This window comes from Lontra canadensis, unplaced genomic scaffold (assembly GCF_010015895.1).
Source record: "Lontra canadensis isolate GAN:19392208 unplaced genomic scaffold, GSC_riverotter_1.0 scaffold77, whole genome shotgun sequence".
NCBI lineage: Eukaryota > Metazoa > Chordata > Mammalia > Carnivora > Mustelidae > Lontra > Lontra canadensis.
In genome coordinates, this window is record NW_022631071.1 from 7,561,116 (window position 1) to 7,633,204 (window position 72,089).

General features: G+C 35.4%; 2 protein-coding genes across 2 annotated transcripts; one reads left to right on the top strand and one right to left on the bottom strand.

Annotated features, from left to right (window-relative positions):
- Nucleotides 1-406: 406 nt before the first annotated feature.
- On the bottom strand, nucleotides 407-54,165 carry FAM133A (family with sequence similarity 133 member A). Its single transcript, XM_032881829.1, has 3 exons — nucleotides 54,095-54,165; nucleotides 53,236-53,304; nucleotides 407-1,550 (listed from the first exon to the last, which is right to left on the bottom strand). The coding sequence occupies exon 3, from the start codon at nucleotides 1,448-1,450 to the stop codon at nucleotides 707-709; it is 744 nt and encodes a 247-aa protein (XP_032737720.1). The 5' UTR covers nucleotides 1,451-1,550; nucleotides 53,236-53,304; nucleotides 54,095-54,165; the 3' UTR covers nucleotides 407-706.
- A 417-nt stretch (nucleotides 54,166-54,582) lies between these two features.
- NAP1L3 (nucleosome assembly protein 1 like 3) lies at nucleotides 54,583-56,648 on the top strand. Its single transcript, XM_032881804.1, has one exon. It carries the CDS (start codon nucleotides 54,692-54,694, stop codon nucleotides 56,090-56,092), a length of 1,401 nt encoding a protein of 466 aa, XP_032737695.1. The 5' UTR covers nucleotides 54,583-54,691; the 3' UTR covers nucleotides 56,093-56,648.
- Nucleotides 56,649-72,089: the final 15,441 nt, after the last annotated feature.

The following is a 72,089-nucleotide window of genomic DNA, read 5'->3' on the forward strand; positions in this document are numbered from 1 at the left end:
AAGTAAGGATTCTGAGACATCATTAATTATACGTTTCAAAAATGTCAACTATAGCTGTCTGGATATTTCTGATTATATTTTAAAGATATATCCAAAAGCAGATGGACATTCAGGGAAAAAAGAGAGAGGCAAACCAGGAATGAGAATGTTAACTGTAGAGAATAAACTGAGGGATACTCTGGGGAGGAGGGGAGGGGATGGGTTAAATAGGTGATGGGTATTAAGGAGGGCACTTGTGATGATTGTTGGGTATTGTATATAAGTGAGGAATCACTAAACTCTACTCCAGAATCTAATATTACACTGTGTGTTAACTAACTGGAATTCAAATAAAACCTTGGGGAAAAAAAGATATATCCAAATTAGATATTTTAAAATTAGATATATTTGGGGGCTCAAAATTATTCTAAAACATTTTAATTAAATTCCAAATGTTTTAACTACTAGCAGGAACAACAGGGTTTTAGCTCTCAGAAGAATTAACCATTGGAAGGGAAAACACACACACAAACAAAATTATATATTTATGCTCCAGGCAATGGTTATGGCCCTTTCTGGCACAGTGGCATATGACTGGCACTCAGTCAGGAATAATTCTACAAACAAAGGGAAATTCATGCATTTTTTAAAATATTCCCTAACATTCACAGTTGATATTTCCTTAAATTCTTGCTTTTTTAAATAGGAAATCTTATTTTTTTTTTTGTTATCCTGACTTGTGACTTGAACCCGACTTCTTTTTCTTCTTCTTACTATGTTTCTTGTGCTGTTTCTTCTTCTTCTTCTTTGCTTTATCTGTCGATTTTTCTTGCTCTTCATGTCTTCTCTTCTTTTTTGCTTGCACTTCCTCTTCGTAATCTGATTCTGATGAGGACTCTGATGATGAGGGTTTATCTTCAGGATAAGTCTTCTTTCTTTTTTTGCTGAGACTTCTAATATACTTTTCTTTCTCTGTGCCATCCTTTGACTTCTTTTTCTTTTTCACAGATTCCTTGGTCTCTGATTCAGATTCATATGTAGAGCTTTCTGATGATTTATATGAATGGTTCTTCTTTTTCTTTCTCTTTTTTCCTTGTTTTTTTTCCTCATTTTCAGAATCAGAACTGCGTGAAGAATCAGAGCTTGATGAAGAAGATGAAGACTGACAAGATTTCTTCTTTTTCTTTTTCTTTTTTTCTTTTTTTTTAGAAGAGTTCTCATTTCCACTCAATAATTTCTCTCTACTTTTTTCTAATTCTTTTTTCCAATTCTCATTCATTTTTTCTTCAAATTCAGCTAATGCCTTGGAGCATTTCTTTTTATTTTCTAATTGTTTCTTCACTTCTTCCCAGGTGGGCCTTGGTCGATTCAGATAATCTTGTATTGTTGGGCCTGTAGATTGAGTCTGGCCCCTCCATCTGGCCATTGCTATAGGATTCATATAGGCCACTCGATTATCTCGCTTCCCCATGGTGCCTGATCGTTCCAAGAGCAGACTCTCAATGCCAAGAAGAATAAAGATAAACTATCCTTTGGTTCTTCACCTGCTGGTATATCAAGCAGGCTCCATTCTGTTAGAGAAGAAGAAGGAATGGTTACAAAATGCCTTTAATATGAGACAAAATAAACACATAAACTTAATTGTTCATCAGTACCAATCAGTATAGTATAGTAGAAATTTTCAAAATCTTAGACCTTTGGAACAAAGAATATGCACATTTAAGACTTTTGTATACTTAAGATATTGTGGTATGAATATAACATACAGTATTTTTTATACCTCATGTAAGGTTCTGACTTACTTAATTTTTAAATAAATATTTCATTTTATATGATACTGCTTTTCTTTCTTTCATTTGGCCTTATGTAGTATAAAAAGAAATAAATTTCTACAGCTGAATTCTGTATGAGGCAGATCTCCTCCACCTTAACAAAGTGCAGCACAATCCACTCTGACAGAAACCTAGGAGTCATACCTGAAAAATCCTGTCCCTCAAGTCTTATATCTAATCCATTACTATATCCTGTTGTTTAAGCCTTGACAATAGGTCTCATATCTATTCACTTTTTTCCAAATATATTGTCACCAATTTAGTACAGATGCCATCATCTTTCACTTGGACTATTAATCTCTATTATCAATTAAGTATTATCTGCCAGGGACTGCTTAGTGTTTTGTAACAGATTTTCTCATTTAATCTCTTGACTAATTCTATGAGGATGATTATATTATTATCCCTATTTCACAGATGAAGAAACTGAGTCTTAGAGAATTTGAGTAACTTGCATAAACTAACAGCTAAAAAAATTTCCAAACTAGGATTTAAACCAAGGCATCCTGACTCCAAACCCCGAACATCTAACGTAACACTATATTGTCTCTTTACATCAACCTCTTAATTGATACCTTTATTTCTACCCTTACTCTCTTCAATTCCAGCCCCACACTACAACCAGTTGGTCTTAAAATAATACAGTGGTTTTATATTTTAATGAGAGTAAAATCCAGACTCCTATAAAAGTCTTATATGATCCATTTTGTTTCTTTTTATTAGTTTTTAAATTTTTTAAAAAATATTTCATTTATTTATTTGGCAAAGAGAGATAGAGAGAGAGAGAGAGAGAGCCCAAGTAGGTGGAGCAGTAGGTAGAGCAATAGGCAGAGGGAGAAGGAGAAGCAGACACCCTGCTGAGCAGAGAGCCTGATGTGGGGATCCATCACAGGACCCTGGGATCATAACCTGAGCTGAAGGCAGACACTTAACTAAGCCACCCAGGGACCCATCTCTCTTACTTTCATCACCCCTTTACTCAATTCTATCTTTTCTTATCTTCTCTTGGTTTCTGGAACATGATAAGCTCCAAGCTTAGCCATCATGGCCCATGCTACCCCATTCTTCAAGTCTCAGCTTATTTATTTATTTATATGTATGTATGTATGTATTTTTAGAGGGGGGGTGGTCAGAGGGAGAAAGAGAATCTTAAGCAGGTTTCATGCCCAGAGCAGAGGCCAATGTGGGGCTTGATCTCATGACCCTGAGATCATTACCTGAGCTGAAATCAAGAACTGGACACATTCCAGAATGGCTGCACAAGCCTGCAGGATCCAGCAATTGCACTACTGGGTATTTACCCCAAATATACAGATATAGCAAAAAGAGGGGCCACATGCACCCCAGTGTTCATAGCAGCAATGTCCACAATAGCTAAACTGTGGAAGGAGCCAAGATGTCTTTCAATAGATGAACTGGATAAAGAAAATGTGCTTCATATATACAATGGAATATTACTCAGCCATCAGAAAGGATGAATACCTACAATTTGCATCAATATGCATGTAACTAGATGGTATTATGCTAAGTGAAATAAGTCAAGCAGAGCAAGATAATTATCATATGGTTTCACTCATATGTGGAACATAAGGAATAGCACAGAGGACCAAAGAGGAAGAGAGGGAAAACTCAATGGGAAGAAATCAGAGAAGGAGACAAACCATGAGAGACTCTGGACTCTGGGAATGGTTACAGAAGGGAGGGGGGTGGGAGGATGGGTAACCGGGTGATGGGTATTAAGGAAGGCATATGATGTGAAGAACATTGGGTGTTATATGCAACTAAGGAATCATTGAACACTACATCAAAAACTAATATGTTAGCTAACTTAAATAAATAAATAAATAAATAAATAAATAAATAAATAAAATGCTTAAGAAAAAAATTGGATGCTTAACCCATTGAGCCACCCAGGTGCCCAGGTCTCTAAATGTCAATTCCTCAGAAAAGAAACTATTAGGTGGAACTACATAAAATTGCCAATTATATGGGACAGAACAGTTACCAGCCACTTCATAAGTATCAACTTTATATTAAAGCATGTTGCCTTTGTACCTTTCCCCATACACATTATTCTGTATTACAGTTCCTCATATCTTTTATGCACAACACTTATCAAACTGGTGATTATTTCATTTGTCAGATTATTTGAATGTGTGTGTGTGTGTGTGTGTGTGTGTGTGTGTGTCCACCACTAAATATAAGGCCAAGAAGAGTAAAGGCCATGTTTAATCTTTCTTATTCAGCATGGTGCTTTTAGTATCTAGTATGCCATGTGGCTCATATTAAGTATTCAATAAATATTGGTTCAATAATAAACAAAAACATGGATAGATGGGTTTATGGCTCTGGGAGAAAGGACATTTAGAGAAGCTTCCTAGAATTGGTGATGTCTGTACAGGAGTTTTAAAGAATAAAAGTTCACCCTGGAAATGAAGACATGAAGAACATTCCAGGCAGAGCAAACACAATGTGGGAAAAAAAAAAAAAACAAAACAGGAATATGAAAGAGCACCATGTGTTCATGTTGATGGAGTTGATGGAGTCTAAATTTCAAAAAAAAAGCAATGGCTAGAAGTAAGGCTACATAGAGAGGAAATAGCCTGATCACAGAGCCCCTCTAAAATATATAGTTGTTAGGAAGCCAACAAAGTCCTTTAAAGAAAAGAAAAAGATGATCAGGTATATCATAGTTTTTCTGGACAGTTTCCATCCTGATTCTGACCCTTTAAATCAACCAAACATATGTACTCATAATAAGCTCAATGTCAAAGATGTTACAATGACTCTTGGTGATAGTTTCCTGCATTTAATTGTTGTGTTCATGATATTATTCTCCTTCCCTTTCAGTTCTGTTCAGCTCCTCTTAGTTCTTTCTGTCATTTTCATTCTGACTGATACTCTAAATATTTATCAGATATTATTGTTTCCCTGACATTATAAAAAGCCCTTAAAAACTTTAGTTCATATTCAGCTTGCTTGTTCTCTTGCTACTGGACACTTAGAATAGCATAATTCATTCTAACTTCAGTTCCTTGAGACCTAGTCCTGACATCATCTAGAAAGACAGGCAAAGAGAAGTTCATAAAAACTTTGGATGTGATTCTAAGGATGTTGGAATTCATTCTATGAGACTTAAAGTGAAGTTAATTGGGAGATAATGCTTATTTTAAATAGAATGATATGGCCATGTTTGAGTGTTTATGAAACAATTTTTATAGCATGGAAGTTGGATTGGATGCAAGTAAGAATGAAGGCAATGAGATCACTTACGTATTCATGCAGACAGGAAGTGAAAGGGCCTAAAATAAAATCAGCAGAATTTTGAATAGAGAGGGGAATATACATGAGAAATGTTGATGTGATTACACTAAAATTAATGACTAATTGCATACAAAGGGTGAGAATGGGAAAGGATCTGACAAACACAGCATCCATTTTGATAAAAGTCCTCAACTAATATATTATATTATATTATACACAACTAATATAATCCTCAGTGAAGTAAAACAAGAACTTTCCCCCCATGGTCAGGAAAAACACAAGGATGTCCACTCTCACTATTATTATTTAACACAGCACTGGTAGTCATAGTCTCAGCAATCAGACAACAAAAAGAAATAAAATGTATCCAAATCAGGAAAGGAGAAGTCAAACACTCACTATTTGTAGATGACATGATACTCTATGTAGAAAACCTGAAAGACCAAAAAATTGCTAGAACTCACGTACCCATTCAGCAAAGTCACAGGATACAAAATCAATGTACAGAAATCTGTTGCATTTCTAGACACCAATGATGAAACAGCAGAAATAGAACTCAAGGAATCAATCCATTTCCCAATTGCACCAAAAAACGTAAGATCACGAAGACTAAACCTAACCAAGGAGGTGAAAGATCTGTACTCTGAAAACTACAGAACACTTATGAAAGAAATTGAAGAGGATACAAAGAAGTAGAAAAACTTCCCATGCTTATGGATTAGAAGAACAAACATTATTAAAATGACTATACTACCCCAAGGAATCTACACATTTAATGCGATCCCTATAAAAATACCACCACGATTTTTCATAAAATTAAACAAACAATCTTGGGGAGCCTGGGTGGCTCAGTGGGTTAAGCCTCTGCCTTCGGCTCAGGTCATGATCTCAGGTTTCTGGGATCGAGCCCCGCATCGGGCTATCTACTTAGTGGGGAATTTGCTTCTCCCTCTCTTTCTCTGCCTGCCACTCTGCCTACTTGTGATCTCTCTCTCTCTGTCAAGTAAATAAATAAAATCTTAAAAACAAACAATCCTAAAAATCTGTATGGAACCACAACAGGCTCCAAATAATCAAAGCAATCTTAAAAAAGAAAAGTAGAACTGGAGGCATCACAAATCTGGATTTCAAGCTATATTACAAAGCTGTAATGATCATGACAGTATGGTACTGGCATAAAAGCAGACACATAGATCAATGGAACAGAATAGAGAACCCAGAAATGGATCCACAAGTATATGGTCAACTAATCTTCAACAAAACAGAAAAGAATAACCAGTTGGAAAAAGTCTTTCAACAAATGGTGCTGGGAAAACTGGACAGCAACATGAAAAATGATTAAACTTAACCACTTTCTTACACCATACACAAAAATAAATTCAAAATGGATTTAAGACCTACATATGAGACAGGAAATCATCAAAGTCCTTGAGAAGAATGCAGACAGCAACCTTTTTGAGATCAGTCATAAAATCTTCTTACTAGTCATCTCCAGGGGCAAGGGAAACAAAATAAAAAATGAACTACTTGGACTTCTTCAAGATAAAAAGCTTCTGCACAGCAAAGGAAAGAAACAAAAGTAAAAGGCAACCTTCAGAATGGGAGAAGAGATTTGAAAATGACATATCTGATAAAGGATTAGTATCCAAAATCTATAAAGAACTTATTAAACTCAATATAAAAAAAACTAATAATCCAGTTAGGAAATGGGCAGGAGACATAAGTAGATCTTTTTCCAAATAAGACATCCAAATGGCTAACATATACATGAAAAGATGCTTTTAACATCACGGATCATCAGGGAAGTAAAAATCAAAACTACGATGAGTTATCACCTCACACCTATCAGAATGGCTAAAATTATTAACTCACAAAACCACAGACATTGGCAAGGATGCAGAGAAAAGGAAATACTCTTACACTGTTAGTGGGAGTGTAAATTGGTGCAGCCACTCTGGAAAACAGTATGAAGGTTCCTCAAGGAGTTAAAAATAGATCTACCCTAATATCCAGCAATTGCACTACTAGGTATTAACCCAAAGGATACAACCATGCTGATTAGAAGGAGCACATGCATCCAAATGTTTATAGCAGCCATTATTAACAAATCAACGATAGCCAAATTATGGGAAGAACCCAAATGTCCATCAACCAAGGAATGGATAAAGGAGTTTAGAATGTGTGTGTGGGGTGTGTGTGTGTGTGTGTGTGTGTGTGTAATATACAATGGAATATACAATGAAATATCACTCAGCCATGAAAAAAATTGAAATCTTGCCATTTGCAGTGATGAGGATGGAGCCAGAGTGTATTATGTTAAGTGAAATAGGTCAGTCAAATAAAGAAAACACCATATTATTTCACCCATATGTGGAATTTACAAAACAAAGAGGTAAACATAGGGAAGGGGAAAAATATAAATAGAGAGGGAAGCAAATCAAAAGAGACAAAACTATAGAGAATAAACAGGGTTGGTAGAGGGTGGTGGGTGGGGGATGGGTTAAATGGATGATGGGTATTAGAGAGAGCACTTGTGATGAGCAGGGGGTGTTGTATGTAAGGGTTGAATCACTAAATTCTATGCCTGAATCCAATTTCACCATATATATTAACTATCTAGAATTTAAATAAAAACTTTAATAAAAAATAAAAAATAAAAATAATGAAATAAAAAATAATCATAAAGAAATTATTTTGCAACATAAACAAATAATTCCCTTTTGATCTTCTATTATGTACCAGACACTATGTTATTTGTCATGGAGATTATGGTCTAGTAAAGTAGTAGCTATTACACAAATTTTAACAAAATGAGTATGCAATTATAATCATGATTAAAATGATGAAGGAAAAGTACAGGATGCTAGTGAAAGCTATAATGAGGACCTAATTCAGAATGGAAGGTCAGTTCTCAGACCCTAACATATAATCTGTGACCTTATAGATAAATCGGAGCCAGCCAGATGAAAAAGTTGAACAGGAGGTGAGTAATAAAAAAACCAAAGTTGACTGAATATTCCAAGCAGAAGGAGTAACAGATGCTAAGGTCTTGAAGTGAAAAAGAAAAAGCCAAATACAATGCAAAATATTGACATTATTACACTCCTGAAAATCAGTAATCATATCATTTTCTCCTCCTTGAAAGTGATTGTATCTGTACTATTTTTCAATGAACATGTTCTGGTGAAAGTCGATATGAATTTTAGTTAATTAAATGCACATTTTAAAGTTTCACAATGTGATTTATATTGTAAATATCACCAAAACTAGTTACTTTAGAGAATTCCTCTATTTTAAAAATAATTTCATTGAATTTTCAGTGATATGTCTAACTGCAGACAAATTACCACAGACACATGTACTTAATAGAAAAACATTTTCAAATTAGTTGCTAATCACTCTGAGGCTTAATCTGAAGCATCCAACTCTTCTGCAAAGGTCTGAACATTTGGATGAGGTTCCAATAAAAATAAACTTACATTCTTTGTCCACATTAGTTAAACTAAATTGAAATAACATGCTACTGGAATAAAATCCTCTTATAAAGTTACTGAAAGGATTTAAGATAGTATTGAATTTACTAAAGTATTAAAAAAACAATAGTCTACACATACATGCTAACAATATCTTAAATTATCACAGTATGTTTTGCCATTCCACACCAAATATTATAGAGGGAACAGCTACAGAACAATCTAATTCATAGGCCAAATAAAAGATAGAGAGAGGGTTTATAAAGAAATTTAATGTTGCTTCACAATTTCTTGAAAATATCTAACTCAAGGAAGTGTATGTAACATGATATCCTTTCTTCTCAGTAAAACTCAAGCATAAGTCCATTCTATTTTAATTTTTAACATGACTATTTTGAGAGAGGAATTACTGCCTTTATTTTAACTGGGAACAACCTCATAGAAAACTATACTGTGCAACTGTACTACTGGGTATTTACCCCAAAGATATGGATGTAGTGAAAAGAAGGGCCATCTGTACCCCAATGTTCATAGCAGCAATGGCCACAGTCGCCAAACTGTGGAAAGAACCAAGAGACCCTTCAACAGACAAATGGGTAAAGAAGGTATGGTCCATATATAATATGGAGTATTATGCCTCCATCAGAAAGGATGAATATCCAACTTTTGTATCAACATGGACGGGACTTCAAGAGATTATGCTGAGTGGAATAAGTCAAGCAGAGAGAGTCAGTATATGCTCTGTTTACTTGCAGAGCATAAGGAATAACACAGAGGACATTAGGAGAAGGAAAAGAAAAGCGAATTGGGGGAAATTGGAGGGGAAGGTGAACCATGAGAGACTGTGGACTCTGAGAAACAAACTGAGGGTTTTGGAGGGGAGGGGGATGGGGGGTTGGATGAGCCTGGTGGTGGGTATTAAGGAGGGCACATATTGCATAGAGTACTGGGTAAGGTGCATAAACAATGAATTTTGAAACCCATACAAAAAATAAAATAAATAAATAAGTAAATAAATAAATAAATAAAATTAAAAAAGAAAACTATACTGTGTTGAAACCATTTTCTTCGTGTGAATTCCCTCCAGCATACTTGTGTCATGGAACATTCATTGTTCTAAAGAAAAGGTACAGAATATGAAATACTGCCTACTCTTTCTTTTCTTTGTAGAACTGCCAAATAATAAAATATCAGTCTCTGCCATGTTAAGGATGATAGCAAACAGCTTACAGCAGCAACAAAATACTGAAGATGCAAGAGATAAAATAAGAGGGAATGGTTTTAGGAGGGTAGAATTTCTAAGTATAAATTTTAGCTGTTTAAAGAAACGAGTATTTCACCCACTTATTTATGTTGATATAGTAACATTTTGTATTTTATATTAAGAAAAACAAATCATTATTGTTTAGCTTTTTTTTCTAATGAAGTAAAATGCTTTCTAAAATTTTTATTTAAAATTTCAATGTGATATAGCATACCATAATGTAATTATATATATTATGAATTCTAGGTAGGAAAGGATATTTTTACTGAAGTATAGTTGACACACAATGTTATATTAGTTTCAGGTGCATAACAAGTGATTTGACAATTCTATACATCATGCAGTGCTTACCAAGGTAAGTGTAGATAATATTTGTCATTATACAAATTTATTACAATATGATTATTTCCCTATGCTGTATTTTTCATTTCCATGGCTTATTTATTTTATAGCTGGAAGTTTGTACCTCTTTTTTTTAAGATTTTATTTATATATTTGATAGATAGAGATCACAAGTAGGCAGAGAGGCACACAGAGAGAAAGAGAGGAAGGGAAGCAGTCTCCCTGCCGAGCAGAGAGCCCGATGTAGGGCTGGATCCCAGGACTCTGGGATCATGACCTGAGCCAAAGGCAGAGGCTTTAACCCACTGAGCTACCCAGGTACCCCTGGAAATTTGTACCTCTTAATTCCCCTTTTGCCCATCTCCCTACACTCTCTCCTCTGGCAACCATCAGTTTGTTCTCTGTATTTATGAATCTGTTTGTTTTTTCTGCTCATTTGTTTTGTTTTTTAGATTCTACTTGTAAGTGAAATCATGGTATTCTTTCTCTGTCTGACTTATTTCACTTAACATAATAGCCTCTAAGTCCATCTATGTTGTCACAGATGACAAGACTTCACTCTTTTTTATGGCTAGTATTTCATTTTACACACACACATACACACACACACACAACTTTTTTATCCATTAATGGATGCTTTAATTATCAATGGACACTTAAGTTACTTACATATGTTGGCTTTTGTAAAAAATACTACAATAAACAGGGGTGTATATATGTTTTCAAATTAGTGTTTTTGTTTTCTTTTCTGGGTGAAATACCCAACAGTGGAATTACAGGATCGTATGCATTTTTATTTTTAATTTTTTGTGGAACCTCCATACTGTTTTCCATTGTGGCTGCAGTAATTTACATTCTCATCAACAGTGCACAAGGGTTCCTTTTTCTCCACATCCTTGTCAACACTTGTTATTTCTTTCTCTCTCTCTTTTTTTTTAATAGTAGTCATTCTGACTGGTAGGAAGTGATATCTTCCTGTGGCTTTGATTTGCATTTCCCTGATGATTAGTCATGCTGTGCATCTTTTCATGTATCATTTGGTCATCTGTATTTCTTCTTTGGAAAAATATCTATTCAGGTCCTCTGCCCATTTTTAAATCAGATTATTCGTTTTGTTTTTATGTGTTTGAGTTGAGTTGTATAAATTCTTTAGATATTTTGCAGATAAACTCCTTATTGGATATATCATTTGCAAATATCTTCTCCCATTCTGTAGGTTGCCTTTTCATTTTGTTGATGGTTTTCTTCACTTTGAAAAATCCTTTTTATCTTGATATAGTCCCAATAGTTTATTTTTGCTTTTGTTTCCATCTCCTGAGTAGACATTCAGAAAAATCTCGCTAAGGCCAATGTCCAAGAGATTACTGCTTATGTTTTCCTTTAGGAGTTTCATGTTTTCAGGTCTTACATTTAGGTCTTTAATCCATTTTGAGTGAAATGCTTTCTTAAAACAATTTTTTTTTGTTTTAGGATATTTTTAGATTTACAGAAATGTTGCAATTCATATCTTCTGTACCCAGTTTCCCTTATTTAATATCCCACATTAATTTGGAACACTTGTCACAATTGATGAGCCAATACTGACATATTTATATCAACTAAAGTCCATTATTTATTCAAATTCCCTTAGTTTTTGGCTAATGCCATTTTTCTGTTCCAGGAACCCATCCAGGATACCACATTATATTTAGTCACCATATTTCCCAGGCTCCTCATGATTATCTAAGTTTCTCAGAATTTCCTTAGTTTTGATGACCTTGACTGTTTTGAGGAGTACTGATCAGACATTAGAATCCTCTTCAATTTGGGCTTGTCTGATGTTTTTCTCATTGCAGGAGTTAGGTTTAAAGTTTTTGGAGAAAGAACACAGGTAAGGAACCATTCTTACTACATCATATCGAGAGTACATATGTTGATCACCTGACTGAGGTAGTGTTTATCCTATTTCTCCACTGTAGATTACCTTCCTTTTCCATGCTGTATCACTTCCATGCTGTATCACTTGGAAGTGATACAGCATGGAATGGAGACTTATGAAGACTAGAGAATGGAGACTTATGCTCCACCTCCTTGTTGGAGGAGTATCTATATAAATTATTTGAAATTTATGTGTGTAGGAGATTTGCCCATTCATAACCACTGATTTAATTTTTTCAATCATTTATTTGTGTCAGTATAGATGAAGAGTATTGATTTTATAGTTTGGGTAATATTTCAGTGCTACTTTATTCTGTTGCTGAAATAGTTCTAGTTTTGGCCTTTGGGAACTCTTTTGGTTGGCTCCTGTGTCCTTTTTCTTATTGACTGTCCTCATCATTTTGTTTCTTTTTTTTGTTTCTTTGTTTCAAATTTTTATTTGAATTCCAGTTAGTTAGAATATAATGTGATATTGGTTTTGAGTAGAATTTAGTTATTTATCCCTTACATATAACATTCAGTGCTCACACAAGTGCCCACCTTAATACCCATCACCCATATATCACAGTCCCCACTCATCATTTTGGTTATTAAGCACTCCCTATTTTCTGGCTAAAATGCTCAAAAATCATTTTGCATATCCCCCATATTAGCCCTAGAGTCCTATCAGGGTATCGTTGCACTAGGCCCTGTTAGCAGACAGGGCTAGGAAATATACGAAGTGGTTTTAATTCATCCAATCACATATGAAGTTTGAAATAAATACGTGACACTTGTATAATGAATATAAATTATTTACAGATAATATGCAGAATAGTTTGTTGACTATAATGTGACACCTAGGTGATAGGACTGAGTCATCATCAACAGAGTCCATGTTGTGATTATTTCTTGATTAATAGCAAGGAGCTCTACTGTGTATTTCTGAAATTGCTTGAAAAGTCTAAAAGTCTAAAGAAAAAAGCACCTCAGAAGAACTTTAGCATTTTGCCCTAGTGAAGAAGCCATGGACAGAATAATGGTATTGTTTATAGTGCCAGTGTCAATGTTTTAAGAAACCCTATATAGAAAGCCATTATATACATAAGTACCAAATTCAACTATGGATTTTCCAATAAAATGCATTTGGTAAGTTTTGGATACTCACTAGCAAATTTCTCGAGTCTTCCTTGACAACAAATTTTGTCCTACAATGTATGTTTAGATGAATAAGGTGTGAGCTATACATGGAGTAACCAAAATGTCCTAGGAACACTGAAGATTCAAGTTCTATTCAAGGAGTTCTCTTACATAAACCAAACCTAATTGGATACTAGTTTCTTTCCATCTGCATGATGACTCCTATGAAAATATACTCCCAAAATAGGGTTAGTCACATATCTTCTCCATACTAATCCAGTCTCTATTCATTTAACAAATGTCTCACAATATGAATTTTGAAGAAACCCTTGACAAGACCCTTGACAAGATCCCTTAAGTCCCAAAGTTTATTAAGTCAGTGTTTTTTAGCACTAAACATCTAAAATCAATTTTGTTCATATCTGACCAGAGTGTAAATGGAATATCATTCATATATTAGACTTTAAAAAGTGAGATAGGCATGTACCTTTCATAGTCCTTATAATTTAATAAACATTTTAGTGCTAAAAGTGATTATATTATATTAGAGAATCATAAGATGCTTCTTGAGGCAATACACTGTGTATCCAAAGTGATCTATAGTCTAAAATCTGTTAACTTTTCCCTAGGATCTAGTTGTACCAGGTTACACCTGTCATCTCTTCTAATAGTTTATAAACAAAAATAAGGCCCTAAACATACGAAGCAAAATACCAGGGGGAACTTCTTACTTTTTTGTCAAAGAGCACAGTTCAAAAATACGTCTATTTATGCATGGTTTTAAGTAGACTTACTTGGTTTTACATGAATCAGTGCTTCAATCACTACCTTCTGTAACCTGCCACCCTAACACAATTTTTAAAATGTATTTTTAAAAACAGAACAGGTAATTTGATGTAATCTGTGTATATGAATACACTGGCTGTTAAATAGCATAGAGCATCACAGTTATTTACTGAAGCTGGGTACATTTAAATGAGTCACATTTCTTTTCATATTAGAAATGACTACATATGCATAGTTCCTAAAAATTCAAATGCTAGTGCATTTAGACTTCTTTGTTATAATAACTAAATTATGATATTTATTGGGAACAATAGTAAGCTGTGCTTGGAAGCATCACAAACTAAAAATTTGTATTTGTATTGGCACTGCTTTATCATGCCAGAATCAAAGGGTACTATATTTCCATGACTTACCTAATATGAACATCCACGTGGAAAAATGGCTCAGTTTTCATCCTCAGGGAAAGACAAAAATGTATCTCAATTCCAGAAAGAAGACTGAAGAAGGGTTGGGTTGATGAAGCAGATAAAATATCTTAGAAAAATTCACTAGGCAGGCTATATTAACTTCACACATGCAGCAAATCACCATTAGAATTCATTATCATTAGAGTTGAAGGCCTAGCTCTTCCATTCACTTGTTGAATGATCTCAGACAAATCATATAACCTCTCTGTGTCTCAGTTCTTATTTCTGCAAGTTGAATTAATCTATGATCATTTACAACTTCATTCCCTGCCCCCAGGTTCAAATGGAATACTCTTTGGCTATCATTCACTGTTCATGGTGAATATTGAAGAGTGAATTGAATATTGACCATAAACAGGAACTCTTCCAAGTAGTTTACATGGTTTATTTCATTTGATTCTCACTATCGCATGAAGAAGATACTATTATTTTCCCCATTTGATAGATAAGGAAACTCATTCTCAGGAAGGTTAAGTAAAATGTCTGTCTCCTAGTTAGTAAGTGTTAGAACCAAGATTAGATCTCTATGAGTCTGATTTAAAACTTGCATTTTTCAAGAAAGTTGTAGCATGAAAAGTAGCTGCAAATTCTGAGAACTTTAATGAAAACATTATGGTGTTATATGCAAATAATGAATTTTTGAACACTACATCAGGAACTAATGATGTACTAAAAAAAAGAAATGCAAGTGAAAATAAAAGTATACATTACAGAGCTGGTAAGGCTGGGGAATAAAGGAAGTGAATGAATGTCACTGATGTCAGGATAGAGGTTGTTTCTAAGTAAAAAAGAAAGGGAATGTAATCAGGAATGGACATATAGAGGTCTGCCAGAATGCTGGTAATGTTCTATTTTGTTACTTGGATGGTGACTACATATGTGTTTATTCATTATAATTTCTTAAACTCTTATGTTTTATATACTCTGTTGTATATGTAATGTTTCATTGTAAAACAATTTGACTGAAAAATTAAAATAAAAAGAAGTACATTTCTGTAAAGCTATGAGAAGGAACTCAAACTCTGTTTCATGAGAAAACTAAAGCCTGCAACAAAATCACTGTCATCAAAATGTTTTGAAAGCCCTGTAAGAAAGACGAACAGTGTTATGTGGATAGACAGTGGTGATAGAAGCACACAATGAGAAAATACTAATGCTACTGAACTGTATGCTTTCAAATGGTTAATGTAGCAAATTTTATGTTATGTATTTACCACAGTAAAATAAAATAACTTTAAAAAGAAAATATGAGGGGCACCTGGGTGGCTCAGTGGGTTAAAGCCTCTGCCTTCGGCTTGGGTCATGATCCCAGGGTCCTGGGATCGAGCCCCACGTCGGGCTCTCTACTCCACAGAGAGCCTGCTTCCTCCTCTCTCTCCCTGCCTGCCTCTCTGACTACTTGTGATCTCTGCCAAATAAATAAATAAAATCCTTTAAAAAAAAGAAAATATGATTATTATTTGTAGCTATTCTTCTATCCCTCAAGTTTAGAAGGTCGCAGGACAAGTACTTACTTCAAAGGACAGAAAAGAATCTAGTGTTAATAAAATTTAAATTGGTTGATACTATAAGTTTCTATAAACTAGAACAACTTGAAGTGGGAGTTCCACTAATTTGTCAAATCAATCTAAAATTTTCAGATACATGAAGCATAAATCTCTCCTGGGGTGGGGGTGGGGATGGGAGCCTAGCCTACACTAATCAGCATTTTTTTTTCCTGCATTACCATGTGGCTGGATACAACTAAATTTTATGATAACAAGGATAACTTGAGAAATTGGAAATGCATAGAAAACTCAAAAACACCAGGTAAGATATTAAGTTCAACTTCTTTTCTCACCCAACCTGATGATTACCAGAACAGTAAAAATGGACTGATTCAAGTTTTCCCTTCTCTTTTCACTTGCAAGTGTGGGGATGCCTAAGGAACAGTGTTTACTACAAGAAGCAAAAAAGGAAATGGAAACTATCCAAATCAGCCCGGGTAATCGATAAACTCCACTAACAGTTTCTTCCTTTTATATTACAGGTTACTTATCACTTATCTCTGTTTCTTTGTACAGCTGTATATGTTTCTGCCATTTGTATTTATAGATTGTCATTTCTTTTCTCTTTTTTTTTTTACTTTTTAAATTTTTTTTATTTTCAGCATAACAGTATTCCTTGTTTTTGCACCACACCCAGTGCTCCATGCAATCTGTGCCCTCTCTAATACCCACCACCTGGTTTCCCCAACCTCCCACCCCCCGCCCCTTCAAAACCCTCAGATTGTTTTTCAGAGTCCATAGTCTCTCATGGTTCACCTCTCCTTCCAATTTCCCCCAACTCCCTTCTCCTCTCTAACTCCCCTTGTCCTCCATGTTATTTGTTATGCACCACAAATAAGTGAAACCATATAATTGACTCTCTCTGCTTGACTTACTAAATTTTTTTAATTTTTTTAAAATTTCTTTTCAGTGTACCAGAATTCAGTGTTTATGCACCACACCCAGTGCTCCATGCAATATGTGCCCTCCACAATACCCACCACCAGGCTCACCCAACCTCCCACCCTCCGCCCCTTCAAAACCCTCAGATTGTTTTTCAGAGTCCATAGTCTCTAACGGTTCATCTCTCCCACCAATTTCCTTCAACTCCCTTCTCCTCTCCATCTCCCTATGTCCTCCATGTTATTTGTTATGCTCCACAAATAAGTGAAGCCATATGATAATTGACTCTCTCTGCTTAACTTATTTCACTCAGCATAATCTCTTCCAGTCCCATCCATGTTGATACAAAAGTTTGGTATTCATCCTTTCTGATGGAGGCATAATACTCCATACTGTATATGGACTACATCTTCCTTATCCATTCATCTGTTGAAGGGCATCTTGGTTCTTTCCACAGTTTGGAGACCGTGGCCATTGCTGCTATGAACATTATAGATTGTCATTTCTAATTTCTTTTTCCCTCCATGAACTGAAGATCCATAAAGGATAAAGGCATAGCATGCTCTATTTACTGCTTTGGCATATATCCTGAGTCAAAGAATTTGCTAAGTTGACACATAACAACATTTAATATCATTATTTTTGCCTATTTATTATATCATTGCCAGTTGTCATAGAGGTATTCAGAAATACAGCAAAGTTTGACACTAGGAAGTCAGTTGCTTTTACCTAGACTCCCTTGAATCTTTTTTACCATTTGACTGACACTGAAATAATCTGCCTATATAATTGGCTAAATTAGAAATCTGAAGATTCAAGTAACTTTGTTTGATTTACTCCAAACTCAATAACTCCAGATAACTTTTTCTCTATGGAAAAAGTCAATCTAACCTGAAATTGTTCAACAGCCTTGAATATGACCGTACCGATTATTTAATGAAATCCCTTAAATCTTATGATAAACAGTCCTACCAAAACCTTAAATCTATTGGGCTTAATTTATTTTAAAATATTTGAGCATGAAATTCCTTATCATGGAAATCAACTTGATACCTTAAAAAGTAGAGGAACATCTAAAATGTTTATTTCATGCTAAAATGGAAGAAAACCTGCTTTTTACCGGTTCAAATTACTGGCTCAGAAAATAAATAATGGGGGGCACTTGGTGGCTCAGTCTGTTAAGCATTGGCCTTTGGCTCAGGTCATGATCCTGGGGTCCTGGGATCAAGCCCCTCATTGGGCTCCCTGTGAAGTGGGAAGCCTTCTTCTCCCTCTCCCTCTGCCTGGTGCTCACCCCTGCTTGTGCTCTCTCTGTCAAATAAATAGATAAAATCTTTTTAAAACATAGAAAATAAATCATGGATCCATAAGTTTATTCTGACTATACTAAAATTTAAAATATATTAAACTAAGGTTTAATCTATATGGCAGAAATACATAACCCTATGTATACATAGGTTATAAATCTATATGGCAGAAATATATAACCCATGAGACAGGCACTGATGTTAAACAAGAGAGATCAAGTCAATGATTTCATGGGGCATACATTTTAGAAGAGGAAGGCAATTTAAAAATTTGGGCTTTATTCCAAATATGTCATAATGCATCTAATCGAGACTTTAATAGAAGACACTGTGTGGGGGATATAAAGAAACAAGTTAAATGACACAATGAGGAAACACTCATATAAATCCAAAATGTGGGACAGTCTATAAAACAAACAGCTGGTCTTTTCCAGAAATTACATGGGAGAAAATGTAAATATTCTTTAAAAAAAGATTATTTAAGGAGACATAATTAAATACCATGTGTGAACTTTGATTTTAGATTCAATAAAAAAAACAGTATATGAGGTTTCTTTTTGGAGTAAATGAAATATTCTAAAATTAAATTGTGATACTGAATACTCAACTTTTGCAAATTTGCAGTAAATCATTGACACAGTCAAAATGAATAACCCCAATAAAAACTATTAAAAAAAGATTTTGAGGGGACACTGAAGGTATCTAATATTGGTGGGTATTAGATAATATCAGAAAATTATTTTTTATTATATTTAGTATTATAAGATTGAAAGTATAGAAGAAAATATCCTTATTTTTAGGTGATGCATGTTGAAAATTTGCATCTAAAGCATTATGAGGTCTGTAACTTACTTTCAAATTGTGCAGCAAAACAGAGAAAACAAACACAATAAAATGATAAAAGTTCTTGACTCTAGGTTGTGGGCATATAGGTATTCACAACAGAAGTCTTACAAGCTTTCTACATTCTTGAAAATTTCACAAAAAGTTGTATGTTATTTTTTAAGAGAAAAAGAAAAAAAAAGAGAGAGTGATTGGAAGACATTAAATAGGGAATGATAGGATCAATTGTTTTTAGGCATCTTAACAAATTTGACTTCCTTACTGTATGATATGATAAGTAAGACAAAAATCACTCAGTTGCTGAAAACCAAATAAAATGAATATATTGGGAAGTAACTGATTATGAAGCTGAAAATATGTCCTGTCTACAGCAGTAAAAATAGTAAATATGCAATTCACTTTTCCATTTTGCTTCCTATCTATTACACCTTTAATTTTTCAATTTTGGCTGGTTCACTTTTTTTGTGGCCAACACATAAAGTCAAGGATCCTTAATGCCCTTAACATAAAAACCAAAGACTTACATGAGACTTTAGGCTCCGATCTAAATGATCTCTTCACTGCTTATCTCTTCCTCCTTACCTTCTGCCTCACTCATCTTCCTCCCCCTCTGCACCTCAAAATCAATGGCCTTTTATAGTATCTCTGATATGCCACACACACACCCTACCCAGGACCTTTGCAGATACTATTTCCCCTCCCAAAGTGGAACTTGAAAATCACTTATTTAGAGAAGCTTGACTTGATTTCCTTGAAAAAGCTAGGTGTGACAAGTATACTCTGATAGAACTCTGTGGTGTTTCTTTTAATACACATTACAATGATAATTATCTAATTTATGTAATTGTTTAAAACCATTTTCTCCACTAGACTATGAGTTCTATAAGGAAAGGATTCTATGTGTATTATGTTCACTAGGGAAGCTTTCAAGAAAACATTAGCCTATAACATGCTAATTGTCTCATTTAAAAACCAACAGAAAACCACCTCTTTTAACCCCATTTCTCCTATTATCTAGTACTTCATTTCTCTGTTGTCCTTTTTTAGCAAAACCTCTGGAAAGGGATGTTTATACACTGTTTTCCTCTCCTCTCCTCCCATTCTGTCTTGAATGCACACCAGTTTGGGGCTTTTACCTCAACCACTCTGCGAGGACTTTTGTTGTCCAGGTCACTAATGACTTCCATGTCACTAAAATTAATGATCGATTTTCATTTTTTATCTTAATTTCACAAATCAACATCAATTGACAGAGTGGATTACTCCCTTCTCCTTGAAACATTTTGACTTTAGTTGGTTTCCTAGATTAAACACACTCTTGGTTTTCCTCTCACATTCTAGCTGCTCCTTCCCTGTTTCCTTTTCAGGTTCTTTCACACTGGTCAAAAATAAATTAAAAATAATATTTGTTAAAGTTTGTGCACTAAACTGGTAGTAAGTTTTAGGTTGCAGAACAAAAATTAAATTAAAAAATATGTAATAACCAAATTTGAAAGGTATGCTGATGAAAACAAAAGGTTCTTTTATTCAGGCAAAGTAATAATCCTCCTTAAAAGGTTATGATTAGCACTTTCTCACTATTATAATTATTTAATCAATTGTAAATAACTACTATAAGTAACTACAAATTGATCCCTTTTATCACATTTTCCTACCTATAATTGGTCATCTAATGTATTCTTCCTCATTGCTTAAATTCCTCTAGCCTCAATGGAATCATTGTTCTGAGACTCAATTTCCTTAAACAAATTCTATTCCACCATCTGGACTCCTAATTTTATATCTCTATAGTGCTTTCAAATTTACAGAGTAAATTAATAAAAGAAATATGAGAATAAATTTTATGAAATAATTTGACAATCTAAAACAATCTATGGAATAAATATCCATATCTCTAAATACTTCATGACCAAATTGGACTAATATAAACACTTCTGATAGCAACAAACAGATATTACTCTAAGACTATAACTCAAACTGGGATACCAGGATCCATGGGGTTCTCCAAGATAATCCCAGGGGGTCTACAAGTTTCTCATTTTTCCAACTATGTTATTTGTATGAGGCCTTATTTTCTTCATATACTTCAACCAAAACATCATATCACAAGAGATTAAATGTAGAAACATATATGAGAATTATTAAGTTAACATTAAAGAGATTGGAGGGGGAGATAAACCATGAGAGACTATGGACTCTGAAAAACAATCTGAGGGTTTTGAAGGGGTTGGGAGTTGGAAGTTGGACCAGCCTGGTGGGGGGTATTGTGGAGGGCACATATTGCATGGAGCACTGGGTGTGGTGCATAAACAATGAATTCTAGTACACTGAAAAGTAACTAAAAAAATTTAAAAAATTTTAAAAATGTAAAATAATACATCCTGCTCACTAAACACTTTTAACTTGGAAGCTATAATTACTTTTCAGAAAATGTTATTCAGTTTAAATGCAATGACCTTATTAACTCCTATTTTCAAATGAGTTAATAAACATTTTAAACATTTCTCAGTTTTAACTTTTTATACCTTAAAGATCAATAACTATTATTTATCAGATATTATTTATCACATAAACAAATGCTCTTTGGGGTCCTCAGCAATTTATAATAAAGTAAAGGAATCCTGAAACACAAAACATCAAGAACCATTGCTGTGAGAAAATGTTTCTCAGAGTATGTGCACTGACTATTTGTATCATAGCCATCTAGGATACTTATTTAAAATATAGATTTCTGGGGGCACCTGGATGGCTCAGTGGGTTAAGCCTCTGCCTTCAGTTCAGGTCATGATCTCAAGGTCCCAGGATCAAGCCCTGCATGGCTCAGAAGGGAGCCTGCTTTCCCCCTCTCTCTGCCTGCCTCTCTGCCAACTTGTGATCTCTCTCTCTGTCAAATAAATAAATAAAGTCTTTTATATATATATATATATATATATATATATATATATATAGATAGATTTCTGGGCATCAGAAATTCGGGGGTCATGAACTTTTATTTTGACATATCCTTCAGGTGACTCTTATACATACTAATATTAGAAAATTCTAATAAAGAGGTATATTGACTTTGGAGTGTGATGGATTCAAACCCTAGTTGTGCTGCTTCCTTGTTATAATCCTAGGGTATAAAACCCTTCACTGATTACCTAATCTTACTTTCCCCTCCCTCCATCTCCTGAATCCTCTTCCAACTGCATGTCCTCAATTAAATAGTTCCTCATTTCCAGAGGAAGCTCCAAAATTTCTATGTAACAGGAGTTTAGAAGCAGCAATCATCTATATCTTAGAAAGGTAGGGGCTTAAAGTTGCACTTCCACAGGAAGCACATTGCTTTTATATAGTATTTCTATTTGGGATGATGAAGACCGATATCTGGTAGAGGGAAAATATCCCCTAGGCTACTCATGGGCATAACCACTTACTTACTTGCCTCTGCTCCTAAACAGGAAGGTCCTCCTCAAAGGATTTTATTTTCTGTTCTTCATCTTGGAGTACATGGCACCATGAAGCTGGTGGCCACTTTTTCCTTCCTTAGCCCCACCCCAAATCAGTTACCTTAGCCCCACCTCAAATCAGTTATCCTCACAAAGCTGCCATCTTCTACTTCCTCAATGTTTCCTGTGATTTGCATGCACAGTTCTGACCAGTCAGAGGCCTGGAAATGGTTATGGTATCAGTGATTTAACCAATTAACAGAAACCTATCAAAAACCAATGAAATTTTGCCTAGCAGTGAACCATGCTTTAAGCACCACAGGGTTATTTAAAGAAAGTAAAATTCTCTGTAGAACAGTGCTACTCAAGATGTAGTCCACTAACCCTCAGGATCAGAATCATATAGGGTGTGTGTGTGTGTGTGTGCGCGTGCATGTGTGTGTGTTTAATGCAGATTCCTGTGCTCCATCTTAGATTAACATGTATCAGAATATCTGGCAGTCAGTGAAATCTAGGAATTTGTAATTTTAATAATTTCCTTAGGTTATCATGCTAGAAGTTATAGTCTGAAAACCATTGCCATAAGGGAAATTTCAATAAGAAACTATAAAAAAGGGGTGCCTGGGTGGCTCAGTGGTTTAAGCCTCTGCCTTCGGCTCAGGTCATGATCCCAGGGTCCTAGGATTGAGCCCTGCATCAGGCTCTTTGCTCAATAGGGAGCCTGCTTCCCCCTCTCTCTCTGCCTGCCTCTCTGCCTGCTTGTGATTTCTGTCTGTCAAATAAATAAATAAAAATCTTTAAAAAAATAAAAAAAAGAAACTGTAAAAATAAGGAAATTGGCACATTCTGTATCACTACCTAGTTGTTTTATTGATTGCAAATGGATATCATCCATGTAACCTTCCACATAATATTTGCTTCCTTCTGTGTAAACACTATTTACTATTCGATCAGTGTTCTAGTAGTACCAGGGACTAGTAGTACCAGTAGATTAGGGACATTAATTCAAACTAACTACAGTTATAAGATAATGACATATAAAATAATATGTCCATCTATCAGTTTATAATGAGAAATACTATAAACACAGGGATATTCAGTTTGATAACAAACATATTCTGAATTTCTCAGATAATACACATACAAAAGTTATAATGGGAAATTACCATGGTGAGCCAGGAATCACTAGAAAAGTAGTCAGTAGATATTCTTAATGACTACTGCTTCAAAATTTAATTTGATCTGCCTACCCATCTCCACCATTGGGTTGGGGACTAGAAAATTCCAATCTGATAATTAGGACATTTCCTTTCCTACACAGCTGGAAACTCACAATTAGCTCTCCAATTATTCCTAATATAGTAATTTTCTTTCTGGTTATTCAGTTTCCTGTTAAATGATTAGATTTGGCCTTTTCAATTTATCATCACATTATATGAATGCCTCCTTGAAACTCAAACAAAACTTCTGGCATTTCCAAATCAAATTATCTACTCACCAGCAGTACCTTTGTATAATTTTGCAAGTGGCTTATCCTACTGTGGCTTTTCACTTTTCTTAATTTTACTTTGAAATTCTAACACCATTGTACTGATTTTGTAAGACACTTGGAATTTCAAAAATATAAACAATAAATTTGTAAAGAGCTCTTAAGAATATTCAGTATGCTATCATACTATATTATAATGTTAAAAGCATCAGGGCAGAAGTTTTACATTATAACTCTTATATCATGGTAATTGGAGAATATTTTTGAAACTTTCTCCTGTGTTAAAAGGCACTGTACAAAGAAGGCAAATAAGCCTATGAAAAGATGTCCAACAATGTCTGCCACCAGAGAAATGTAAATTAAAACAGCAATGAAATATCACTTCACACCTATTAGAATTTCCCAGATATAGAACACTGACAACACAAAACATTGGCAAGGATGTGGATCAACAAGAACTCCATACATTGCTGGTGGAAATGCAAAATGATAAGCCACTTGGGAAGACAGTTTGGCAATTTCTTACAAAACTAAATATACTCTTACCATATGATTTAGCAACTGTGTTCCTTGTTATATATCTTTAAAAAGTTTAAAATTTATGTCTGCACAGATACCTGCACACAGATGTTTATAACAGCTTTATTTATAACTGGCAAAACTTGGAAGCAATGAAGAGATCCTTCAGTATGTGAATGGATAAATAAAGTGTGGTACATCCAGATATTGGAATACTACTCAGCACTAAAAAAAAAAAATAGCTATCAAGGCATGAAAAAAACATGAAGGAAATATAAATGCATATTACTAAGGGAAATAAGCCAATCTGAAGAGGCTATATGCTGTATAATACTAACTATAAGACATTCTGAAAAAGATAAAACTATTGAGTCAATAAAAATATCAGAGTTTTCCTGTGGTGGGGTGTTAAAAAGGCAGAGCACAGAGGATTTTTAGGGCAGTGAAAAGACAGTGGCAGTGGATACATGTCATTACACATTTGTTCAAACCCATAAACATCAAGAGAAAAACCTAATGTAAACTACAGACTTTGGATAATTATGATGTGTCAGTATAGGTTCATTCTTGGTTAAAAAAAAATACCATTCTGGTGAGTGATGTAGATAACGGGGAGGCTATGCAGGTGTGGAGGGCAAAGGATATATGTGAAATCTTTGTACCTCCCTCTTAAGTCTGTTGTAGAGCTAAAATTGCTCTAAAAAACTAGTCTTAAAAAGACATTCCAAACAAAATTACCAAAAATAATAAACATGCTGTATAATTGTTCTCAAAAGATGTTTCCATTTCCATCTTTCTTCATTTCTACTCATTTCTTTCCATCTTTCACCTTCTAAAGATAATGAGGTAATCCCTGTTCTGCCAACCCAATGCAATTATTCTACGTGGACACTCACTCTTTCCCTCTTAAAATAACCCCTAGACTTTTTTAAATGTCTAAAATATAAGTGCTATTTTTAATAAATAATCAACATTGAATTTAAATGAATAATAAATACATAATCCATTTATCTATGTGATTATTTTCAGCCTTTGTTCAGGTCTTATAGATTGTGGAAAGATTTCAAAAGCAACTTGAAAGTAGCAAATGCTAACCTTTTTACTTCAAAGTTATAAGAACTTGTTATAAAACCTTTAAAAAACGCATTAGTTATAAAAATAATGACAGTAAAATTGGTGCTAATATGCATGGCTACGTGCTGAATTGAGAATGGCCTTGGACTTAGAAAAAAGTTCTAATGCTACATCTCACATATACTAATTATATAAACTTATGATGGTCTCTTAGCCTCTGTGAGTCCAGCTTTTACTTCAATAAAATGAGAAGAGCTGTCTCTAGTCTATGAGTTTTGGTGAAAATCAAATAAGGTACTATATGTGAATATACTTCAAAAAGGTAAATGTGTCGGGCTGATATAATTTCATAGTGTTAGAACTGTTAGTATTAAGAATTATCATTACATCATGAAGGTATAATGGGAGGACCTATATTCATATTTAGCAAAAATTTCAAAGAAAATTTTGAAATTAAGTAATAGTTATCTCAGTGACATTGCATACACATAGTAATAAGCTTTTAGGAGGGTCCTATAAATAATACAGTTTGCTTTGCAAATACTGTGCACCAAGTATGCCCTACTTGCACACATATTACTTTTTACTCTTTTCTCTGTCCAATCTGTCTTCCACACTGCCAATTCTAGTTACCCTTCCTAAAAACAAAAATAAAACAAAAAACAAACAAACAAAAAACCTCATTCAGTCACTCCTAAATATTTATTTAATTACACTTGAATTTCCTAGTTTGGCAGAAAGATCCAGGCCTTGAACTGCTTCTCTAACCTCATCTCCCATTTACCCCATTCCTCTTATTCTCTCCTCTTCCTCCATGTATCACTGAGATCCTTATACTTTAGTAACAGGTAGCTTACAATTCTTCAAATATTCCAAGAACTTTCCTAACTCTGACTTTAAACAAACATGTTTCCTTTGCCTAGGATACTTTTTCTTTAATTCCTGACTTTCCAGATCCTTCTAGAAGGAAATAATTTCTTTATCTTTTAATATTCTTATGGCAGGTTCATTCATTCACTCATCTTATATTTATTGTGCCCAGCAGTATCCTAGGAAGTGCTGATGACATTGAAATATAATTATGGTCCCTAAACTTGTAGATTTTAGAAATACTCATAGTAAATAAATAACCCACAAATAACAACATAATGAAAACTATAATGATTCTACAAAGAAAATGCACAGAGTTTGAGGCACATAACCAATACTTAGTCTATAGGTTCAGGGAAGATCTCTCTTTGAAAGTAGGACTTAAAATAAGACCTGAAAGATGAGCAGCCTTCAGCCAGTAGAGTGGATAGGGTCCTGTTCAAGACAGAAAGAAAAACGCATATGAAGGTACTGAAATAGGAATTAGTTTGGTTCCTTTAAGAAACATTAGGACAATATGACAGGAGGGTAATGATCAATGATTATGGTGGCATGGGATGATGCTGGAGAAATGGGCAGGAGCATGATCATAAAGGATCTTGTGAGCAATATTAAAGATTCTGAACTTCCTCCACAAGGCCATGGGAAGAGTTTAGAATAAAGGAGAAAGAGAGACATATGGAAAAAGCATTCTATCACATGAATAATAGACAGGAGGTAAGTAAAATGGGATGCAAAAGAAATGTTAATCTAGTGAGAAAGATAATGTTTACTTGGACTAAGTTGGGGCTAGAATGCCATGGCTCTTAAATTATACCCTTAACTGAGCATATTGTATGCCAAGTGGGGAGCCACTGAAAATTTTATTTTTTTCATTTAGATTTTATTTATTTATTTGTCAGAGAGAGAGAAAGAGAGAGAGAGTGAGCAAGCAGGGGGAAAGGGAGGCAGAGAGAAAAGCAGACTCCCTGCTGAGCAAGGAGCCTAGTACAGGACTTGATCCCAGGACCCTGGGGTCATGACCTGAGCCAAGGGAAGATGCTTAACCAACTGAGCCACCCAGGCATCCCACCACTGAAAATTTTAAACAGGGAAATGATGTGATCATACTTTCATCTTTAAAAGACCATTTTAGGGGCACCTGGGTGGCTCAGTTGTTAAGTGTCTGCCTTTGGCTCAGGTCCCATCCCAGGATGGAGCCCCACATCGGGCTCCCTGCTTGGTGGGAAGGCTGCTTCTCCCTCTCCCACTCCCCCTGCGTGTGTTCCCTCTCTTGCTGTGTTGTGTCTTTCTCTGTCAAATAAGTAAATATAATCTTAAAAAATAAATAAAAGATCATTTTGTCTCTTGTATAAATGAATAATATTAGTGGGCTAAAAAGGAATGCAGGGTGATGAGTTAGGCAGTAGTCCAGGTATGACAGTTTTGAATGCAGTTGAGGTAGTAGATGATGATGGTCTGGACTAGGATGTTGGAACCAAAGTAGGAGAAAAATGGGAAGTTAAGAGATATGATTTTGGAGGTAGAACTAAGAAGACTCAGGAACTGATTAGATATGAGGTTAAGGGAGAAAAAGGAATCAAAGACGACTACCAAATATCTAGAACTTGGTAGAGAGAGGTACCATTTATTGTGATGGGGCTCACTAAAGAGAATAACTGGCAAAAGATGGGTGAGCAAATTCACTTTTGCAAATGTTAATTTTGAGAGGCCTGCTAGATATCCAAATAGAGATTTTGAATAGACAGTTGATTATACGCACCTGGAGCTCAAAAGAGACACACATTTGGCTGTCTATTTTATATTTCAATTAGATTAGACTCTGATACTACATGGAGAATTTCATTAGGGTAGCAATAACTATTTATTCATCTATTATTTCCTGTGGTATTAAACATATACAGAAAAGCTAAGGCCCAGGGGTTGACAAGATGGCAGGGAAGTAGGAGGCAGTGCCCTTTCAACCTGTACCCTAAAATGAGCTGATTACCTTCCAAAGAACTCCGATCACCCATGAAATCAGCCTGAGATCAGAATTATACACCTCTGGATCTCTACAGGAGCAAAAGACGCCAGTGGGCAGGTAAAGCGGAGTGGGAACGTCGGACTGATATCGGAAGATAAACAAAAGGGGGAGCCACCAGAGGAGACCCAATGGAAAGTAATATCCCAATACGAGAGTGCCCTTCGTCTGGGGACCATCATTAACTTGGAGTCTGGTAGAAAGCACTCAAAAAGAGCAAAGGATCGTGGGGGGGGGTGAATTGTGGGAATCGGGGGAGTTAGGGACAGGGGCTTAAGTCCCCAGACCCAGGACAGCCACCCCTGGCACAGAGCCAGAGAGAGCGTGGCAGAGAAACCAGGTCTTAGTCCCTGAGCCATCAGTGCGTGGGATCCACTCTCCCTGAGAGCGTGTGGGGTCCGGCTCCCGTGAGGGGCTGGGAGCCTCGCCAGCTGGCAGAAGCACAATCTTTTTGCTTTCCCCACGCGAGTGCCATGCCCTGCTAACAGAGTCCGAGTCGCGCCCCACGCTCTCCCCTGAGAGGTGCGCACTGGCGCCAGCCCGGTCCTCTCGGACCCGGAAAGACCAGGCACTCCCAGCCCCGTCCAGCAAGGAAAATCTCAGTGTGCGATCCCTGCTTGGAACCTCTCTGACAGTCTGGAGCTGCCCAGACAGCCGCCGCTGCCATGGTTATGGGTACAAGCAAAAAATCCTGCGTCCCCAGGGACCGCGACTCGGAACCTGCTCTGCCAGCAGCCAAGGGAGAATTTAATTGGGCTCTGCACCCAGACTGAGGCTTCTCTCTGAGACGGAGGTCAGGGTGAAGTTTGCTTTCCTCTAAACCTACAAAAACCATCAAAAGCAGTCAAGGCGAGAGAGAGGGAAAAAAAAAAGTGAACAAACATAAAACCCTCCAGAGAACAAAAGCCTGAAAAAAACAGTTTCCTCAGAGCCCACCCCCTTGAGGGGGGCGGGAAGACTTAACTCAGAGAACATCATTGACTGAAACCCACGTGGCAGGCCCCTCCCCCTGAAAACCAAGCAGGAAAGAAAAAAAAAAAAAGGAGAGACTACTAGAGAACAACCACCACTACTTCATAGGACAACTTTTATTTTTAATTCATTCCCACTATTCTAACTCATTTATATATATATATATATATATATATATATATATAGATATAGATATAGATATAGATAGATAATTTTTTAACCTATTTACCATCACAGTGAGATGTCCAGTACATCAAATTCCATAATAACCTTCTAACATGAACTTTTTGATACATACACCTGTGTTTTTCTTTTGCATTTCTATATTTTAAATTTCTTTTTTTAAATTTTAGTTTAGTATAATCTAGTTTATTCCTTTTTTACTTTTATTTTCTAATATTCATATAGAGTTAAATTTCAAGGTAATCCCCTTTCCCCAATCAATGCTACCCCTATAGGTAAACCAATTTTTAATCCCCCTTTATCTTAGGAAAGTTGAGTCCTTTAACAAAAATATCAAGATACATCCAGGAAGAATCAAAATAACCTTCCTCGCCCACACTGAGAATTTATAACCACTCTCCCATCTTTTTCTTTCACCAGTGTTTCCGTGTTTTTGTGTTTGTTCTGATAGTATATAAATCTTACACTTGGGGTTCTTTTTGACGATGTTCTTCCTTTATTTGCTTATATATATATTTTTTTTTCTTTTCTCTTGTCATATACTTTTATCAGTCTTTTTGTTTGTTTATTTTTGTTTGTATACTTCATAAACCTTATCTTGGGGCCCATTTGGGCTGAACCTTCTCTTTTATCTTCCCTTTCTTTCCTGTCTTTCTCTCTCTCTCTTTTTCTTTTTCTTTTCTTTTTTCTCTCGTATGGGTAGGGAATCCTGATTGCTCAGAAGCGTTCCAGGATGCACCTTGAATGCACCACAGTCGATATATCCAGCTACATCCGTTCAGTCATCTCTCACCAAAATGACTAGAAGGAGGAATGCCCAACAGAAGAAAAATACAGAGGATGGCCTTCTGCAACAGAGCTAATGGCTATCAACATAGACAATATGTCGGAATGAGATTTCAGGCTAACAATTATCCAGGCAATAGCTAGGTTGGAGAAAGCCATGGATGACCAAACGGAATTGATTAGGATCAGGAGGAAGCCTGGGACAAACAGCTTAGAAGCAACGAAAAGAGAATCAGGGAAATAAGTGATGTCACGAAATGTTCCAACGTCAGTATTGGAATCCCTGAAGGGGAGGAGAAAGAAAGAAGTCTAGAAGATATAGTGGAACAAGTTCTTCATGAAAATTGTCCCAATCTCACAAATGGACCCAGCGTTCATGTACTAGAGGCCGAACAGTCTCCACCCAAGATTATAGATTCCAGAAAAACATCAAGGCACCTGATAGTCAAATTGAGGAATCATAATTGTGGATATAATCTCTTGAAAGCCACTAGGAAAAAGAGGTTCCTTACATACAGAGGAAAGCCCATCAGAATAACGTCAGACCTGTCCACAGAGACCTGGCAAGCCAGAAAGGGCTGGAAAGATATATTCAGGGCAGTAAATGAGAAGAACATGCAGCTAAGAATACTTTATCCAGCAAGACTGACATTCAAAATGGATGGAGAGATAAGAGTTTCCAAGACCAGCAAGGCTTAAAAGACTATGCAACCACCAAGCCAATGTTGCAGGAAATATTAAGGGGGTTCTATAAAAGAAGAAAAATCCTAAGAATAGCACTGAACAGAAATATAGAGACAATCTACAGAAAGAAAGACTTCAAAGGTAACACGATGTCAATAAAAACATATCTCTCAATAATCACTCACAATGTGAATGGCATAATTGCACCCATTAAATGACACAGGGTTGCAGATTGGATAAAACGACAGGACCCATCCATATGTTGTCTACAAGACACCCATTTTGAACCTAAAGATACACCCAGACTGAAAGTGAAGGGTTGAAGCATCTTTCATGCCAATGGGCCTCAAAAGAAGGCCGGGGTAGGGATTCTCATATCAGACAAATTAGATTTTAAACTAAAGACTGTAGTCAGAGATACAGAAGGACACTACAACATTCTTAAAGGGACTATCCACCAAGATGATCTGACAATTGTAAATACCTATGCCCCCAATATGGGAGCAGCCAATTACATAAGAAAACTGTTAATCAAGATAAAGAGTCATATTCATATGAATACATTAATAGTAAGAGATCTTAACATGCCTCTCTCAGAAATAGACAGATCATCGAAGCAGAAAATCAATAAAGAAACAAGAGCATTGAATGACACATTGGACCAGATGGACCTCATAGATATATACAGGTCATTCCACCTTAAACAACAGAATACTCATTCATCTCAAGTGCACATGGAACCTTCTCAAGAAAAGACCATATACTGGGTCACAAATCAGGACTCAACCGATACCAAAAGACTGAGATTATTCCCTGCACATTCTCAGATCAAAATGTTTTGAAACTGGAGCTCAATCACAAGGAAAAGTTCAGAAGGAACTAAAAACCTGGAAGCTAAAGACCACCTTGCTTAAGAATGCTTGGATCAACCAGGAGATCAAAGAAGAACTGAAACAATTCATGGAAACCAATGAGAATGAAGACACTTCGGTCCAAAACCTATGGGATACAGCAAAGGTGGTACTAAGGGGGAAATACATAGCCATCCAAGCCTCCCTCAAAAAAAATTGAAAAATCCAGAACACACCAGCTGACTCTACACCTTAAAGAACTGGAGAATCAACAACAAATCAAACCAACTCCACACATAAGAAGGGAAATAATCAAGATTAGAGCAGAGATCAATGAGGTAGAAACCAGAGAAACAGTAGAACATATCAATGAAACTAGAAGCTGGTTTTTTGAAAGAACCAATAAGATCGATAAATGATTGGCTACACTAATCCAAAAGAAAAGAGAAAGCCTAAATTCATAAAATTATGAATGAAAAGGGAGAGATCACAACTAACACCAAGGAAGTAGAAACAATCATTGGAAGTTATTATCAACAGTTATATGCCAATAAGCTAAGCAACCTAGATGAAATGGATGTGTTCCTGGAAAACTATAAACTCCCAAAACTAAACCAGGGAGAAATTGACAACCTGAATAGACCAATATCTAGTAATGAGATTGAAGCAGTGATCAAAAACCTCCCAAAAAACAAGAGTCCAGGACCTGATGGATTCCCTGGGGAATTCTACCAAACTTTCAAAGAAGAAATAACACTTATTCTCCTGAAGCTGTTTCAAAAAATTGAAGCAGAAGGAAAATTTCCAGACTCTTTCTATGAAGCCAGCATTACCTTGATCCCCAAACCAGGCAAAGACCCTACCAAAAAGGAGAATTTCAGACCAATATCACTGATGAATATGGATGCTAACATTCTCAAACAAGATCCTAGCAAACAGGATTCAAGAGCACATTAAAAAGATTATCCACCATGACCAGGTGGGATTCATCCCTGGGTTACAAGGATGGTTCAACATTCGCAAATCAATCAATGTGATAGAACAAATCAATATGAGAAGAGAGAAGAAGCACATGGTCCTCTCAATGGATGCAGAAAAAGGATTTGACAAAATCCAGCATCTGTTCCTGATTAAAATGCTTCAAAGTGTAGGGATAGAGGCAACATTCCTGAACTTCATAAAATCTATCTATGATAGACACACAGCAAATATCATCCTCAATGGGAAAAAGCTTGCAGCCTTTACATTGAGATCAGGAACAGGACAAGGATGCCCACTCTCATCACTCTTGTTCAACATAGTATTAGAAGTCTTAGCAACAGCAATCAGATAACAGAGAGAAATAAAAGATATCCAAATTGTCAGTGAAGAAGTCAAACTCTCTCTCTTTACAGATGACATGATTCTTTATATGGAAAACCCAAAAGACTCCACCCCCAAACTACTAGAACTCATACAACAATTCTGCAATGTGGCAGGACACAAAGTCAATGTACAGAAATCAGTGGCTGTCTTATACACTAACAATGAAAATACAGAAAGGGAAATTAGAGAATCGATTTCATTTACTATAGCACCAAGAACCATAAGATACTTGGGAATAAACATAACCAAAGAGGTAAAGGATCTGTACTCGAGGAACTATAGAACACCCATGAAAGAAACTGAAGAAGACTCAAAAAGATGGAAGACCTTTCCATGCTCTTGGATCAGAAGAATAAACATTGTTAAGATGTCTATACTGCCTAGAGCAATCTATACTTTTAATGCCATTCTGATCAAAATTCCACCTGTATTTTTCAAAGAGCTGGAGCAAATAATCCTAAAATTTGTATGGAATCAGAAGAGACCCTGAATCGCTAAGGAAATGTTGAAAAACAAAAATAAAACTGGCGGCATCACGTTACCTGATTTCAAGCTTTACTACAAAGCTGTGATCACCAAGACAGCATGGTACTGGCATAAAAACAGACACATAGACCAGTGGAACAGAGTAGAGAGCCTAGATATGGACCCGCAACTCTATGGTCAAATAATCTTCGACAAAACAGGAAAAAATATACAGTGGAAAAAAGACAGTCTTTTCAATAAATGGTGCTGGGAAAACTGGGCAGCTATATGTAGAAGAATGAAACTCGACCATTCTCTTACACCGTACACAAAGATAAACTCAAAATGGATAAAAGACCTCAACATGAGCCAGGAATCTATCAGAATCCTAGAGGAGATCATAGGCAGTAACCTCTTCGATATCACCCACAGCAACTTCTTTCAAGATATGTCTCCAAAGGCAAAGGAAACAAAAGTGAAAATGAACTTTTGGGACTTCATCAAGATCAAAAGCTTCTGCACAGCCAAGGAAACAGTCAACAAAACAAAGAGGCAGCCCACGGAATGGGAGAAGATATTTGCAAATGACAGTACAGACAAAAGGTTGATATCCAGGATCTATAAAGAACTCCTCAAACTCAGCACACACAAAACAGACAATCATATCAAAAAATGGGCAGAATATATGAACAGACACTTCTCCAATGAAGACATCAAATGGCTATCAGAGACATGAAAAAATGTTCATCATCACTAGCCATCAGGGTGATTCAAATTAAAACCACAGTGAGATACCACTTTACACCAATTAGAATGGCCAAAATTAGCAAGACAGGAAACAACATGTGTTGGAGGGGATGTGGAGAAAGGGGAACCCTCTTGCGCTGTCGGTGGGAATGTAGGTTGGTGGAGCCACTTTGGAGAACAGTGTGGAGATTCCTCAATAAATTAAAAATAGAGCTTCCCTATGACCCTGAAATTGCACTACTGGGTATTTACCCCAAAGATACAGATGTAGTGAAAAGAAGGGCCATCTGTACCCCAATGTTTATAGCAGCAATGGCCACGGTCGCCAAACTGTGGAAAGAACCAAGATGCCCTTCAACGGACGAATGGATAAGGAAGATGTGGTCCATATACACTATGGAGTATTATGCCTCCATCAGAAAGGATGAATACCCAACTTTTGTAGCAACATGGACGGGACTGGAAGAGATTATGCTGAGTGAAATAAGTCAAGCAGAGAGTCAATTATCATATGGTTTCACTGATTTGTGGAGCATAACAAATAGCATGGAGGACAAGGGGATTTGGAGAGGAGAAGGGAGTTGAGGGAAATTGGAAGGGGAGGTGAACCATGAGAGACTATGGACTCTGAAAAACAATCTGAGGGTTTTGGTGGGGCGGGGTGTGGGAGCTTGGGGGAACCAGGTGGTGGGTATTGGAGAGGGCACAGATTGAATGGAGCACTGGATGTGGTGCAAAAACAATGAATAGTGTTACACTGAAAATACATTTAAAAAATTTAAAAAAAAATCTATCCATTTTACAGCAGGGAGATGAAAACCAATAAAAAAAAAAAAAAGAAAAGAAAAGCTAAGGTGCCAGAATAGTAGGAGGACCCAAGGCACATCTGCTACCTCAAACACAACTAGATAACTATCAAATCATTCTGAATACTTAAGAAATCAACCTGAGTACTGACAGAACAAACTCCACAACTAGAGGGAGAGAAGAGGCTGCATCAAGGAAGGTAGGAAGTTCAATGACTTGGTTTGGAGGAGAAATGTCATTGCACGTCTGTGGAGGGAAGGGAGCCCTGCTTTCAGAGAAAGGCAAGAGAGAGAGGAGCCCCGAGGAAAACACACAAGGAGAACACTTCCCTAAAGCCATTGGTTGGAGAAATGACAGGGTCTGATTTCTTGTGAGTTCTTGCAACTGGCAGAGCTCAAACACTGGAGTTTGTGGACTTGGCTGGGATAAAGAACTGAGGACACTGGAGAGAAGGCAGGCAAACAACCCCATGGCACACAGTGAGATTGGAGAATCCTATGGTGCACTGGGGAGAGACTCTTCCCTCTTCTTGGAGTACTTCTGTGAATGGTGGTATTCACAGAGATGCCTCTCCAGGGACATAAGAGCTGCGGAGCCATTTTGCTCCCTTACCACTCAGTATAAGCAACAGACATACCTGCTGAGGGTTCTCATACTGACATTGGTTGTTTAGCCTGCTTGCTTTAAATCCCATGCCCCTGAATTCTGGCATGACTACCTATCTCTGTCAAACCTGCATCCATCCCTGTGCAGCAAGACCCTCTCCTAGAAGACCAGAGCAGGCCTCTACCACAGGAGTTTTGGAGTCCTAAGGTTTAGAGTTTTAAAAGGCAGCAGGCTTGGTTGGGATAGAGGCCAAAATGCGATACATTGCCCCATGCAGACAAGCAGCCTGGAGACAGCTTAAAAACAGAGATCTGAAAAATGCTTGAGTCATAAAAGGGGAAATTATTCACTCTTCTGGGAGTGCTTACCTGAGAGCTTTAGCCACAGAGACCACTCTCTGGGGACAAAGGAACTGGCTGACACCATTTCCACATACCCACCCCCCAGCATATACCAGGTTTAGTAAGCGGTACAGAGCCTATACTTGATTTAGTTAGTGGTACAGAGCCTACACTTGCCTAACCTGCTTATACCAAGTCTGGCCCTTCTGCACTTTGCCGGTACTGCTTTTTTCAGGCAAGTGTGCCTGAGTCCCAGTGCAGTGCACCCTTTTGCCAGAAGATAGTAGATACCACTGGATGCACTTTGTCTCCCAGACAGAGAGTTCTGCAGGACATCAGTCCTAGTGGAAGTAGCATCAGGTCTCACTTAACAAGCAGACCAGGAAACAACTAGATGAAACTGGCCATACTCTAGCCAAGGTCCAAACACTGCCCACTGCAGGCAAGGAGACTCTGCAGACAAATGACCTGAGGAAAAGAGTAGCCAAAAATACAGCAGCAGATTGACCACAAGGATGGAACGAAGAGAGGAACATAGTGATATAGAAGATAGAATAATGGAAAATACTGATGCTGAACAAAAGAGAAAAAGAATTATGCAACAGGAGAATAGATGTAGGGAACTTAGTAAGTCCATCAAACATAACATTCCTATCATAGGAGTTCCAGAAGAGAGAGAGAAGAGGCAGAAGTTTATTTGAGGATATAATAGCTAAAAACTTGCCTAATCTATGGAAGGAAAGAGATATGCAAATCCAGGAGGCACAAAGAACTCCCACTGAAATCAACAAAAAGAGGCCAATGCCAAGACATATCGTAGTTAAACTGGCAAAATACAATGATAAAGAAAAAATTCTAAAAGCAGCAGGACTAAAGAAGTGCAAGATATAAAATCAATTTACAGAAATCTATTACATTTATATACACCAATAGTGAAGCAGTAGAAAGAAAAATCAAGGAATCAATACCATTTATAATTAAATTGAAAGCCATAAAATACCCAAGAATAAACCTAACCAAAGAGGTAAAACATCTGTACTCTGAAAACTATAGAACACTCAAGAAAGAAATTGAGAAAGACACAAAGAAATGGAAAAATGTTCCATGCTCATTGGATTGGAAGTACAAATACTGTTAAAATGTCTATATTACCCAAAGCAATCTACACATTCAAAGCAATCCCTATCAAAATAAAATCAATAATCAACCTACACATTCAAAGCAATCCCTATCAAAATAAAATCAACATTTTTTATGGAGTTAGAAGAAATAATCCTAAAATTTGTATGGAATAAAATAAAAAGCCCAAATAGCCAAAGGAATGTTGAAAAAGAAAATTAAAGCTGGTGGTATCAGAATTCTAGACTTGAAGCTATATTACAATGCTGTAATCATTGAGATGGTATGGTCCTGGCACAAAAAACAGACACATAGATCAATGTAACAGAATAGAGACCCCAGAAATGAACTCTCAACTCTATGTTCAACTAATCTTCAACAAATAAGGAAAGAATATCCAATGGAAAAAAGACAGTCTCTTCAATAAATGGTGCTGGGGAAATCGTGCATGTGACAGTCACATGCAGAAGAATGGGACTGGATCACTTTCTTACACAATACACAAGAATAAACTCAAAATTGATGAAAGACTTAAATGTGAGGAAGAAATCCATCAAAATCCTTGAAGAGAACACAGGCAGCAATCTCTGACCTCAGCCACAGCAACTTCTGGCTAGACATATCTCCAAAAGGATGGGAAACAAAGGCAAAAATGAACCATTGGGATTTCATCAAGATGAAAAGTTTTTGTAGACAAAAGAAAGAGTTGACAAAATCAAAAGACAACAGACAGAATGGGAGAAGGTATTTGCAAATGTCTTATCAGATAAAGGGCTGGTATCCAAAATTTATAAAGAACTTACAAACTCAACACTCAAATCAAAGAACAAATAATCCAGTCAAGAAATGGGCAGAAGACATGAACAGACATTTCTCCAAAAAAAGACACAGATGACCAACAGACACATGAAAAAATTCTCAACATCACTCAGCATCAGAAAAATAGAAATCAAAACCACAATGAGATAACACCTCACACCAGTCAGAATGGCTAAAATTAACAAGTCAGGAAACAACATGTTGGGGAGGATGTAGAGAAAGGGGAACCCTCATACACTGCTGGTGGGAATGCAAGCTGGTAGAGCCACTCTGGAAAACAGTATGGAGGTTCTTCAAAAAGTTAAAAGTAGAGCTACACTGCCCTACTAGGTATTTACCCCAAAGACCCAAATGTAGTGATCTGTACCTGTATCCTGTATGCCAATGTTTATAGCAACAATGTCTATAATAGCCAAACTATGGAAAGAGCCCAGATGTCTACTGATAGATGGATAAAGAAGAGTTGGTACACACACACACACACACACACACACGCACACAGGAATATTAGTCAGCCATAAAAAATGAAATCTTGCCATTTCTAACAATGTAGATAGAACTAGAGTGTACTATGCTAAGTGAAATAAGTCAATCAGAGAAAGACAATTATCATATGATTTCACTCATATGTGGAATTTAAGAAACAAAACAGAGGAGCATAGAGGAAGGGAGGAAAAAAAAATAAGACAAAATCAGAGAAGGAGACAATCCAAAAGAGGCTCTTAACCATAGGAAAGAAACTGAGGATTGCTGGAAGGGAAGGAGGTGGGGGATGGGATAAAAAGGTACTAGGCATTAAAGAGGGCATGTGATGAATGAGCACTGGGTGTTATATACAACTGATCAATCACTGAATTCTACCTCTGAAACTAAAAATACACTATATGTTAATTAACTGTATGTAAATAATAAAAAAGATAGCCTATACATAAAATGTGGAGGAAGGAGCAAGAAAGGAACTTTAAAAAAAATGTGTTTGAAGTTAAATGACCATTAAATTAATATAGACAGTTATATACTTAGGAAGTTGTTATGAATCTCATGCAAGCAACAAACCCAAAACCTATAGTACATGCACAAAAAAATAAAGAGAAAAAAGCCAAACATAACACTACAGAAACTCACTAATCACAAAGAGAGCTAGAGAAGAAAATGAATATAGTAGAACTACAAAACAACCAGAACACAAATAACAAATTAATAATTATTTTAAATGTAAATACCTCAAATGCTCCAATCAAAAGACATAGGATGACAAAGTGAATAAAAAAGTAAGACCCATCTGTGTGCTGCCTACAACAGACTCACCTCAGACCTAAAGACACAGACAGACTGAAAATGAAAGGATGGAAAGATATTTACCATGCTAATGGAAGCCAAAGATAAAAATAAAGCTGGAGTAGCAATACTTAGATCAGACAAAACAGACTTAAAATAACACTAAGAGAGAAAGAAGAACAATATATAAATAAAAGGATCAATCCAAATAGAGGATAGAAAAATTGTAAATATCTATGAACCCAACATTGGAGCACCTACATACATAAAACAAATATTAACAAACAGAGAGAAATTGATGGTAATACAATAATAGTAGGGGACTTTAACACTCATTTACATCAATGGATAAATCATCCAAGCAGAAACTCAAGAAGTAAGCAGTGGCTTTGAATGAAACATTAGAAAAGATGTACATAACAGATATATACAGAACATTCCATCCCAATACAACAAACTACACATTCTTTTTAAATGTACACGTATCATTTTCCAGAATAGATAACATGTTAGTCACAAGACAAACCTCAATAAAAATAGGACTATTGATATCATACCATGAATCTTTTCTAATCACAATGGTATGAAGCTAAAAATAAATCACTAGAAAAAAAAAATGGAAAAAAAATGATACTAAACAATCAATGGACCAATAAACAATCAAAGAAGAAATAAAAGAAATACATGGAGGCAAATGAAAACACAGTGCTCCAAAAACTCTGGGACACAGTAAAAGAAGTTCTAAGAAGGAAATAAATATGCATACAGCCCTACCTCAAAAAAAAAAAAAAAAAGATAAAGCTCAAATAAGTAATCTAAATTTACACTTAAAGAAGAAGAACAATCAAAGTCCAAGGTGAATACAAGGAAGGAAAAAAAGAAAAAAAAACAAAACAGAAAACAAAACAAAACAATGAACCCAAGAGCTGGTTCTTTGAAAAAATAAACAAAATTGAAAAATCAATAAACCTTTAGCCAGACTCAGCCACAAAAGATAGAAAGAGCCTAAATAAATAAAATCAGAAATGAGAGGAAAGAAGGAACAACTGACATCACAAAAATAAAAGGATTATAAGAGAATACTTCGAAATATTTTATGCCAATAAATTGGACAACCTGGAAGAAATGGATAAATTCCTTGTAACATATAAATTACCAAAACTGAAACAGGAATAGAAAACTTGAAAAGACTGATAAACAGCAAAGAAATTTAATCAGTAATCAAAAATCTCCCAACAAACAAAAGTTCAGGGCCAGATGGCTTCACAGGAAAATTCTACCAAACACATAAAGAAGAGTGAATACCTATCCTCCTTAAACTATTCCAAAAAATGGAAAGAAAGGAAACCTTCCAAATACATTCTATGATGCCAGCACTATATCGAAACCAGGCATATACCACAGTTGTAGTGTATGGTGACTATCATAATATTAATTAATTAATAATAAACAAATAAATGAACAATTAAAAAAAGAAAATTAAGGCCAATATGTCTGATAAACATATATGCAAAAATCCTAAAAAATATTGGCAAATCAAATCCAACAATACATTGAAAAGATTATTCACCATGATCAAGTGAGATTTATTCTGGGTATGCAAGGATGATTCAATATTCACAAATCAATCAACATGACATACCACATCAACAAAACAAAGGATAAAATCATATGGTCAGCTAAATAGATGCAGAAAAAGCATCTGACAAAACACCACACCCATTCACAATAAAAAATCTTATTAAAGTGTGTTCAGAGGGAAAATACTGCAATAATAAAGCTGTATATAAAAACTCACAGCTAATTATCAATGGTGAAATTGAGCGCTTTTCTTTAAAGATCAGGAACTAGACAAGAATGTCCACTTTATACCACTTTTATTCACCCTAGTACTGGAAATCTTAGTCACAGCAATCATACGAGAAAAAGAAATAAGAGACAATCATAACAGGAAAGAAGTTAAAGTGTCACTATTTGTGGATGACAGATTCAATCAAAAAACGACTAGACGTGGGGCGCCTGGGTGGCTCAGTGGGTTAAGCCTCTGCCTTCGGCTCAGGTCATGATCTCAGGGTCCTGGAATCATTGGGCTCTCTGGTCAGCAGGAAGCCTGCTTCCCCCTCAACCCCCGCCTGCCTCTCTGCCTAATTGTGATCTCTGACTGTCAAAAAAAAAATCTTAAAAAAAAGACTAGAAGTAATAAATGAATTCAGTAAAATTGGAGGATACAACGTTAATATCCAGAAATCAGTAGAGTTTTATACCCTAATAATGAAGTAGCAGAAAGAGAAGTTAAGGAAACAACTCCATTTTCAATTGCACCAAAAACAAAATCCCTAGGAATAAACTTAATCATGGAGGTAAAAGACCTGTACTTTGAAAAATATAAAGTAACAATGAAGGAAATTAAGGACAATACAAATGGAAAGATACTCCATGCTCAAAGTTTGGAGCATTAATATTGTTAAAATGTCCCTACTACCAAAAGAAATCTACAGTCTCAATGCAATCTCTATTGAAATACCAATGACATCTTTCACAAAACCAGAACAAATAATACTAAAATTTGTATGAAACCACAAAAGAGCCTAAGTTGCCAAAGCAATCTTGAGAAAGAAAAACAAAGTTGGAGGCATCACAATTTCAGACTTGAAGATAAACCACAAAGGTGTAATAATCAAAACAATATGGCAACTGTATAAAATTGGACACATAGATCAATGGAACAGGATGGAGAGCCCATAAATAAACTCACACTTATATGGCCAATTAATGTATGACAAAGATTCAAGAATATATAATGAGGAAAAGACAGTCTCTTCAATAAATTGTATTGGGAAAACTGGCCAGTTACACTCAAAAGAATAAAACCGGATCACTTTCTTACACCATATGCAAAAATAATCTCAAAAGGGATTAAAGACCTAAATGTGAGATATGAAACCATAAAACTCTGAAGATAAAATATTGACAGTAATCTCTTGGATGTCAGCCTTAGCAACATATTTATGGATATGTTCTCCTCAGGTAAGGGAAACAAAAGCAAAAATAAACTATTGGGACTACATCAAAATCAAAAAGCTTTTGCATAGGGGTACCTTGGTGGCTCAGTCGGTTAATGTCTGCCTTCAGCTTAGGTTATGATCCCGAGGTCCTGGGATCGAGTCCTGCACTGGGTTCCCTGTTCTGTGGGAAATCTGCTTGTCCCTCTCCCACTCCCCCTGCTTATGTTTCCTCTCTCTGTCAAATAAACAAAATCTTTAAAAAATATGTTAAGCCTTGTTGCCTTAAATTTTTCTTTACAAATTTTAGTTAAAAAATAATATGTTCTCATTGCTTAAAATTTCAAAAAGTGCTTAAGAATGGAAAATAAAAAGTTAAAAGTTTCCCTTTCACCTGATTGCATTAATTTGTTGCATATATTTTCAGACATTTTTCTATGAACATGAAATCATAGACACATGCACACTCCATATATATATAAATATATATATATATATAATCTTTTCATATGTACTTTTTTATATGGATGAGACCATACTGAAGATATTGTTTTGCAGTCTGCCTTCTTTATCTGTCACTCTACTATGGACATCATTTGTACATATTTAGAACCAGCACTTTTGGCAGATGTGTTCTCAAGCTTTGGTTTCTGGCATTTTCCCAATCACTTAAATGTCTCAATAACTGCCTTTTGTGTAAAAAAACATTAAAAATAAAAATAAAACAAGCAAACAAAAAAACAAAACAAAAAGAAACCCAAAATAAAAAAAAAAATTATTTCCCAAGGAAAAGTGTGTTTCAAATAATTAAGAAATTAAGGAATTTGGTTTTTTTTAAATATACTAAAAGAAAGGAAAATTCAATGTGACATGTTGATAATTCAGATAACAAAGCTCAATTCAGATAATAAAACTCTGATAACAAAAACAAAAATTAATCTGGTTCTCTGAGTAGCCTTCTTATCTTTTACTTTTTTAATTTAAATTCAATTAGCCAATACATCATTAGTTTCAGATGTAGTGTTCGATAATTCATCAGTTGCATGTAACACCCTACTTTGCTATGGTAAAAACTCAACATGAGATCTAGCCTCTTAAACTTTAAGTGTACTATTAATAAATATTGTTGACTACAGGTACAATGTACAATAGATCCTTAGGACTTATTCATTTTACTTAACTGAAATTTTTGAGTATCAATTTTTATGATATTTACTATGCAATTTATTAAAAGTCGATGTCCTGATATTTTGATATATATTTACCTTTAAATGCCTATTATTTGTAAAGCAATTTTCAGATAATTATTTTCTAGAAATCTTGTCTTATGGAGTAATATGCTAATTAAAGAAGGGGTTAAACAAGTTAATATTAAATATAGATCTTCATTATCTTCTAGAATTTTTCTTCAGAAGACTCTGCATGGTCTCTAGCTATTAATAAAATATGTGACATACTTCTATTTAGAAATTGATTGCAAAAACATGAACTCTTTAAATCCTAAAAATTTAATCAAACTGATATTATTTGCCACATAGCAGTTATACCAGTATATTAGAAACTTTTAGGGGACAATTGTTATATAAAAGAGGGTGTAATTAAAGGTTAAAACTTATTTCTACTTCAGCAGCAAGTGGGAACAGTTCTACTATCGGGAAGTGAGGTCATTAGTTCAAAAAACATACAAAATGTAAGGTAGGCTGAGTAAACAGCCCTAAAGGAAATGATGAGTTAAAGAACTATATTCCATTGTGTAAGTGTTCTTGGATAAGATAAGTTTAGTAAGAAATTTAGAATTTGCTGAGATTCACCATGGTCTAAGCTGTATTATGTTATTTAAAACTCATTGTGACTGTGGGAGGTAGGTACTATTACCTTGATTTTACAGATGAGGAACTTCAGGCAAAGGGAGTTGAGAAATTTGCCCAAGGTCACCAGAAAGTAAAAGATAGAGCTTATTCATCAAAAACTAATGATTTATTGTATGGTGACTAACATAACATAATAAAAAAATACAGCTTATAATATATACACAGGTCAGTTTCCAAATACTGGAGTATTACTAAAATTTGGATTATAGAAGGCATATGATAAGAGTTTTCAGGAAGATTTTTCAAAGAACTGTGTATAGTGTATATCAGAAGTTGGGAACAGCTTGGAGGTTGCTACAAGTAAAGGGAGCATGTAGTCTAATAATTTATATAAGTCTGTCTTTTTTTAAGGTTTTTTAAAAATTCATTTATATGAGAGAGAGAGCATGAAAGCGGAGAAAGTCAGAGGGAGAAGCAGTTTCCGGTCGAGCTGGGAGCCCCATGTGGGACTCCATCCCGAGACTCTGGGATTATGACCTGAGCCCAAGGCAGTTGCCTAACCAACTGAGTCACCAGGTGCACTACATAATTTTGTCTTTATGTCATTTTTAACCTTTATTGCAGAGAAGGCTAGACACATTTTAATGATGTCAGATAAGGAAATTGTGTTAATTAGAGCATTTGGCTACTTCTAACCAGAAATGCTTGGGTTTTTTTAGGTACATAAACACTGGTTATAAAAGGAAACAGACAAACCTGCTCATATTATGATTTTGAATTGTTGGTTGCATCTTTTTTAGAAGAGTCACTAAAACAAAGTAATGAATCTGGAGAATTTACAGCTCCATTCCTTATTCCTTTCTCTGTATTAAGCAGATTTTTTGATGGTAACTAAAAGCAGCAATGATTTAATGAGATACCCTGCTTATTTTTTCCCTTGTAGTCAGTCATAATGCAATTTCCTTGCTTCTCTTTCATTGCTGGGTTAACGAACAATGAAGTGTTACTTATCATTGCCTTGAAAGTGAAACATTAGGCTTTATTACATGCTTATCATACAATTAAATTGAAAATCCTGCCACAGTGGAAAATAACTAAACCAAGGATATCAGTTCTCACTTTAACAATAAAATGTAACTTTGGGTCACACGGCAAATTCAACTTATTTTCTAAGTTGAAGGGAATGGTGTACATATAGAACACAATTTAAGCTGATTAAAGTCATTAGCTTTGCCTGTGTATCATACTTATTGAACTGAGATAGGAATCCCTATGTGGCTCTGTGAAGTGTATAATAATAATAAACAACACTTACTGAGACTTTATGCATCTACTAAACGATTTATATAATCCCCTTAATTTTTATATAACAACCAATAGGGCAGTTCCTATCATTACCCTCTTTTTATAGATAAAGAAACTGAGAATTAGAGATGTGTGACTTCTTCTCCAGAGCCACACGGTCAGTAAGTGAAAGAATTTAAACCTATGCAAGTACAGCCCCAGAGCCTGTGGTGTTGCCTGAAATACGGAAATGGATTGGATCATCATAACACATCTTCCTGGGTGTCAGTTTTACTAAAGGGCAAGAAATTTTGTCTTACATAAAAACTAATGTCAATAAATTATAGAATACACATCAAATATTGAAAATAAGTTTATAGTTAAAATGTATAGATTTCAAGAGAGTTTCCTGCTTTCGAAGGGTAGCTTCAGGTCATACCTTCAGGCTTGTCAAAGTACAGGTTCCTCTGCCATAAGGGGTACTTAAATGGTAAAATCCTTAGGATGTTTTTCATTTAATTATGGACTGGATACATTGGCACCTCCCAGTGTTTGGTTGTTAACCAAATAAAGCTGTTAGGTATGCTAGAACCAATGAAAACCATCTTGTTTGTTAAATTAGCTTGTTCTAGTATACTTTGTCAGTTCAAGACAACACTCATGTATAAATCAGAGGAACCTGAGGACTAGTGCCCCTAAAGGTACTCACATCATAAAAACAACTACTACCAGAGGAACAGAAAAGTAGCCACAGTTATCACTTAAATAAATCCAGATTAAGCATCTCTGTTCAAGAGTTCATTCATTTTTGTTCACTAAAGATGGCAGAGTAAGAATTTAACACCTGGAATCAAACCATCTGGTTTTACATCTGGGCTCTTCTGATTATAAACCATGTGACCTTGGGCAAGTTATTCACTTAAAATCTTAGTTTTCTCATTAAGGACATTAAGGATGATATGAAGATAGTATGAGGATAATAATGAACCCTTCAATGTGTTCATTAGAATGAAAGAGTAAAAGTAAAGTACTTGATTCAGTGTCTGATACATTGAAAATTATGAAGTTAGCTATTATTTAGTGACAACTATGAGCACTTACTACATAATTCTTAGGATAATTATCCATTATTAGAGGACCTTTCTTTACTCTTTAATCTGCCCCTAAGCCAAAATCATTAACATTGGTAAAAATGACTTTGAATACATAATAATGTTTGTAAATGTGTTGCTTGTAGTGACAAACACTTAAAAACACAGAGAATGTCTATCCAATAGGGAAGGCCTCAGTTTCCCAGTCTATATAAGGATATTGGACTAAAAGATCTCTAAAATCCCTTCCACCTCCAATACTTTGACACAGCTATTAGGTAGGCTTGAGACCACTACTCTAAGCAAAAGGGAAAAAAAGAAAAATCTAAGGCATTTGTTGGGTATTTAAAATTAAGTCACAATGCATAGCACTCTACATTTAATGAACACATTAAAAGTAAAATAAATGTTATTAATACCAAGAACAGAAGTCACTAACACATTGGGAATTATTTTATTATAATTTTAGGTATATGTAGTTAATTGTATACAAATTTTATACTCTTAACCTTTATAATAGAATAAAAATAAATGGCATAAAAATAAACATGAGATATGTTTGAGGTTGAGATAAAGAAGATTATATAATTTAGGATTGTCAGGAAGTTTAAAAGTTCTCAAGAAAGAAAGGAGGCTGTGTATGGTATAAAAATTAAAACAATACTTGGTTTGGAATTTTATATGTGTTCTGCTGATTTTTTTTTTTACCTTTGAAATAACAGAAGATATTCTGTAGGCAGATAATGCCAACCAGGATAAGTGGCTATTTGACCTTAGAACTATCAAGATCTAGTACTATTAGTAATATGAAAAGTAGCAAACAATATTGAATTTTAGTTCTATGTGCCATTCTTAGCCCCATTTTAGAGAGGGAGAACAGAGGTAAGAAAAGTGAGGTAGGGGCACCTGGGTGGCTCAGTGGGTTAAGCCTCTGCCTACCGCTCAGGTCATGATCTCAGGGTCCTGGGATCCAGTCCGGCATCAGACTCCCTGCTGAGCAGGGGAGCCTGCTTCCCCTTCTGCCTCTGGAGCTCCCCCTGCTTGTGCTCTCTCTCCTTCTCTCACTCTGTCAAATAAATAAATGCTTTAAAAAAAAAAAAAAGAAAAAAAAAGTTAGGTAGCTTGCCCACTATCTAATGCAAAAAGCAAAGAGAAAAGAACAGAATTCAAGCCCAGCAATTCTGACCCTAGAACCTACACTAAAAATCAAGTCATAATGTCTTAGTGAAATCAAATGCTAAGACTTGTTAATTATTGGGATTCTCCTCTTTTATACTCTAAGAAAGGGTTTTGTGAATTGTGTGTATGTTGTTTGATATAAAAATGGCCATCAACTCTGAAGAGCTGTGGGATATGTATTTGTTGCACTAAATCAAATTAATTAAATATATATTGGTATTCTGAAAAAAATTTGGCAGAGAACGTCCATTTGGGCTTTTTCTATATTGTCCATATGTAATGCAAAATTTAGAAATAGTTACTGTAATCATATACACATGGATGGATACTGGTCACATTTAAGTTCTTTAAAATTTTCACTCCTTTTTTAGAAGAGTTAAATAAAATGCTCCCACACCTGTAATTAAAAAAAAAATGTTTGGTTTATTTGAATTTTAATGTAAGAATTCTTCAAATAAGTACCATGGGCAAAAGATTTCTGAACACCCTCGTAAAAGTGTTCCTCTGCAATGTGGATTTACATTTTTGAACATGTATGCTATTTTTAAGTTTAAAACTAGCATTAGAACAAATATGCAAATTAGTAACTGATTTTCCTTTTCTGTCATTGCATTAATTGTAACTGCCTTTTCAAAATTAAAAAAAAAGACTTTATTTATTATTTGACAGAGACACAGCTAAAGATGGAACACAAGCAGAGGGAGTGGGAGAGGGAGAAGCAGGCTTTCTGCTGAGCGGGGAGCCTGATACAGGGCTCATCCCAGTACCCCAGCATCATGACCTGAACTGAAGGCAGATGCTTAATGACTGAGCCAACTAGGTGCCCTGTAACTGCCCTTTACAACACCATGAAGTAAGGCTATCATGCTAGAAATGTAAATCACAAATATTTTCTTTAAAACTCAAATGTTATAGCTATATACCATATTCTATTCATTTGTGTGTATCCGTATTTTAGGAATGAGTATTGAATGAGATAATGTTGTTTTGAAACTCACAGTATGAAATAATAACCAATATATGAAATTTGAAACTCACAATATGAAATAATAAACAATTATTTATGACAATTCTGTCTTTTAATCATAATTTACTAACACCTTGAAAATGCTTTCTACACATTGTAGTAAACTGGTTTCTCTTATCACAGGTGAGAAAAACAAAGGAATTATTTATGCTCCTGAATAATGCTAGCTACCATTCCTGTGGCTGGGCTGTAGATAGCCACACGCTGGCAATTCCACAAAAACAGAAAAGCATTTGTGTTTCTTGTTTTGATTTGTCTTCTAGGTTACCAGTGCTGTTATTTTCCTTTTCTCTCAGATATCTGAGAGCAAAAATGAAAGGCCAAGGATGAAGATCCAACTATTTAACTGTCTCCACTATAATTAAATTCTGTTATCCCACAATTTGTTTCTCATTCCCTCCCAAAAATATCTAAGAAATGTTTACAATTTAGGCAATTAAAATAAATACACAATAGAAGAGAATAGAGAGGCCAACACATATATGGACAACTAATTTTTGATGAAGGTACAAAGGTAATTCAGTAGAGAAATGTCCCCAATGCTGGGACAATTTGATACCTAATTTCAATCTATATTTTATACCAGGTACAAAAATAGGTCAGATCTAAATGTGAAATATCAAAGTATAAAACTTCCAAAAAAGCATAGAAGAATATCTTCCTGATTTGGGTTTTTGATCTTGGGCTAGGCAAAGATTTCTTAGAGATGACACCAAAAACATGGTTTATAAAAGAAACAAAGATGATAAATTGGAATGCATCAAAATTACAGACTTCTTTTTTCTGAAAAATAAATCTATGAAAGACACTATTAAGAGGATAAAAAGAAAATCCACAGATTAGGAGAAAATACTTGGAGAATTTACATCTGCTAAGGACATGTATCCACATTATATAACAAATTCTCGAGACTCAATAGTAAGACCAGAACCCAATAGGAAAATGGGCAAAATATGAATAGACAGTTCACCAAAGAAGATATGTGGATGGTAAGTCACTACAAAAAAATCATATAATTATATAATTAAATGCACCCTCAGTCATTAGGGAAATGCAAAGTAAAACCAAAATGAGATACTACTTCATACCTATCAAAATGGCTAAATTTAAAAAGAATGACCATACCAAGTGTTGGTGTTCCTAGCAGGAATGCAAAATTGTACAACCACTTTGGAAAACAGTTAATTCTTAAAAAGTTAAATATACACATAGTATGTGATTCATCAATTTATTTATATAACATCCCAGAAAATGCAAACTAGTCTATACAAACAGAAAACAGATTAGTACTTGCCTAGGTAGGAACAAGAACAGGCATAATGAAACTTTTGGGGGTGATAAAAATTTTCATTATCTTGACTGTGGGTGATGAGTTAACAATATAAAGATTTATTAAAACATCACATTGTGTACTTTATGTACAGTTGTATCTATTGTACTTAAATAAAATTATTTTTAAAAAGAATTAACTTGTGTTTTCAGATAAAATCTGTCTAGATGAATAATAACAACAAAAAAGAAAAAAAGTAACTCCACAAATAAATGAAATTGCAATGCTTGGCGTCTTAAATATCTGTAACAGAGATAATGCTATAGCACTTATTGCATATTACGTATATGTGTTTGTGTGACAGGGCTGGTAGTTGGGATTGTGTATATGTTCATAAGAGGGAAGGTATAAACAGATATTTAAGAGCCATGGTCAGCCTGAATATACCAATAGATTCTGTGTTAAGCATCATCTCATGTACAAGTATGAACATTTGACCCCCAAAAAGAATATCATAAAATAATGAAACAGAGAACATACCACTATGCAAATAAATTAAAGATGGCCTTATGAAGAATAATAAGCATATTATATGCTAGAATACTTACAAAACTATTCACAGTAGAAAATATATAATATAATGAATTAATTAAATGTGTTATATAAAGAAAACACTTATGTTCTTTTAGGAAACTGCCATAATAAAATTAAGTTAACTAATAGACCAAGAAAAGCCACAAAAATGAAAGTACATTACAAGAACCTAAGGTAGCACATACACATCAAAAGTAGAGCACTATAGTTAGAAGCCACCTATAGTCTTTGGCTTGGTAAAAAGGACAACCCAAAAAATCAAAATAGTTCATTAATATCTGTATTTGAGGTTTTTTTACAAGTTTTTTTCTGTTTTTATTCTCCTTGTATCATGCCAAACTTCATTGTTTCATTATGATTAAGTACTAATCCCTGAAAAGTATTGTTTAGGTGACAATTTAAATTGAAATTAGGTAATTTATAATGAAAGCTGTAGTTAAGATGTATTTTCCAATGTTATAAGTCAGAAAGATGTATTTTCTAAAGGAGTCACAGTTGACTTAAATCAAGGCCAAAATTATTTTTCTGTAGGATTTCACCACTGATTAATTTCTTTCTTAATTCAGTGGAAAAGCAGGCAAAGGATATAAATAGGCAATTCTCAAATGGACAACAAAAATATGAAAAGACATCCAATCTTATTGCTAACCGAAGAAATAAAAATACATAATGTTAAGACATTAATTTGGGGATGTTCATTAAAGATGTGAATAGTGATTGCCTCTAAATGTGTTGTTAGTTTTCTTGTTTGGATTTTAATATATTATCTAACTTTTTTCAATGCATATCATTTTCACAAAATATAATGTTATTAAAAAACAGCCAATACCTCATTAGTTTTTTGTAGAAGAGTTAAGGCCAGTGGATCAGAAAACAAAATTTAGAAATGGAACCAAGCAGTTTGGTTAATATGGTAAAGGTGGTATTTCAAATAAGTGTGAGACAGAGAGATTATCAAATAAACAGTATAAAAAATTAGCTAGCTAATAAAAATATATTTTAAAAAATATCTGGGGGCGCTTGGGTGGCTCAGTGGGTTAAAGCCTCTACCTTCGGCTCAGGTCATGATCCCAGGGTCCTGGGATCGAGCCCCACATCGGGCTCTCTGCTTGGCGGGAAGCCTGCTTCCTCCTCTCTCTCTGCCTGCCTCTCTGCCTACTTGTGATCTCCATCTCTCAAATAAATAAATAAAATCTTTAAAAATATAATTTGAAAAAAATAAAAAATATCTGAATCCTTAACTCATTACTTACTCCAAAACACTAATTCCTGATGGTAGAAAATTTAACATGTAAATGAAACCACCATATCAAAATATAAGAGCATTCATTACAAAAAGGATATCTATCATTTCAAATGAAAATAATAAGTTGCAGAATAATATTCACGGCATAACCCCACTGATTTAAATAATTGTTTCCATAGTATATGTTTTGACTAAAATTATGAAATGAAAGAATATAAACTCAGTCAAGTTTTATTCATCATTATACTACCATCCTCTACCACATGTGCCTGACACATGGAAGGCACAAAGGCATATTAATTAAATTATTAGATAAATGAACTCTTATGCATTGTTGGTGGAACTATAAATTGTGATAACTTTTCTGGGGAGAAGTTTGGCACTATGTGTCAAAGAATTAAATGAACACACAATTTTTTCCAACACTCCTATTTCTAGGAATTCATCTTATGATTAATCTTCACAAATCCACATAGTGGGTATCCAGAGCTAATTTTTTTTAACAGGAAAAAAAAAGCATATGCTAGTGGAAAAATGGTGTGGAAAGGAGCTGCTCTACAACAGTAATCTAGTTAAATATGTTAAGTCAAATATTCCCATGGAATATGCATCTATTTTAAAATTAGATGTTGATCATGTACCATGTAAATATAGCCACAACTGATAAATGAGCAGATTACAAAACATAATGTGTTTTATATCGATAACAGTGTATATAAATAGGCAGGTGTGCCGCTGTACAAAGACATTTCTAGAAGGAAATTCATCAAAATGCTAGCAATGGTTATCATTTGATTGTTAATATTATATATTTTTACCATCATTGGAATTTTCTCTATGTTTTTTCTTTCCAATGTTTATATACCTTGAAAATTAGAAATAATAAAAGTAAATTTATTTCCAAAATTGAAAAGTGTTCCTTAACTTTTTAAAAATATATGACTAAATGACAAAGCATAAATTCTATAATAAAAAGGTAACACAAAGATTAATCTAAAGTTTAATATTTTTACTCATTTGAAGTGATAATTCATGTTTTATATTTTAATTTACTACTTGTAGTCTATGAACAGATTTAGACACTGAATGTGATTTATTAGGTTATTTTCTACATTAGTATATCAAATCACCCAAATATGGTTTTTTTTTTCTTCCACAGAAATATCAGGCTATCTTCCAACTAAGTCTTTAAAAGACTGTAATATATCCTGTGAATTTTTATCCAAATACAGATAGGTAATTCTTGTCATTCATAAAAATGGGCTAAATATATTTCTTACCTTTAATGAAAAGTAAACACTGGTCTTTTGGATTGTACCAATGGAGGTGTTCTGTAGCAGAAATGAATCCTGTAAATAAAAATAACAGATACCTGTTTTTAATCTTCATTTTACAAAAGTTTATTCACATATCACTGGATTTGTAAATCATACGTTAGTGTGGCTGGAATTTTACAATGTTAGAAGAAAACTGGTGGCAGTTGACGTTGTAAAGTATACCCTGACAGAGGATGCACTTTTCATCAGCCCAAATTCCCCCTCCCATCTGGCTGTTCATGGAATTGAAAACTGCTGCTCAGAAATATAGAGAAAACCGTCTGCTTTTAAATAATATTACCTAACTTTTGAATGCCCTTGTATTTCATCTACAAGGTTCTTGCAAGCATTGAGAACAGCTAGTGGCAAGTCAGTAGCAAGGTTGGGGTATATCATATGCCAGTTTAAAAAGAAAAATATAGCAAAAATGGTGTAACTGACTCACGGCAACATGGGTTCACAAACCTTGTAGATGGATATAAACCAGGCTTGCCAAACACCACAGATAGTACTTATTAAAACTGATACGTGGACACATTATGCCTGCTTTCTAGCCCCTTCCCCCTTTGCCAGTAAATGACTCCCTTTTTTTTTTTTTTCTCCAGTGTAAACATACACGCCCAACGGTATTTAGATAAAGAGATTTTTTGGAAAAAATCATAGTCACACTACCCAATGATGCCATTTGGAGTATTTTCATCCAATTTTTTAAAAACAGATTTTTGTCAAAAGGATTCTGACAAACCAAACGGGATTTCAGGATGAGATGATGGGAGAAGGATACCCCTCTTCCCTTGTTAGGAACGATGGCTATTATTTTTACCTCATATCTAAGCTTGTTTTTGAATTATATAACTCTAAAGACAGAATTTTGAGGGGAAATAAACGTCTTCCAAGGGTGTGTGCCTCAGCTACCAAGGAGCATCTGGGAAGGTGGGAGGGGCCTGAAGGGCGGCGGGTGCTTTTGGTTTTTCATTAGGCTTAGCGATTGTCAATCAAGCTTGCCCAGCAAATGAGGCGCGAGCTAACGGCACACTGGGAACTAAAATAAGGGCAGTTCCGACTGCAAGGGGTGGGGGCTTGAGATCTAAAGCCTGGAGAGATCTTGGGGTCTTACACTGCGCCATTAGGCTGCGGCACGCGTTGGTTGGACGCAGGTACAGTGAGAGGCCCTGCCGCCGCCGCTCTCGCCCAGGCCTCGATTGCCGCTTCCACCTCTGCGCGATCGCGGCAGCCCAGCCCAGCCCAGCCCAGCCCAGCCCAACCCAGCCCCGCCCTGCGCTACTGCTACCTTCGCCGCTGCAACTTCCTCAGCCCCGGCCTCCGCCACTACCCAAGCATCCGTGAGTCATTTTCTGCCAGTCTCCGAGCGCGCGGTTTCAGTGGTAGTCACCACATTAAGAGGTTTCCAGGTTGCAAAATGGCAGAAGCGGATCTTAACATGGTCTCAGAACCAGCCGCCCAAGGGGTTGCTGAAGAGAAGATGGCTAGCTCGTCTAGTGATTCTGGGGAAGAATCTGACAGCAGTAGCTCTAGCAGCAGCACTAGTTGCAGCAGCAGCAGCAGCAGTAGCCGCAGCCGCTTATATAGAAAAAAGAGGGTATCTGAACCTTCCAGAAGAGCACGGCGGTCTCCGTTGGGTAAAAGTTTCGTGGATCGGCTGCCTCAAGCAGTTAGAAATCGTGTGCAGGCGCTCAGAAATATTCAAGATGAATGTGACAAGGTAGACATCCTGTTTTTAGAGGCAATTCACGATCTCGAAAGAAAATATGCCGAACTCAATAAGCCTCTGTACGATCGGCGATTTCAAATAATCAATGCAGAATATGAACCTGCAGAAGAAGAATATGAATGGAATTCAGAGGATGAGGCGTTCAGCAGTGACGAGGAGGTGCAGGAAGACATTAGTGAAATGCCTGCCTTAGAGGGTGACGGAGAAGATGTTGACCTTAAAGAAAAACCTGAGGTAAGCGCTGAAGAAAAAGAGGTTCGAAAAGAAATTCCTGAGGCAAAGGCTGAAGAAAATGCAGAGTCTAAAGATTTTCTGGGGGTAAAGCCTGAAATGAAAGAAGAGCCTAAGGCAGAAGATAAAGAACAGCCTAAAGTAGCCGTGGCTAAAGCAAAGGCTGCTGGAATAGAGGCTCCTAAAAGAATTCCTGAGGTCAGGCCCAAAGAAAGAGCGAATCTTAAAAGAGCTCATAAAGGAAAGCCTAAAAAAGAAGATCCTAAAGGCATTCCTGACTACTGGCTGACTGTTTTAAAGAATGTTGACAAGCTTGGGCCCATGATTCAGAAGTATGATGCCCCTATTTTGAAATTCTTGTCAGATATTAGCCTAAAGTTCTCGAAACCTGGCCAGCCTATAAGCTACACGTTTGAATTTTATTTTCTACCCAATCCATACTTCAGAAATGAGATGCTGACCAAGACATATATAATAAAATCAAAACCAGATCACAATGATCCCTTCTTCTCTTGGGGATGGGAAATCCAAGATTGCAGAGGCTGTAAGATAGACTGGAAAAGAGGAAAGGATGTTACCGTGACAACCACCCAGAGTCGCACAACGGCAACTGGAGAAATTGAAATTCAGCCAAGAGTGGTTCCTAATGCATCATTCTTCAATTTCTTTAGCCCTCCTGAGATTCCTAAGATTGGAAAGCTGGAACCACGAGAAGATGCTATACTGGGTGAGGACTTTGAAATTGGTCAAATTTTACATGATAATGTCATCCTGAAATCAATCTATTACTATACAGGAGAAGTCAAAGGTACCTATGATGATGGTAAAGGTTATGGAAACAGAAAATATCGAAAATAAAAAAAGAGGCTGCCTGAAAGAATTTTCAAGCCTCTCAAAACGTCAAGCAGCAGTGAATCAGGTTTATATAGCCTCAGGCAAAATGGGAGGACTGCTGTATAACCTCAACACTAGCATTTCTTACAGTCTTGTGTTTTCATATTTTCTTGGTAGTCTAAAAAATTGTCTTTCAGTATCCAAGTATCAGTATCTAGCCTGTTGCAGGGTAATATTCTTCAAAATATGTAAATGCTGTCAGTTACCTAAAGCATGCTCCTTTGGTGCTATAGAGTTTTGTTTTTGCAAAGTCCTTTAGTTATGTTCCTATTAGAATGTAGCTGTGAAAACTGTCATGTCAATTGAGACAAATATTTGCTTAAAAAAAAAAAGAGTCCTGAAATACCAATGCAAGTGTTTTTTTTTCTTTTCCCAGCCCAGAAAACTAAACGTTTAAATCTGCTTGCACTAGCTGTGCCTTCATTACTTTGCTATAGATATACAGTACTTACATTAACTAGAACAGCTGAACCATGAAATTTGACTGCTTGAAAAAAGATTAGCATAAATTTAAGAATGTCCATCATTCTTATGGTACTATGGCGTTTATTTGTGTGACATAGTGGTCTATAAATAAATACTAACAAAGTTATTGTTTACCACTGAAGGGTTAATATGACAGTATTTTTTAAAAGTTTCCTCATCTTATACTGTGTAATTGTAAACTAAAGTTACTAACCACATTTTCTTTGTAATATGTTGTATTTTTTCTTTCACTGAGATGATCACTTTATATCATTTGATATTTTTTTCATGTTGTTCTATTGCATCCTAAAATAAATGCCAAATAAAGTGTATCATGCCATAAAAATCTAACATTTTTCCTAATTATAAAAAATGTGGGTCTTCTAGAAAAAGTAGAAAATACTGAAGAAAAGGAAATTTAAAAAGAATATATAACTATTATTAACATTCTGATATGTTTCCCAGATCTTTGCTCTTCTTTGCATAATACACATTCGAGTGATTGGAGAGAAAGAGAACAGGGGAGGAAGGCTAAGGGAGAGGAGAAGGGGGGAGAGAGGAGGAAGTAAAAGAAGGAAAAAGGAGAGGAGGAAGGTGAGAAGGAGGATGGAAGGAGAGTGGGTGGAAGGGAGGGGGAAGGGAAAGAGAGTAGGGGAGGAAGGGAAAGGAAGGAGGGTGGGGAGTGGAAGGGATAGGAGGGAGTGGGGATAGGCAGAAGGGGGAAGAGGTAAGTAGCACCTCACCCAGAAAGGACATCTGTATAAGCTGTTGCTTTCACTTCCAAGAGTAGGATGGGTAAATGACATACACCCCCAGATGTGGCATTTTTTTTTTAATAGATGGCAACAGACTTTCACCTCTTCAGACCTTGCAGCTAGTTACAGGGTAATGAGATCCTGAGATTTTGGGGTTGAGGCTCCTTAAAAACTCAGCTTACCAGAGAGGTTTGCACAGGGCAGAAAGGCACAAGCACAACAAATAGTAAAATAGGCTTTTTAAATATAATTTTATTTTTTTTCAGTGTTCCAAAATTCCTTGTTTATGCACCACACCCAGTGCTCCATGCAATATGTGCCCTCCTTAATACCCACCTCCAGGCTCACCCAACTCCCCACACCTCTACCCTCCAAAACCCTCAGTTTGTTTCTCAGAGCCCACAGTTTCTTATTGTTTGTGAGAGTCAAGTAGTATTTTATTTCACATTTGCTGTTTCCCCGTCCATGTACATTTTCCTTCAAAACCTGAAGGAAAGAGCTGTGACAGGAGGATTTGGGGAATTCTGGGTCTCTAGGTATAAAATTACCTGAAAATCTTTCCAAATCCCATCATATAGTTTAATACCTTGCTTTTATCCCTGCCTAGCCTCATATCTATAAATGTAGAAAAATTACAATCCATAACACTGTATTTAACCAATCATATATGTTTAGATATTTAGGTTGCTAGGATTTATACAAAATCAGGAAGCAAATTAATTGCTTTTAGCAACACCACTGCAATTTTGAGTTTCTTTCTTTTAGTTCTGAGATATCCGTATCCATCAAGAAAGGGTATGGTAACAGATTTACTTATATACCAGGGCCAAAGTGAAGACTATAATAAATATGGTGTACCTGGATCTCTACTGCAGAGTTTCCCAAATTGGAGGTATACTGTGCTTGCCAGATAACACAGCAGAGCCCTTACAACTTCTACATGGAATGTAAAACCTTTATCGCATCTCAGAACACTTACTGAAGTATTTAGACCCTTCCCACTCTGTATTTTCCAATATTAAAGGAACACATCTCAGAATATTTGCGGAATATGTAGAATATATTCTATATATTCTACAGCGGAAATGTAGACTATAAAAATCATTCAGAAACACGCTGCAGGAAGATAACCTGTTGATTGGTGTACTTCCTCCCAGTCTGTCTCTTAATGAGGTTTTATCACAACTTCTTGGCTCAAATCTAAAGGTTAATTCAAGTTGGGCAGATGTAAAGTGAAGTGAAAAGGCAGCTTATTGGTATTTTTACCTTTACTGTTTAGGACACAGGTGGCAGGGTAAGGGAAAGGGAGCGGCAGGGTAGGTGCCAAAGATGTTTACATCAGTAAGGCTAGAATTCCGGAAATGCAAGCTGTCTGCGGTTGGTGCTTCTACCACCCTGGCTAGTGAAACTGGCTAGAGCAGAGCAATCTTTGGGCTTGCACATTCGCTGGTCTACCGATTTGTCCATCATACTTATCCAGCCAATGACTAATGCCAGAAGGAGGAGCTGCCTGGGCTTGAAACTCAGGAACGGAGTGCAGAGGCAGAAGAGCTTTTACTCAGTCTTCTGCGACTTCTTTCTGGCGCGCTGTTTTCCTTTTCCTGTGATTCAAGGCGGAAACAAGCTACCTCCTTTCCTGCTCCCAACCGGACCAAGGAGGACTCCTCCTCCCCTTTCTCATCCCCTTCTTCTCCTCCTGACTGACTAAGCAATAGTAAGGACTGCCGAAGAGATAATGGAAGAAACTCTCCATCTAAGTGGACAAAGTGACTGTACGATTAGTCAAAATGATGCAAATTACCCCTTATGTCTGAGTCTAGCGATACTGGTGCCCCCCTAATAAAAAACCTAAGGGGCCATGCGATAAGTTAGAAGCCAAATTTAAAAAGGAATTGCAAAAAAAAATAAATGAAACAAGATGGGTTCAGACAAAACATAAGAAACTCTTAATCTCACAAAACAAACTGAGGTTTGTTTCTGGGGGGGGGTCGGGAGAGGGTGGTGGGGTTATGGACATTGGGGAGGGTATGTGCTATGGTGAGTGCTGCGAAGTGTGTAAAGCTGGCGATTCACAGACCTGTACCACTGGGGCTAATAATACATTATATGTTTATAAAAGAATAAAAAAACAAATTAAAAAAAAAGAATTGCAGCCTCTTGGAAAAAAAGTATAAATCCTCACTTGATGAGGTAGGCATTTGTGCACACCAGCACATGTATTAATTAGGACAACGGGCCGTGTAATAATTTCAATACGCTTATGGATTACTTCAAATGTTGTTTTGTGCTTTTTGTAGAGTACATTTTTTAAAAATTAAAGTGAAATATTTAATTATTAAATGCATAGCATTTAGAAGTATACTTTTCTTCAAGAGATGCAGAACATAAATTTTCTAGAGCATCTTTGCTTATTTCTATGTAGTTTAGTCCTTACGATTTGTGTGTGTGTGTGTGTGTGTGTGTGTGTGTGTGTGATACAGCTTTTAGAGAGTGGGAAAATTATTAGAACTCTTCGCTGAAGCAAATATTTACTTGCAGCAAAAAAAAAAAAAAAAAAAAAAAAAAAGTACTTGGGGAGCCAATCCAAGTGTGTGTTTTGCCTCCAGCTCAGAAGTAGGAGAGTTTAAGCAGCTTGCTCCAGGCGTGCCTTCATTATTGTGCTGTAAAAATGTGTTTTGTTGTGAGATGGTACCTTACAAAATTTTATCGCTTGAATAAAGTAGCATAGAGTTAAGAACTTTCAAGAACACATTAATATCAATTCTCCTAGATGACTTTTTTAAATTTTTGTGTGACACATAGATTTATAAAGAAAAAATAAACATAATGAAGTTGTTTTTCCTTTGTAGTGCTGATAAAAGCTAGAGTTTGTAAGTGTTTCATTCACCTGTATTCATGAGTTATGTAAGTTAAGGTAATGGAGTATATTTTCTTTCCACTATGCTTCATTGAAAGTTGTCACTTGATCTCTGTTGTATTACATCTTCTGATTATGAAATATGTTCATTACAGAAAGTTTGGAAAGTATACTGAAAAGCATAAAAATTATTTTAAACAATTCGGCCTTCAAAGACAACCACACTTTACATAAAGATGTCTATAGCTTTATTATTATAACTACTATCTCTATCACTTTTCATTTAACATATTTTGTTTTAACATATATAAAGTGGATATGACATAATTTATTGCATCAGCTTCTTATCATGGGTATTTAGGTTAGGGACATCTTTTTCTAATTGGTTAGTAATTGTAAATACTGTCTTTGAATTAAGGAAAAATGTTGCACATATTGAAACATTTTCTCTTTTGATTTTATTCCTTTCTTCCCTGCAGAAGAGTTTTAATGTTAATACAGTCACATTGATCCTTTCTCCCCCTATAATAGATTTTGGGTATTTGACTTAGAAAGACCTTTACACATCAAGATCTTTTCTTTAATTGCCCATGTTTTCTTACAGTACTCTTATAATTTCATTTAATGCCTTAATCCTTCTGGAATAATTTTGATGTAAAGATAGAGGTAGATGTACCACATTTTTTTTCCTCTCAACACAACTCACTAGTTTTTTCAATACCATTTAATGAATATTAAATATCCAATGTAATTAATTGCCACCTTTATTATATAATCCATCACTTCATGTGTTTGGGTCTACTCCTGGTCTGTTCTGTTCAAAATAGTTATTCTTGAGCCAGTATAATCTTTTCAAACAAATCTCTGAAATACATTTTATTATCTGGTAAGAAAAGTTCCTTAAAAAACTTGTTCTTAAGTTTATTTTTTAGATATTTTCGCCTATTTATTCTTCCAGATGAGCTGCAGTATTGCTTTTTTTCGGGCTCCCTCCCTAAAACCTACGGATATTTTGATTGGAGTTTGTTTGAATTTATAGATAAATTTACAGAGAATCAATAATTGTATATTATTCAGCCTTTTTATCCAATGACAAGCTGTGTCTTCCCATTTAATCAAGTCTTTCTTATATCCTTCAGTAAAATTTTAAAGTTTACCTATTAAAATAGACTTCAAAAATATTCAGAACTTGTTCTTTAGTCTCTTCTTCCTTAGTCTGCCTTTTGCTTGTGCCGTTTTGCTTCTTGTTTTTGAATCATCTATACCTTGGTGTTGTCCCTTTCTTTCAGTTTTGAATTAGGGCATCTGTTTCTTGAAGGGTGATGTGTGAAGAGATAGGAAGAAATGAGCTTGAGCATCTCAGAAGCTTCAATTCATGTTTGTCTCATATCATTCTTTCTCTAAATTACTATATCTTCTGCCTGAGGCCATTTCTCTCAATTTATGTTGTTCTCTCCATTGTCAGCTTTAGGATGAACAGTAGGTCAGCGTGACTCAGTGAAATGTCTTGAGTTAGAGGTGTTCTGTGGTGATGTAGTAGTTAATTTCTGTTCAACTGACTGGCCAGCATCTGTAGTTACTTGTTGCTTGTCTTTCTTAAATTGAAGCAATCGCCAGAAAATAAAATATGATATGCTGGTACACTTTTCTTATTTACTTCAGCTCCCTTTTGTTCTGCGTTATGGAGCTTTTCCAAAAAGGGTCACTTTTTGCTGTTTTCACTATCTGCCACAGGCCTAAATTCAGGGCTAAATTAAGGAAATCTGCTGCACATTGCCAGAAACCAGTGAAAGCAAGCATTAACTCATAGCTCTGCATTTTTTTTTTTTGGTTAAAATTTCACTGAAACTGAAAGATATCTTTCCAGTGTGTGTCACTTGTGACTGTGGCTGTTTGTTTGAGTTGAAGATCATTTCTGCCTTTATTTTTTATTCAGATGAATCTGTCGCACATGCAGAATTGAGAACCAGAGAGCAATGTAGAGAAGAATCTCTAAGGAGGGCGTATATAATGTTCTCTAAATGTATTGATCTCAGAAAACCTTTTCTGCAGCATAGCTATTAACTCTCCTAATTGAATGGTGTACCTGAAATACGAGTTTGGTGAATTTGGCTTTGGCTACATATGTAAATTAGCCCATCTTCATTTATTGGTAAAAACATCCCTTGACATTTAAAAAATATATATTAGAATTTTTTTTTTTTTTCTGGAGCACCTGGGTGGTTCAGTGGGTTAAGCCTCTGTCTTTGGCTCAGGTCATAATCTCAGGGTCCTGGGATCAAGCCCCACATCAGGCTCTCTGCTCAGCAAGGAGCCTGCTTCCCTACCACCCCCTCCACCCCCACCCCCACCCCGCCTGCCTCTCTGCCGACTTGTGATCTCTGTCAAATAAGTAAATAAAATCTTAAAAAAAAACTTTTTTGAGACAATTAAAGAACACATAGAGAATTGCAAACATAGTACAGAAAGATCCTATGCATCCTACACCCAGCTGTCCCAAATGGTAACACCTTACATGACTATCTGTAATATAATATCCAAACCAGAAAATTAACATTGGTACAATCTACAGACCTCATTCAGATTTTGTCACATTTTATATGCATTCCTGGATATGTGTGTGCATGTGTGTGTGTGTGTGTGTGTGTGTGTGTGTGTGTGTAGTTCTGTGTAGTTTTATCACATGTACAGATTCATGGAAAAACCCTGTAATCAAGATTCAACTGTTCCATTATCACGAATTAACTCCTTCATACTAATGTTTTCCCTCTTGTACCTAATGTCTAGAAACCAATAATTTGTTTTCAGTATTGAAATGAAAAACAGATAGTTATGTAAATGAAATTATACAGTATGTAACTTTTTGAGATTGACCTATTTTCACTCAGCAAAATAACTTTAACATCCATCCAAGCTATACAAGTATCAATAGGTTGTTCTTTTTACTGCTGAATAGTATTCCAGTATGTTAATAACTGATCTGTGAATATGCTATAGGGGAATAAAACCGGGTGAAAAGCAAACAGGACTGCCAGTGCCCAGAACCTCCCATAGGGATTAAAGAAGGAATTATGAAGTCTTTGTAAAATTTAAAAGTTTAATAGTATCAATAGAAAATGCTTGTGTGATGCTTACTATACACCAGTAAAATATAAATTATTATTTATGTAATTCTTGCTACAGTCTTAAATAGGTACAATTATTATCTATATTTAACAAATGGAAAAACTGTGGTACAAAGAGGTTAAGTAACTTGTCGAAGCTGACACAAACGATAAGTGCCAAAGCCAGGTTTTAAACTTGGCTATCTGCCTTGAGTCCATGTTCTTAACTGCTCTGCTATACCACTCTCTACCATGTTATACCACATAGGAAAACACCTTCCTTGTCCATTCTCAGGACTAGACAAGGGCCCAAGGGAAGCAGTAGATAAAAAATAAATATAACCTGGAGGCAAACAAGTTGTCCATATATAGAGGAAAACTAAGAATTTTGTCTTATCTAACAGTGGTGCACCCTGAATCTGCTTGTAGCTCATGTCTGAGTAACTTTGTCAAGGTTATAGCTTAATTAGCCAACTGAGTAGGGTTTAAGCCCTGGGTGATATCCATCATATTCAGGGGTATGATGAGAACTGGCTTAGTAAATTTATATTTTAATTAAATGCAGGGTGATTTATTACTATTAGAGATTTCTTTTACCTTTCCAATTCCTTATATACTTATCATTCCCTGTCTGTTTTCCTGTAGTCAGCAGCAATAAAGAGCCTTTTAAGCTAATAGATATAAGAAGCAAAAGAAGCTGAAAAGTGATTTACTCTTCAGCATCCTTGATGAGAACCCAAAGGGACATGTATAGGATTTGGGCATTGTAGAGGGTGAAAGCAGAAATTTGAAGTCTGTAATACGCCTGGTTTTGACTTCCACTTTTGTCACTTATTGATTCTGTGATTTTTTCCCACTCATTTAACATTTATTTACTCTATTGTTTTGGCAATGTATTATTATTTTTTATTAACACATAATGTATTATTTGCTTCAGGGGTACAGGTCTGTGAATCATCAATCTTACCCAATTCACAACACTCACTATAGCACATACCCTCCCCAATGTCCATAATCCAGCCACCCTACCCCCCACCCCCGCCAACCCCCAGCAACCCTCAGTTTGTTTCCTGAGATTAAGAGTCTCTTATGAGGGTGCCTGGATGGCTCAGTAGGTTAAGCCTCTGTCTTCAGCTCTGGTCATGATCTCAGGGTCCTGGGATCTAGGCCCGCATCAGGCTCTCTGCTTGGCAGGGAGCCTGCTTCCCCCTCTCTCTCTGTCTCTCTGCCTGCTTGTGATCACTCTCTGTGTCAGATAAATAAAATATTAAAAAAAAGAGTCTCTTATGAGCAATGAATTCTGGAGCACTGAAAAGAAATTTAAAAAATAAATTAAAAAAAAAAGAGTCTCTTATGGTTTTTCTTCCTCTTATGTGAGTTGCTTAACCCCTCTTATTTTTGTTTTTCATATTTATAAACTGGGACTTATTTTCCTACTTCATAGAATTATTGTAAGGCTTACATGAGATATTCTTTATAAAATACTTAACATACTTATTGGCATGCAGTAACCAGTCAAATAATAATTATTATTATTGCTATAATTAGGCTCAGTGAGTTTTAGTTGGAATTCCAGGTAAAATATCATGATATTAAATATTTTATAATCAGTATTCACTCATCTAGGTGTGTCCATCTTCAAGGAAAAAATCATTTTCGTGGATTTCATGTAACTGTTCCTGTTCTTTCTTGGATTTTTCTTCCCTAAATCAGTTCCTGGTAAACATGTACTGCCTGCATCTTTACTGTATCTTCAGTCTTTTAAGATCTTTTTGAATTTTTTATCCATTTCTTTAGATCCAATACTCTACTCAATGTGTTTCCTTACCAAAAGTCTATGACATAAACTCCTTCTTTAGTAATGTTGAATACAACTGGATAATTTCCAGACCCCAGTTGCCCACTTCTATGTAAAATAAGGATTTACAAACTATCTCCAGAATGTTTTCTATACATCTTCTTCCAGTTCTGCCTTGGTTTCTAAAAATGATTTTTTGGTCAGGAAGTTTTTAAGAATTGCTTGCAAAAGTTTAAAGAAACACAAGAGGTGAGAAGTGAAAGGCAATGAACAGCATATTGGATGACATCTACTTAAAAAATTTGCACCACACCCCATAAAAATGAAATTTGAGGAAAGTAAAAAATATTTCATGTAATATTTTCCTTTAATTATAACCACCAATTACAAATTCAGGTAAAATATCATGATGTTAGAGCTGTTGAGATTGGTATTAACTTATACCAGCCTGTCTTGCTTTAAGGAAAAAAAAGTCTCTTTAAATCCCCCAAAAAAGGATTATGGGAATAAGATTCATTACTTATAATTATTTAAGTAGAATTCAAATTTTAATAGAATTCTTCAGTTTTTGGATTAAAAAACAAAACAAGGAAAAGCACCAGGACAAATAAGTCACTTAAAATCTTTTTTTGTTATTATTTTTGGCTGGGTTCATGATGCAAGGAAAACAATTCAACAAATGTAATATACTTTTAAATATTGGAAGAATTGGATTTTCACAACCTATTTACCATGTTAGCAGGTTGCCAATTGTTTGAAATTCCTTTAAGCCAAGCCTGCAGCTGTATTTAATTAGGCTGATGGGTTAGAGAAAGAACATAGCTATTTTTAAAAATCTGCATAGATGAGGGGCCCCTGGGTGGCTCGGTGGGTTAGGCCTCTGCCTTCCTTCGGCTCAGGTCGTGATCTCAGGGTCCTGGGATCAAGTCCTGCATCGGGCTCTCTGCTTATCAGGGAGCCTGCTTCCTCCTCTCTCTGCCTGCCTGTGATTTCTCTCTGTCAAATAAATAAATAAAACCTTTAAAAAAAATCTGTATAGATGATGGGGCTTTAGGAAAATGAATCCTGACATTTTGCAATTGAATCTGTACTAAAGCAAGAATCCCTAAGCAACGCAATCCCTAGTTGATTTTCTAGACAACAGTTTTAGAAATAAGTTAGGTCTCTTCAGATGGGTTTAGGTTTGTTTAGCTTGTGTTATTAAATATTCTCACAGGTATAATAGTGGGGGGAAAAAAACTTTACAAGACCCAACAAAATAAATGCTATACTTTAAACCACATGTTTGAGTAAGTATCATCTCAGTAGTTTGATTTTCATTTTAAGATATTTTCATGAGGAAACAAGAGATCACAAATGGTATTGGCATGCCTCAATTACCACAATATTTATATGTGAAATGAGAATGTTTAGTTGTTTTATTTGATGCAGAAACTTACTTGATATTAAATATGGCTTAGATCTCTATATTTTCTTAATATTTTCAGTAAATAAAAAGTGTTTGCATATAGTAAAGTACAGGTGAGTCAAAGTTTTGTTACTCAGGCTAGATTGACAAATCTCCATCCACCAAAAATGTATTATGTGATATTTTTAAAAATACCAGAATTTGTTGATGTTTAAGATGCTTTAGTTGGGCTGTCTTCTCTATCCAGCAACCTGCTTTGTGAAAGTTGTCCTATGGACACTTTGTATCTAAGGAAAGGTAGAAGAGAGAATACTGAGTGACATTCCTCTCTAATTTTAGGATCTATCTTGATATTCTCTATTTAAAGCCATACTAACAGCATTTATAAGACAATATATATAAGATAAATGAACAAACTGAGGAGAAAACTACTTGTGGAAAAGCTAAATAGGTAAATCAGAAAAATATTTTTGTATGTATATTAATCTTTTGGCTAATAAATATGAAAAACCTCGCATGTACTACTAATAAAAAAGATGACAATTAAAATAACAATGAGATGCTGCTGTTTACCTGTCTTGTTGATAAAATTAAAATTTTAAAGTTCCCATCAGTGTTCTGTAGCGTGAAGAAAATTCCATGTCACATGCACAAGTGGAAAGGTTAATACATATTTTCTGGAGTATTATTTGGCAGTACTTAATAAAAATGTGAAAAATGTGCCTTCTTCTTGACCCAACAAATCTTCAAGAAGTTTATCTTAACTTGAAAATAATCACAAACCAATTATAAGAATGTTCCTTTCAATGTTGCTTATAATACTGAAATCTCAGAAACAAGTTAAATATCTAAAAAGAGGGGATTCAATTTATGTTTTTATTTGTTCCTATAGTTGAATAATATAAAGTATTTAAGATAATAATGTAGATCTATATTGACATTGAAAGATAGCTAAGGTAAATTGTTTAATTAAAATGGTCTCAAAAATATGGAAATGTAGGGTGCCTGGGTGGCTCAGTGGGTTAGGTCTCTGCCTTTGGCTCAGGTCATGATCTCAGGGTCTTGGGATCAAGCCCTGCATTGGGCCCTCTGCTCAGCAGGGAGCCTGCTTTCCCCCTCTCTCTGCCTGTCTCTCTGCCTACTTGTGATCTCTCTCCCTCTGTCAAATAAATAAATAAAATCTTTTTTAAAAATATGGAAATGTATACATATATGTGCAAATTATATATAGTACACAAAAATGTTGATAATAGTTATCTGTGTGTAATGGGGTTTTAGCTAATTTATAGTCATGATTTTTGGGATTCTAAATTTTATATAATGACAAGAATTTAACTATTGTGATCAGAAAAAGTATAGTGGGAGGAATAGGGTTATGTTAGAATTATAGGCAATTGTGTGTAGAGTCAGAAAACATAAAGAATTATGAAGGTGTTATATAGGCACATATTTGAACTACACAGTATTAGAGACTAATTTTTAAAACAATGCATTAGGGCACCTGGGTGGCTCAGTGGGTTAAGCCTCTGCCTTCGGCTCAGGTCATGATCCCAGTGTCCTGGGATCAAGCCCCACATCAGGCTCTCTGCTCAGTGGGGAGCCTGCTTCCTCCTCTCTCTCTGCCTGTCTCTCTGCCTACTTGTGATCTGTCTGTCAAATAAATAAATAAAATCTTAAAAAAAATAAAACAATGTATTAGAGCTGATTGTTAAAGATGATCTACTTTCTCATTTCTTAGATAAGAAATCTTGGGCTCATTGTATCTAAGTACTATCCAAGGTCACACAATAGGTAGTAATAGAAAGTTCACAAATTCATGTTGCTTTCCCTTTCAGTTTTTTTGATAATTAACAATTACTATAAAACTGAAGTTTTTCTAACCTCTTTGACCTTCAATGGTTACTTTTCCCTTTAATACCTAGAAAACCTAATCTCAGCCTTCATTCCCTCAAGGAACTTCAGTAGTCTCTGCTAGTTTCCTTTTCCAAGTATTTCTGAGAAAACTAAAGAATGCTTGGTTATATGTTGCAAACCTGTGTCTGCTGGTCACTTAGTACTTTCTTAGAGCAAGTGCTTCAGACTTTTCCACTGGTCATATTGTGCTGTCTCACAAGCACTTCTCTATGTTGCTGCTACTTACCCAAATCCATGTTACTCTAAAAATTAACACATCACACCAAAAAGAAAACCCCTAAAAGACAAGCTGATGTGTGGCTCTCATGCTTAACAAAATTTTACTGATGATTTGGGAATAGGAGCAGGAAATTACCAGATAGAAAAAGGAAGTTTTAAAAGTAGCTATCAGAGATAGCTATCAGAGATCCATCATCTATGCTCCTGCACAGGGATCTCTTAATGATAGTCCTTCCTGATGCCATATATGTTGTGTCAACTTATTTCCCACTTGGAGAGTCCCCCTGTCCCCTTTCTTCTTTACAGGTCACTAGAGTTCTTATTTTTCTTGGGGATTAAAGAAAAAGGAGTCTCTTCCTCTTCTTGTCAAAGGCCTATTATTTTCCCAATGAGGAAATTGAAAAACTCAGTTCCTTCAAGAGATATTTAGCAGTTGTCACAACTTGTCTAGTCACTATGTTCCAGATAAAACAATTATAATAGCACATTTCTTAGTCCAGATCATTCATATATGTGCGGAGTATGTGAATTTCCTTCTGTGAACCAACAAAATAATTTTTAACTGCAGGTCCTGAAGCATCTTTTCAACTGCCTCTCCTCTCTTTCTCTTTGCTTCAGCTTGTCTTCCATTTTTTCTAGTGTTCTACTTTCTAGCTTTGTCTCTTTCACTCCTCTTTCTCTTTTCACATATTTGCTTGCTATTGGCTTCCTGGACAGATGATTAAGTCAATTTTGGCTTTGATATTTCTTTTCTATTACCTTTTGTTGTTGTTGTTGCTAGTTTAGTGCACTATAATCTGTAAAGATGACTTGGCAGTCTCGGGAAGATTATTTTTAATTTTAAATTGGGTAAGATAAATTCACCAATTAACCTAGTTCTAAAAATCCCAGCTGAGAAAATGACTATCCAACAGAGATTACTGTTTTCATAAGATACAAAATATATTAACAGCAGCACCCTTGGTGGAAAACAATGCCTGAAAAATTTCAAACATCCCCAGTATAGAGATCAGAATAAATTTTAATGTCAAACATAGTTTATACCTTTTTAGCATTCTTCACTTTAAGAATTCAAGTCTCTTGTTAGTAATCGACAAGATTTGTTTTCTGTAGTTGCTAAATCCTTGAGATAAGTCTATAACATTCTATTTTAAATAATACTGAAGTAAAAGGAATCCAGCATTTCTCTTGTTTATTGTCCCTCATTCCCTTCCAGAAGATCATAGAGAAAAAAAAAATCAAGAACATTTCTCCCTTCTCCAATCCTCAAAATATTTTGTTTTTCTCTTCTTTTGAAAATAGCAAGTTTATTGAAATACAATACACAAACATTATAATTTACTTTTAGGATACAATTCAGTGGGTTTTAGTATATTTAGAGTTGTACAACTACCACTACAACCAACATTTTCATCACCACATAAGGAAATTTTATGCCCATTAACAGTCACTCCTTATTTCCCACAGCTCTCCCTACCTCCAGTCCTAGGCAACCATTAATCTACTACTATCGATCTCTATAAATTTGCCTATTCTATATGTTTTATATAAATGGAAAAATATAAAATGTGGCCTTTTATGATTGACTCATTTTAATTTGCATATTTCCAATGTCCATCCATATTGTAGTATGTATCAATACTTCACTCCTTTAAATGGCCAAATAATATTCCATTTTATGGATATACCACTTTGTTTATGTATTCACCCACTAATGATATTTAGGTTGTTTCCACTTTTCAGCTATTATGAATAATGTTACTATGAATATTCATGTGGACATGTTTTTATTTGTTTGGGGCAAATACCAGGAGTAGAATTTCAGGGTCATGTGATAACGCTTAACCTTTTTAGGAAGTGCCAGACTGTTTTCCAAACTGGCTGAACCACTTTATATTTCCACCAGCAAAATGGGAAGGCTCCATTTCTTTATATATTTCCCAGTACTTATCTCTCTTTCTGATTCTAGCCATTTTAGAGGGTGTGAAATGGTATCTCAGTATGGTTTTGATTTGATTTTGATTTTCAATGATATTCTGCCAGATCTAAAAGAAGACATGGAATTACTGATTACTGATTAGTTTTCCAAGATAAAGAAAAATAAAGAATAAAAATCTGCTGTATTTTAATAATAAGCAACATCAATTGTAAACCCAAATATAAATGGTTTTTGCCCTTTTAAAAATACTGCCTCACTACTGTTTACATGGTTAATTAAAAGTTGGGCATAACCAAGAGTCTGCATTCAGGACAAGTCAAATGATGTTTGTTTTCTTTGCCTCAGCACCATTTGCATTTTTTTCCTTAAGTTGAAGGATTTGCTGCTTGGAAATCTGCTTAGACAGAGGGAGCTGAGTACCATGTCCCTCCTCTTTCTTCTTTTACTTTCTATACATCACTGGTTTACATTAGTTTTTTCTTGCTGCTATAACAAATAACTACACATTTAGCAGCTTAAAATAACACAAATTTATTATCTTATATTTCTGTAGGTCAGAGTCCATTATGGGTCTTGTTAGATCCATAAATCAGGGTGTCAGCAGAGCTGGGTTCCCTTCTGGAAGTGCTACAAGAACATCATTTCCTTGCCCATTTAAGTTGTTGGCAGTTACTTGTGGTTGTAGGATGACTTCTCCATTTCCTTGGCTGGCTGTCAGCTTGCCCAGCTCCTAGAGCCACTCACACATCTTGGTTCATGAACCCCTTCCTTCTTCAAAGCCAGCAAATCCTCTGCCTTCCTTTTCCACTTTTATCTTAATTCTTTTCTAGCTTTATTTACGTATAATTGACAAAATTTTAAAATGTTTGTAGTGTACATTGTGGGAATTTGATATATGTATATATTGTGAAAGGATTCCCACTTTCTAGTAATTAATATATCGGTTTACCTAGCATAATTATTTACTTATTGTTTGGTGAAAACATTTAGGTTCTCTACCCTCTTATCAAATTTCAATTCTATAATACAGTGTTATACTTTTTACTTTTCTTGAAATTGTTTTTTTTTCCTCTCTTTGTATAGGTCCCCTATTTAAATCTATATTTTGTTTCTTTATCCACCATCTAATATTCCATAGGATTTGTCTATTTTATGTCTTGTGTAAGGGTCTGTATTTCTCCCTTAAAAAGTTATTTATTGCATGCTTCCTCTGGGAGAGTGGTAGAGAGGAGAATAATTCTTTCAATAAAGAGTTCCCATTTCCATATAGACCTTTAACTTAGGTCCATCACAGAAATTCCTGACTTCCATGTTACTTTAAGGGATGCCCCCCTATCCTTCTCAGTTGCTTAAGTAGTTCTGGGCTATAGGGGAGGGAGGTCAGAGATCTACTATTTTATTGTTTAGTATCCTTCTAATATACAGTGTGAGGACAAGAATCATTCATATAGGCAATATTTAAGGAGTATTTACCCATAAAACTCTACTGGGTCTACTGCTCA

Bases quoted from the DNA above. Each gene is read 5' to 3' on its own strand.
- FAM133A (XM_032881829.1), bottom strand. From the start codon at position 1,450: ATGGGGAAGCGAGATAATCGAGTGGCCTATATGAATCCTATAGCAATG.
- NAP1L3 (XM_032881804.1), top strand. From the start codon at position 54,692: ATGGCAGAAGCGGATCTTAACATGGTCTCAGAACCAGCCGCCCAAGGG.